Genomic DNA, 57,266 nt, shown 5'->3' with positions numbered 1-57,266 from the left:
CTCCCCCTCACTCCCCGCACCCTTTAATATCCCACCCAGTCTAATCCCACTCTCCCACTCACTCCCTGCACCCTTTAATATCCCTCCCAGTCTAATCCCACTCTCCCCCTCACTCCCCACACCTTTTAATATCCCACCCAGTCTAATCCCACTCTCCCCCTCACACCCCGCACCCTTTAGTATCTCACCCAGTCTGATCCCACTCTATCCCTCACTCCCCGCACCCTTTAATATCCCACCCAGTCTCATCCCGCTCTCCCCCTCACTCCCCACACCTTTTAATATCCCACCCATACTAGGCCCACTCTCCCGCTCACACCCCGCAACGTTTAATATCCCACCCAGTCTAATCCCACTCTCTCCCTCACTCCCTGCACCTTTGATATCCCACCCAGTCTCATCCCGCTCTCCGCCTCATTCCCTGCAGCCTTTAATATCCCACCCAGTCTAATCCCACTCTCCCCCTCACTCTCCGCACTCTTTAATATCCCACCCAGTCTGATCCCGCTCTCCCCCTCACTCCCCGCACCCTTAAATATCCCACCCAGTCTAATCCCACTCTTCCACTCACTCCCCACGCCCTTTAATATCCCACCCAGTCTAATCCCACTCTCTCCCTCACTCCACGCACCCTTTAATATCGCACCCAGTCTAATCCCACTCTCCCCCTCACTCCCCGCACCCTTTAATATCCCACCCAGTCTAATCCCACTCTCCCCCTCACTCCCCGCACCATTTAATATCCCACCCAGTCTAATCCCACTCTCCCCCTCACTCCCCGCACCCTTTAATATCCCACCCAGTCTAATCCCACTCTCCCCCTCATTCTCCGCACCCTTTAGTATACCACCCAGTCTAATCCCGCTCTCTCCAACACTCCTACTACCCTTTAATGTCCCACCCAGTCTCATCCCACTCTCTCCCTCACTCCCCGCCCCGTTGATATCCCACCCTTTCTAATCATTGTCTCCCCGTCACTCCCAAACCCTTTAATATCCGACCCAGTCTAATCCCACTCTCGCCATCACTCCCCGCACACTTTAATATCCCTCCCAGTCTAATCCCACTCTCCCCCTCACTCCCCGCACCCTTTAATATCCCTCCCAGTCTAATCCCACTCTCCCCCTCACTCCCCACACCTTTTAATATCCCACCCAGTCTAATCCCACTCTCCCCCTCACACCCCGCACCCTTTAGTATCTCACCCAGTCTGATCCCACTCTATCCCTCACTCCCCGCACCCTTTAATATCCCACCCAGTCTCATCCCGCTCTCCCCCTCACTCCCCGCAACGTTTAATATCCCACCCAGACTAATCCCACTCTCTCCCTCACTCCCTGCACCTTTGATATCCCACCCAGTCTAATCCCGCTCTCCGCCTCATTCCCTGCAGCCTTTAATATCCCACCCAATCTAATCCCACTCTCTCGCCCACTCCCAGTACACTTTAATATCACACCCAGTCTAATACCACTCTCTCCCACACTCCCCGCACCCTTTAATATCCCACCCAGTCTAATCCCACTCTCCCCCTCATTCCCGGCACCCTTTAATATCCCACCCAGTCTAATCACACTCTCCCCCTCTCTCCCGGCACCCTTTAATATCCGACCCAGTCTAATCACACTCTCCCCCTATCTCCCCGCACAAATTAATATCCCACCCAGTCTAATCACACTCTCTCCCACATTCCCACTAACCATTAATATCCCACCCAGTCTAATCCCACTCTCCCCCTCACTCCCCGCACCCTTAAGTATCTCACCCAGTCTAATCCCACTCTCCCCCTCACTCCCCGCACCCTTTAATATCCCACCCATACTAGTCCCACTCTCCCCCTCACACCCCGCAATCTTTAGTATCCCACCCAGTCTAATCCCACTCTCTCCCTCACTCCCTGCACCCTTTGATATCCCACCCAGTCTAATCCCACTCTCCCCCCTCATTCCCCACACCCTTTAATATCCCACCCAGTCTAATCCCACTCTCCCCCTCACTCTCCGCACCCTTTAATATCCCACCAACTCTAATCCCGCTCTCCCCCTCACTCCCCGCACCCATTACTATCCCACCCAGTCTAATCCCACACTCTCCCATACTCCCCGCACCCTTCAATATCCCACCAAGTCTAATCCCGCTCTCCCCCTCACTCCCTCCACCCTTTAATCTCCCACCCAGTCTAATCCCACTCTTCCACTCACTCCCCACACCCTTTAATATCCCACCTAGTCTAATCCCGCTCTCCCTCTCAGTCCCTGCACTCTATGATATCCCACCCAGTCTAATCCCACTCTCTCCCTCACTCACCACACCCTTTAATATTGCACCCAGTCTAAATCCATTCTCCCCCTCACTCCCCACACCCTTTTTATAGCCCACCCAGTCTCATCCCGCTCTCCCCCTCACTCCCCACACCTTTTAATATCCCACCCATACTAGGCCCACTCTCCCGCTCACACCCCGCAACGTTTAATATCCCACCCAGTCTAATCCCACTCTCTCCCTCACTCCCTGCACCTTTGATATCCCACCCAGTCTAATCCCGCTCTCCGCCTCATTCCCTGCAGCCTTTAATGTCCCACCCAGTCTAATCCCACTCTCCGCCTCACTCTCCGCACTCTTTAATATCCCACCCAGTCTGATCCCGCTCTCCCCCCTCACTCCCCGCACCCTTAAATATCCCACCCAGTCTAATCCCACTCTTCCACTCACTCCCCACGCCCTTTAATATCCCACCCAGTCTAATCCCACTTTCTCCCTCACTCCACGCACCCTTTAATATCGCACCCAGTCTAATCCCACTCTCCCCCTCACTCCCCGCACCCTTTAATATCCCACCCAGTCTAATCCCACTCTCCCCCTCACTCCCCGCACCATTTAATATCCCACCCAATCTAATCCCACTCTCCCCCTCACTCCCCGCACCCTTTAATATCCCACCCAGTCTAATCCCACTCTCCCCTCATTCTCCGCACCCTTTAGTATCCCACCCAGTCTAATCCCGCTCTCTCCAACACTCCTACTACCCTTTAATATCCCACCCAGTCTCATCCCACTCTCTCCCTCACTCCCCTCCCCGTTGATATCCCACCCTTTCTAATCATTGTCTCCCCGTCACTCCCAAACCCTTTAATATCCGACCCAGTCTAATCCCACTCTCGCCCTCACTCCCCGCACCCTTTAATATCCCACCCAGTCTAATCCCACTCTCCCCCTCACTCCCCCGCACCCTTTAATATCCCTCCCAGTCTAATCCCACTCTCCCCCTCACTCCCCGCACCCTTTAATATCCCTCCCAGTCTAATCCCACTCTCCCCCTCACTCCCCACACCTTTTAATATCCCACCCAGTCTAATCCCACTCTCCCCCTCACACCCCGCACCCTTTAGTATCTCACCCAGTCTGATCCCACTCTATCCCTCACTCCCCGCACCCTTTAATATCCCACCCAGTCTCATCCCGCTCTCCCCCTCACTCCCCACACCTTTTAATATCCCACCCATACTAGGCCCACTCTCCCGCTCACACCCCGCAACGTTTAATATCCCACCCAGACTAATCCCACTCTCTCCCTCACTCTCTGCACCTTTGATATCCCACCCAGTCTAATCCCGCTCTCCGCCTCATTCCCTGCAGCCTTTAATATCCCACCCAATCTAATCCCACTCTCTCGCCCACTCCCAGTACACTTATCACACCCAGTCTAATACCACTTTCTCCCACACTCCCCGCACCCTTTAATATCCCACCCAGTCTAATCCCACTCTCGACCTCATTCCCGGCACCCTTTAATATCCCACCCAGTCTAATCACACTCTCCCCCTCTCTCCCGGCACCCTTTAATATCCGACCCAGTCTAATCACACTCTCCCCCTATCTCCCCGCACAAATTAATATCCCACCCAGTCTAATCACACTCTCTCCCACATTCCCACTAACCATTAATATCCCACCCAGTCTTATCCCACTCTCCCCCTCACTCCCCGCACCCTTAAGTATCTCACCCAGTCTAATCCCACTCTCCCCCTCACTCCCCGCACCCTTTAATATCCCACCCATACTAGTCCCACTCTCCCCCTCACACCCCGCAATCTTTAGTATCCCACCCAGTCTAATCCCACTCTCTCCCTCACTCCCTGCACCCTTTGATATCCCACCCAGTCTAATCCCACTCTCCCCCTCATTCCCCACACACTTTAATATCCCACCCAGTCTAACCCCACTCTCCCCCTCACTCTCCGCACCCTTTAATATCCCACCAACTCTAATCCCGCTCTCCCCCTCACTCCCCGCACCCATTACTATCCCACCCAGTCTAATCCCACACTCTCCCATACTCCCCGCACCCTTCAATATCCCACCAAGTCTAATCCCGCTCTCCCCCTCACTCCCTCCACCCTTTAATCTCCCACCCAGTCTAATCCCACTCTTCCACTCACTCCCCACACCCTTTAATATCCCACCTAGTCTAATCCCGCTCTCCCTCTCAGTCCCTGCACTCTATGATATCCCACCCAGTCTAATCCCACTCTCTCCCTCACTCACCACACCCTTTAATATTGCACCCAGTCTAAATCCATTCTCCCCTCACTCCCCACACCCTTTAATAGCCCACCCAGTCTAATCCCGCTCTCTCACTCACTCTCCGCACCCGTTAATATCCCACCCAGTCTAATCCTACTCTCCCCCTCACTCCCCACACCCTTTAATATCCCACCCAGTCTAATCTCAGTCTCCCCCTCACTTTCCACACCATTTACTATCCCACCCAGTCTAATCCCATTCTCCCCCCTCATTCTCCGCACCCTTTAATATCCCACCCAGTCTAATCCCACTCTCTCCCACACCCCTACTAGCCTTTAATGTCCCACCCAGTCTCATCCCACTCTTCTCCCTCACTCCCCGCCCCTTTAATGTCCCACCCAGTCTAATCCTTGTCTCCCCTCATTCCCCGCACCCTTTAATATCCCACCCAGTCTAATCCCGCTCTCCCCCTCACTCCCTACACCTTTTAAAAATCCCACCCAGTCTAATCCCGCTCTCCCCCTCACTCCGTACACCTTTTAATATCCCACCCAGTCTAACCCTGCTCTCCCCCTCACTCCCAGTACCCTTTAATATCCACCCAGTCTAATCGCACTCTCTCCCACATTCCCACTACGTTTTAATATCCCACACTGTCTAATCCCGCTCTCCGCCTCATTCCCCGCAGCCTTTAATATCCCACCCAGTCTAATCACACTCTCCCCCTCACTCCCCTCACCCATTAATATCCCATCCAGTCTAATCCCACTCTCCCCCTGACTCCCCACACCCTTTAATATCCCATCCAGTCTAATCCCAATCTCTCCCACACTCCCACTACCCTTTAATATCCCACACAGTCTGATCCCGCTCTCGGCCTCATTCCCCGCAGCCTTTAATATCCCACCCAGTCCAACCCCTCACTCCCCACACCCTTTAATATCCCACCCACTCCAATCCCACTCTCCCCCTCACTCCCCACCCCCTTTAATGTCCCACCCAGTTTAATCCCACTCTCTCCCTCACTCCCCACACTCTTTAATATCCCACCCAGTCTAATCCCGCTCTCTCCAACACTCCTACTACCCTTTAATGTCCCACCCAGTCTCATCCCACTCTCTCCCTCACTCCCCGCCCCGTTGCTATCCCACCCAGTCTAATCATTGTCTCCCCGTCACTCCCAAACCCTTTAATATCCGACCCAGTCTAATCCCACTCTCCCACCACACTCCCCATACACTTTAATATCCCAGTCAGTCTAATCCTGCACTCCCGCTCACACCCCGCACCCTTTAATATCCCACCCAGTCTAATCCCACTCTCCCCCTCACTCCCCGCACCCATTAATATCCCACCCAGTCCAATCCCGCTCTGCCCCTCACTCCCCGCACCCTTTAATAACCCACCCAGTCTAATCCCACTCTCCCCCTCACTCCCCACACCCTTTAATATCCAACCCAGTCTAATTCCATTCTGCCCCTCACTGCCCGCACCCTTTAATATCCCACCCAGTCTAATCCCGCTCTCTCCAACACTCCTACTACCCTTTAATGTCCCACCCAGTCTCATCCCACTCTCTCCCTCACTCCCCGCCCCGTTGATATCCCACCCAGTCTCATCATTGTCTCCCCGTCACTCCCAAACCCTTTAATATCCCACCCAGTCTAATCCCACTCTCGCCCTCACTGCCCACACTCTTTAATATCCCACCCAGTATACTCCCGCTCTCCCTATCCCTCCCCGCGCCCTTTAATGTCCGACCCAGTCTAACTCCACTGTCCCCCTCACTCCCCGCAACCTTTAATATCCCACCCAGTCTAATCCCACTCTGCCCCTCACTCCCCGCACCCTTTAATATCCCTCCCAGTCTAATCCCACTCTCCCCCTCACTCCCCGCACCCTTTAATATCCCTCCCAGTCAAATCCCACTCTCCCCCTCACTCCCCACACCTTTTAATATCCCACCCAGTCTAATCCCACTCTCCCCCTCACAACCCGCACCCTTTAGTATCTCACCCAGTCTGATCCCACTCTCTCCCTCACTCCCCGCACCCTTTAATATCCCACCCAGTCTAATCCCACTCTCCCCCTCTCTCCCCGCACACTTTAATATCTCACCCAGTCTAATCCCGCTGTCCCCCTCATTCCCCGCACCCTTTAATATCCCACCCAGTCTAATCCCACTCTCCCCCTCACTCCCCGCACCCTTTAATATCCCACCAAGTCTAATCCCGCTCTCACCCTCACTCCCCGCACCCATTAATATCCCACCCAGTCTAATCCCACTCTCCCCCTCATTCTCCGCACCCTTTAATGTCCCACCCAGTCTAATCCCGCTCTCCCCCTCACTCCCCGCGCCCATTAATATCCCACCCAGTCTAATCCCACTCTCCCCCTCACTCCTCGCACCCTTTAATATCCCACCCGGTCTAATCCCATTCTCTCCCACACTCCTACTACCCTTTTGTGTCCCACCCAGTCTATTCCCGCTCTCCATCTCACTCCCCGCACCATTTAATATCCCACCCGGTCTAATCCCACTCTCTCCCACACTCCTACTACCCTTTCATGTCCCACCCAGTCTAATCCCACTCTCCATCTCACTCCCCGCACCCTTTTATATCCCACCCAGTCTAATTCCACTCTCTCCCACACTCCCACTACCCTTTAATATCCCACCCGGTCTAAACCCACTCTCCCCCTCACTCCCCGCACCCTTTAGTATCCCACCCAGTCTAATCCCACTCTCCCCCTCACTCTCCGCACCCTTTAATATCCTACCCAGTCTAATCCCACTCTCCCACTCACTCCCCGCACCCTTTAATATCCTACCCACTCTAATCCCGCTCTCCCCCTCAGTTCCCGCACCATTTAATATATCACACCCAGTCTAATTCCATTCTCCCCCTCGCTCCCCACACCCTTTAATATCCCTCCCAGTCTAATCCCGCTCTCCCCTTCACTCCCCACACCCTTTAATATCCCACCCTGTCTAATCCCGCTCTCCCCTTCACTCCCCACACCTTTTAATATCCCACCCAGTCTATTCCCACTCTCTCCCACACTCCTCTACCCTTTTATGTCCCACCCAGTCTAATCCCACTTTCTCCCACACTCCCACTATCCTTTAACATCCCACTCGGCCTAAACCCTCTCTCACCCTCACTCCCCGCACCCTTTAATATACCACCCAGTCTAATCCCACTCTCCCCCTCACTCCCCACACCTTTTAATATCCCACCCAGTCTATTCCCACTCTCTCCCACTCTCCTACTACCCTTTAATATCCCACCCAGTCTATTCCCACTCTCTCCCACTCTCCTACTACCCTTTAATATCCTACCCAGTCTAATTCCGCTCTCCCCCTCACTTCCCGCACCATTTAATATATCCCACCCAGTCTAATTCCATTCTCCCCCTCAGTTCCCACACCCTTTAATATCCCACCCAGTCTAATCCCACTCTCCCCCTCACTCCCCGCACCCTTAAATATCCCACCCAGTCTAATCCCACTCTCCCCCTCCCTCCCCACACCCTTTAATATCCCACCCAGTCTAATTCCATTCTCCCCCTCCCTCCCCACACCCTTTAATATCCCACCCAGTCTAATCCCACTCTCTCCCACACTCATACTACCCTTTTATGTCCCACCCAGTCTAATCCCACTCTCCATCTCACTCCCCGCACCCTTTAATATCCCACCCAGTCTAATCCCACTCTCCCCCTCACTCCCCGCACCCATTAATATCCCACCCAGTCTAATCCCGCTCTGCCCCTCACTCCCCGCACCCTTTAATATCCCACCCAGTCTAATCCCACTCTCCCCCTCACTCCCCACACCCGTTAATATCCCACTCAGTCTAATTCCATTCTCCCCCTCACTCCCCGCACCCTTTAATATCCCACCCAGTCTAATCCCACTCTCCCCCTCACACCCCACACCCTTTAATATCCCACCCAGTCTAATTCCATTCTCCCCTTCACTCCCCACACCCTAGAATTTCCCACCCAGTCTAATCCCACTCTCCCCCTCACTCCCCGCACCCTTTAATATCCCACCCAGTCTAATCCCTCTCTCCCCCTCACTTCCAGCACCATTTAACATATCCCACCCACTATAATCCCACTCTCCCCCTCACTCCCCACACCCTTTAATATCCAACCCAGTCTAATCCCGCTCTCCCCCTCACATTCCGCACCATTTAATATCCCACCCAGTCTAATCCGACTCTCCCCCTCATTCTCCGCACCCTTTAATATCCCACCCAGTCTAATCCCACTCTCTCCCACACCCCTACTACCCTTTAATGTCCCACCCAGTCTAATGCTTGTCTCCCCGTCACTCCCAAACAGTTTAATATCCCACCCAGTCTAATCCCACTCTCCCCCTCACTGCCCGCACCCTTTAATATCCCACCCAGTCTACTCCCGCTCTCCCCATCTCTCCCCGCACCCTTTAATATCCGACCCAGTCTAATCCCACTCTCCCCCCACACTCCCCATACACTTTAATATCCCAGTCAGTCTAATCCCGCACTGCCGCTCACTCCCCGCACTCTGAAATATCCCACCCAGTCTAATCCCAATCTCCCCCTCACTCTCCGCACTCTTTAATATCCCACCCAGTCTAATCCCACTCTCCCCCTCACTCCCCGCACCGTTTAATATCCCATCCAGTCTAATCCCGTTCTCCCCCTCACTCCCTACACCTTTTAATATCCCACCCACTCTAATCCCGCTCTCCCCCTCACTCCGTACACCCTTTGATATCCCACCCAGTCTAATCCCACTGTCCCCTCTCTCCCCGCACCGTTTAATATCCCACCCAGTCTAACACCGCTCTCCCCCTCACTCCCAGTACCCTTTAATATCCCACCCAGTCTAATCCCACTCTCTCCCACATTCCCACTACCCTTTAATATCCCACACAGTCTAATCCCGCTCTGCGCCTCATTCCCTGCAGCCTTTAATATCCCACCCAGTCCAACCCCACACTCCCGCTCACTCCCCACACCCTTTAATATCCCACCCAGTCCAATCCCACTCTCCCCCTCACTCCCCACCCCCTTTAATATCCGACCCAATCTAATCCCACTCTCTCGCCCACTCCCAGTACCCTTTAATATCCCACCCAGTCTAATGCCACTCTCTCCCTCACTCCCCGCACCCTTTAATATCCCACCCAGTCTAATCCCGCTCTCCCCATCACTCCCCGCACCCTTTAATATCCCACCCAGTCTAATACCGCTCTCTCCCTCATTCTCCGCACCGTTTAATATCCCACCCAGTCTAATCCCACTCTCCCCCTCACTCCCCGCACCATTTAATATCCCACCCAGTCTAATCCCACTCTCCCCCTCACTCCCCGCACCCTTTAATATCCCACCCAGTCTAATCCCACTCTCCCCCTCATTCTCCGCACCCTTGAATATCCCACCCAGTCTAATCCCGCTCTCTCCAACACTCCTACTACACTTTAATGTCCCACCCAGTCTCATCCCACTCTCTCCCTCACTCCCCGCCCCGTTGATATCCCATCCAGTCTAATCATTGTCTCCCCGTCACTCCCAAACCCTTTAATATCCCACCCAGTCTAATCCCACTCTCGCCCTCACTGCCCACACTCTTTAAAATCCCACCCAGTCTACTCCCGCTCTCCCTATCCCTCCCCGCGCCCTTTAATGTCCGACCCAGTCTAATCCCACTGTCCCCCTCACTCCCCGCACCCTTTAACATCCCACCCAGTCTAATCCCACTCTCCCCCTCACTCCCTGCACCCTTTAATATCCCTCCCAGTCTAATCCCACTCTCCCCCTCACTCCCCGCACCCTTTAATATCCCTCCCAGTCAAATCCCACTCTCCCCCTCACTCCCCACACCTTTTAATATCCCACCCAGTCTAATCCCACTCTCCCCCTCACACCCCGCACCCTTTAGTATCTCACCCAGTCTGATCCCACTCTCTCCCTCACTCCCCGCACCATTTAATATCCCACCCAGTCTAATCCCACTCTCCCCCTCACTCCCCACACCTTTTAATATTTCACCCATACTAGTCCCACTCTCCTCCTCACACCCCGCAATCTTTAGTATCCCACCCAGTCTAATCCCACTCTCTTCCTCACTCCCTGCACCTTTGATATCCCACCCAGTCTAATCCCGCTCTCCCCCTCGCTCCCCGCACCCTTTAATATCCAACCCAGTCTAATCCCACTCTCCCCCTCACTCCCCGCACCTTTTAATATCCCACCAAGTCTAATCCCGCTCTCACCCTCACTCCCCGCACCCATTAATTTCCCACCCAGTCTAATCCCACTCTCCCCCTCACTCCTCGCACCCTTTAATATCCCACCCGGTCTAATCCCATTCTCTCCCACACTCCTACTACCCTTTTATGTCCCACCCAGTCTATTCCCGCTCTCCATCTCACTCCCCGCACCATTTAATATCCCACCCAGTCTAATCCCACTCTCTCCCACACTCCTACTACCCTTTCATGTCCCACCCAGTCTAATCCCACTCTCCATCTCACTCCCCGCACCCTTTAATATCCCACCCAGTCTAATTCCACTCTCTCCCACCCTCCCACTACCCTTTAATATCCCACCCGGTCTAAACCCACTCTCCCCCTCACTCCCCGCACCCTTTAGTATCCCACCCAGTCTAATCCCACTCTCCCCCTCACTCTCCGCACCCTTTAATATCCTACCCAGTCTAATCCCATTCTCCCACTCACTCCCCGCACCCTTTAATATCCTACCCAGTCTAATCCCGCTCTCCCCCTCAGTTCCCGCACCATTTAATATATCCCACCCAGTCTAATTCCATTCTCCCCCTCACTTCCCGCACCATTTAATATATCCCACCCAGTCTAATTCCATTATCCCCCTCACTCCCCACACCCTTTAATATCCCTCCCAGTCTAATCCCGCTCTCCCCTTCACTCCCCACACCTTTTAATATCCCACCCTGTCTAATCCCGCTCTCCCCTTCACTCCCCACACCTTTTAATATCCCACCCAGTCTATTCCCACTCTCTCCCACACTCCTCTACCCTTTTATGTCCCACCCAGTCTAATCCCACTTTCTCCCACACTCCCACTATCCTTTAACATCCCACTCGGCCTAAACCCTCTCTCACCCTCACTCCCCGCACCCTTTAATATACCACCCAGTCTAATCCCACTCTCCCCTTCACTCTCCACACCTTTTAATATCACACCCAGTCTATTCCCACTCTCTCCCACTCTCCTACTACCCTTTAATATCCTACCCAATCTAATCCCGCTCTCCCCCTCACTTCCCGCACCATTTAATATATCCCACCCAGTTTCATTCCATTCTCCCCCTCAGTTCCCACACCGTTTAATATCCCTCCCAGTCTAATCCCACTCTCCCCCTCACTCCCCGCAACCTTTAATATCCCACCCAGTCTAATCCCACTCTCCCCCTCCCTCCCCACACCCTTTAATATCCCACCCAGTCTAATTCCATTCTCCCCCTCCCTCCCCACACCCTTTAATATCCCACCCAGTCTAATCCCACTCTCTACCACACTCATACTACCCTTTTATGTCCCACCCAGTCTAATCCCACTCTCCATTTCACTCCCCGCACCCTTTAATATCCCACCCAGTCTAATTCCATTCTCACCTTCACTCCCCATACCCTAGAATTTCCCACCCAGTCTAATCCCACTCTCCCCCTCACTCCCCGCACCCTTTAATATCCCACCCAGTCTAATCCCTCTCTCCCCCTCACTTCCCGCACCATTTAACATATCCCACCCACTATAATCCCACTCTCCCCCTCACTCCCCACACCCTTTAATATCCAACCCAGTCTAATCCCGCTCTCCCCCTCACTTTCCGCACCCTTTAATATGCCACCCAGTCTAATCCCACTCTCCCCCTCATTCTCCGCACCCTTTAATATCCCACCCAGTCTAATCCCACTCTCTCCCACACCCCTACTACCCTTTAATGTCCACCCAGTCTCATCCCACTCTTCTCCCTCACTCCCCGCCACTTTAATCTCCCACCCATTCTAATCCTTGTCTCCCCGTCACTCCCAAACACTTTAATATCCCACCCAGTCTAATCCCACTCTCCCCCTCACCGCCCGCACCCTTTAATATCCCACCCAGTCTACTCCCGCTCTCCCCATCTCTTCCCGCACCCTTTAATATCCGACCCATTCTAATCCCACTCTCCCCCCACACTCCCCATACACTTTAATATCCCAGTCAGTCTAATCCCGCACTGCCGCTCACTCCCCGCACACTGAAATATCCAACCCAGTCTAATCCCACTCTCCCCCTCACTCTCCGCACACTTTAATATCCCACCCAGTCTAATCCCACTCTCCCCCTCACTCCCCGCACCGTTTAATATCCCACCCAGTCTAATCCCGTTCTCCCCTCACTCCCTACACCTTTTAATATCCCACCCACTCTAATCCCGCTCTCCCCCTCATTCCGTACACCCTTTGATATCCCACCCAGTCTAATCCCACTGTCCCCTCTCTCCCCGCACCGTTTAATATCCCACCCAGTCTAACCCCGCTCTCCCCCTCACTCCCAGTACCCTTTAATATCCCACCCAGTCTAATCCCATTCTCTCCCACATTCCCACTACCCTTTAATATCCCACACAGTCTAATCCCGCTCTGCGCCTCATTCCCCGCAGCCTTTAATATCCCACCCAGTCCAACCCCACACTCCCGCTCACTCCCCACACCCTTTAATATCCCACCCAGTCCAATCCCACTCTCCCCCTCACTCCCCACCCCCTTTAATATCCGACCCAATCTAATCCCACTCTCTCGCTCACTCCCAGTACCCTTTAATATCCCACCCAGTCTAATGCCACTCTCTCCCTCACTCCCCGCACCCTTTAATATCCCACCCAGTCTAATCCCGCTCTCTCCCTCATTCTCCGCACCCTTTAATATCCCACCCAGTCTAATCCCGCTCTCTCCAACACTCCTACTACCCTTTAATATCCCACCCAGTCTCATCCCACTCTCTCCCTCACTCCCCGCCCCGTTGATATCCCACCCAGTCTAATGATTGTCTCCCCGTCACTCCCAAACCCTTTAATATCCCACCCAGTCTAATCCCACTCTCGCCCTCACTGCCCACACTCTTTAATATCCCACCCAGTCTACTCCCGCTCTCCCGATCCCTCTCCGCGCCCTTTAATGTCCGACCCAGTCTAATCCCACTGTCCCCCTCACTCCCCGCACCCTTTAATATCCCACCCAGTCTAATCCCACTCTCCCCCTCACTCCCCGCACCCTTTAATATCCCTCCCAGTCTAATCCCACTCTCCCCCTCACTCCCTGCACCCTTTAATATCCCTCCCAGTCTAATCCCACTTTCCCCCTCGCTACCCACACCTTTTAATATCCCACCCAGTCTAATCCCACTCTCCCCCTCACACCCCGCACCCTTTAGTATCTCACCCAGTCTGATCCCACTCTCTCCCTCACTCCCCGCACCCTTTAATATCCCACCCAGTCTAATCCCACTCTCCCCCTCACTCCCCGCACCCTTCAGTATCCCACCCAGTCTAATCCCACTCTCCCCCTCACTCTCCGCACCCTTTAATATCCTACCCGGTCTAATCCCACTCTCCCACTCACTCCCCGCACCCTTTAATATCCTACCCAGTCTAATCCCGCTCTCCCCCTCAATTCCCGCACCATTTAATATATCCCACCCAGTCTAATTCCATTCTCCCCCTCACTTCCCGCACCATTTAATATATCCCACCCAGTCTAATTCCATTCTCCCCCTCACTCCCCACACCCTTTAATATCCCTCCCAGTCTAATCCCGCTCTCCATTTCACTCCCCACACCCTTTAATATCCCACCCTGTCTAATCCCGCTCTCCCCTTCACTCCCCACACCTTTTAATATCCCACCCAGTCTATTCCCACTCTCTCCCACACTCCTCTACCCTTTTATGTCCCACCCAGTCTAATCCCACTTTCTCCCACACTCCCACTATCCTTTAACATCCCACTCGGCCTAAACCCTCTCTCACCCTCACTCCCCGCACCCTTTAATATACCACCCAGTCTAATCCCGCTCTCCCCTTCACTCCCCACACCTTTTAATATCCCACCCAGTCTAATCCCGCTCTCCCCCTCACTCCCCGCGCCCATTAATATCCCACCCAGTCTAATCCCACTCTCCCCCTCACTCCCCGCACCATTTAATATCCCACCCAGTCTAATCCCACTCTCTCCCACACTCCTACTACCCTTTCATGTCCCACCCAGTCTAATCCCACTCTCCATCTCACTCCCCGCACCCTTTAATATCCCACCCAGTCTAATTCCACTCTCTCCCACACTCCCACTACCCTTTAATATCCCACCCGGTCTAAACCCACTCTCCCCCTCACTCCTCGCACCCTTTAGTATCCCACCCAGTCTAATCCCACTCTCCCCCTCACTCTCCGCACCCTTTAATATCCTACCCAGTCTAATCCCGCTCTCCCCCTCAGTTTCCGCACCATTTAATATATCCCACCCAGTCTAATTCCATTCTCCCCCTCACTTCCTGCACCATTTAATATATCCCACCCAGTCTAATTCCATTCTCCCCCTCACTCCCCACACCCTTTAACATCCCTCCCAGTCTAATCCCGCTCTCCCCTTCACTCCCCACACCCTTTAATATCCCTCCCAGTCTAATCCCGCTCTCCATTTCACTCCCCACACCCTTTAATATCCCACCCTGTCTAATCCCGCTCTCCCCTTCACTCCCCACACCTTTTAATATCCCACCCAGTCTATTCCCACTCTCTCCCACACTCCTCTACCCTTTTATGTCCCACCCAGTCTAATCCCACTTTCTCCCACACTCCCACTATCCTTTAACATCCCACTCGGCCTAAACCCTCTCTCACCCTCACTCCCCGCACCCTTTAATATACCACCCAGTCTAATCCCGCTCTCCCCTTCACTCCCCACACCTTTTAATATCCCACCCAGTCTATTCCCACTCTCTCCCACTCTCCTACTACCCTTTAATATCCTACCCAGTCTAATCCCACTCTCCCCCTCACTTCCCGCACCATTTAATATATCCCACCCAGTCTAATTCCATTCTCCCCCTCAGTTCCCACGCCCTTTAATATCCCACCCAGTCTAATCCCACTCTCCCCCTCCCTCCCCACACCCTTTAATATCCCACCTAGTCTAATTCCATTCTCCCCCTCCCTCCCCACACCCTTTAATATCCCACCCAGTCTAATCCCACTCTCTCCCACACTCATACTACCCTTTTATGTCCCACCCAGTCTAATCCCACTCTCCATCTCACTCCCCGCACCCTTTAATATCCCACCCAGTCTAATCCCACTCTCCCCCTCACTCCCCGCACCCATTAATATCCCACCCAGTCTAATCCCGCTCTGCCCCTCACTCCCCGCACCCTTTAATATCCCACCCAGTCTAATTCCACTCTCCCCCTGACTCCCCGCACCCTTTAATATCCCACCCAGTCTAATCCCACTCTCCGCCTCATTCTCCGCACCCTTTAATATCCCACCCAGTCTAATCCCACTCTCTCCAACACTCCTACTACACTTTAATGTCCCACCCAGTCTCATCCCACTCTCTCCCTCACTCCCCGCCCCTTTGATATCCCACCCAGTCTAATCCTTGTCTCCCCGTCACTCCCAAACCCTTTTATATCCCACCCAGTCTAATCCCACTCTCGCCCTCACTGCCCACACACGTTAATATCCCACCCAGTCAAATCCCACTCTCCATCTCACTCCCCGCACCCTTTAATATCCCACCCAGTCTAATCCCACTCTCTCCCACACTCCCACTACCCTTTAATATCCCACCCAGTCTAATCCCGCTCTCCCCCTCAGTTCCCGCACCATTTAATATATCCCACCTAGTCTAATTCCATTCTCCCCCTCACTTTCCGCACCATTTAATATATCCCATCCAGTCTAATTCCATTCTCCCCCTCCCTCCCCACACCCTTTAATACCCCACCCAGTCTAATCCCACTCTCCCCCTCACTCCCCGCACCCTTTAATATCCCACCCAGTCTAATCGCACTCTCTCCCACACTCTTACTACCCTTTTATGTCCCACCCAGTCTAATCCCGCTCTCCATCTCACTCCCCACACCCTTTAATATCCCACCCAGTCTAATCCCATTCTCCCCCTCACTCCCCACACCCTTTAATATCCCACCCAGTCTAATCCCACTCTCCCCCTCACACCCCACACCCTTGAATATCCCACCCAGTCTAATTCCATTCTCCCCCTCACTCCCCACACCCTTTAATATCCCTCCCAGTCTAATTCCATTCTCCCCTTCACTCCCCACACCCTTTAATATCCCACCCACTCTAATCCCACTCTCCCCCTCACTCCTCGCACCCTTTAATATCCCACCCAGTCTAATCCCTCTCTCCTCCTCACTTCCCTCACCATTTAACATATCCCACCCAGTATAATCCCACTCTCCCCCTCACTCCCCACACCCTTTAATATCCCACCCAGTCTAATCCCGCTCTCCCCTTCACTCCCCACACCCTTTAATATCCCACCCAGTCTAATCCCGCTCTCCATCTTACTCCCCGCACCCTTTAATATCCCACCCAGTCTAATCCCATTCTCCCCCTCACTCCCCACACCCTTTAATATCCCACCCAGTCTAATCCCACTCTCCCCCTCACACCCCACACCCTTTAATATCCCACCCATTCTAATCCCACTCTCCCCCTCACTCCCCGCACCCTTTAATATCCCACCCAGTCTAATCCCTCTCTCCCCCTCACTTCCCTCACCATTTAACATATCCCACCCAGTATAATCCCACTCTCCCCCTCACTCCCCACACCCTTTAATATCCCACCCAGTCTAATCCCGCTCTCCCCTTCACTCCCCACACCCTTTAATATCCCACCCAGTCTAATCCCTCTCTCCCCCTCACTTCCCTCACCATTTAACATATCCCACCCAGTATAATCCCACTCTCCCCCTCACTCCCCACACCCTTTAATATCCCACCCAGTCTAATCCCGCTCTCCCCTTCACTCCCCACACCCTTTAATATCCCACCCAGTCTAATCCCACTCTCCCCCTCACTCCTCGCACCCTTTAATATCCCTCCCGGTCTAACCCCACTCTCTCCCACACTCCTACTACCCTTTTATGTCCCTCCCAGTCTAATCCCGCTCTCCATCTCACTCCCCGCACCATTTAATATCCCACCCAGTCTAATCCCACTCTCTCCCCACTCCTACTACCCTTTTATGTCCTACCCAGTCTAATCCCACTCTCCATCTCACTCCCCGCACCCTTTAATATCCCACCCAGTCTAATCCCACTCTCTCCCACACTCCCACTACCCTTTAATATCCCACCCAGTCTAATACCCCTCTCTCCCTCACTCCCCGCACTCTTTAATATCCCACCCAGTCTAATCCCACTCTCCCACTCACTCCCCGCACCCTTTAATATCCTACCCAGTCTAATCCCGCTCTCCCCCTCACTCCCCGCACCCTTTAATATCCCATCCCGTCTAATCCCAATCTCTCCCTCACTCCCCGCACCCTTTAATATCCCCCCCAGTCTAATCCCACTCTCCCCCTCACTCCCCGCACCCTTTAATATCCCACCCAGTCTAATCCCGCTCTCCCCATCGCTCCCCACACCTTTTAATATCCCACCCAGTCTAATCCCGCTCTCCCCCTCACTCCCCACACCTTTTAATATCCGACGCAGTCTAATCCCGCTCTCCCCATCGCTCCCCACACCATTTAACATCCCACCCAGTGTGATCCGACAAGGTTAAATCTTGCCATGACTTGCCAATGGCGTTTGCCCCCTTGTTGTGATGTGCAGAACCGTGTGATCATAGGAAGAAATTATTGGCCTTGGAGGGTGCCCAGAGCAGTTTGACCAATATGATACCGGGGCTAGAAGGGTTTGATGGTGTGGACAAGGTTGCACAAGCTGAGAATGTTTTCCATTGTGTTTAGTAGATGGAGGGGTGATTTAAAGCAGGTGTTTAAAATGATACCGTGTGTCGGTGGAGTAGGATCATTTCCTCTGTGGGTGGTCGGGAGGGAGTCCAGAACAAGGGGAAAATAACCTTGAACTCAGAGCTAGGATCTAGAGGCATTCAACAAGCAGTTTTTCCACACCAAAGGTAGTGGATACCTGGAACTCCATCCCTCGAAAGCCTGAGCATTCTGAGGGGGACAAATGGAATTGAAGACTGGGATTAATGAGTTTGGTGTTTGGAGCGGAGGGGGAGAGGGAGGATTTGAGACACAGATCAGCCGCGGTCTGACGGACTGACGGAGCAGGCTCGAGGGGTTGATGGCCGCCTCCTGTTGCTGCTCCTAAGGCCTAGGAATAGCTTATCCATCACTCAGGGTATCAAGCCTAGAACGCAATGGTTCAGAGATCGGGGGGGGGATGGGCAGGATATGAAACCAACAGTTATACAGAGGAGAAAAGTAATAAGGTTGGTCACACATGAGGATGTGAAACTGCGACGAGGTTACATTCACTCCTTCCCCTTTCAGTTTATAACCGTGTCCTGTAAGTACTAAACAGCCACCGAAAATAGGTTTAACATCGTGATTAGACAGGGGTAAATAGATCCTCCTGTGTTCCACTGCCCCAGGACCCATTCCTACCCATTTGAATGTGGCTATGGCTTCTCTTCCCTTCCCTGGTCCCATCAGAACAGCCACTGCTTCTGGTTATGTCGTGTATCACATGTTGCCAAAGATCCCAAGGTGCTTCTCAGGAGTGTAAGCCAACAACGTTTGGCCCTAACTGCACAAGGAGGCATTAGGGACAGGTCAAAGAGGTCGGTTTTAAGGAGCTTCTTACAGGAGAGAGGTGGAGAGAGATGCGGAGAGGTTTAGGGAGGGAATTCCAGGGCTCAGGGCCCACCCCCGGGGCAGCTGAAGGCACGGCCGCCAATGGTGGAGCGATGGGAATCGGGGGATGCTCGAGAGGCCGGAATTGGAGGAGCGCAGAGATCTTGGAAGGGTTGTAGGGGCTGGAGGAGGTTACAGAGATAGGGAGGGTTGTAGGGGCTGGAGGATGTTACAGAGATAGGGAGGGGTGTAGGGGCTGCTGGTTACAGAGAAAGGGAGGGGTGGTAGGGGCTGGAGGAGGTTACAGAGATAGGGAGGGGTGTAGGGGCTGGAGGAGGTTACAGAGATAGGGAGGGGTGTAGGGGCTGGAGGACATTACAGAGATAGGGAGGGGTGTAGGGCTGGAGGAGGTTACAGAGATAGGGAGGGGTGTAGGGACTGGAGGAGATTACAGAGATAGGGAGGGGTGTAGGGGCTGGAGGAGGTTACAGAGATAGGGAGGGGTGTAGGGGCTGGAGGAGGTTACAGAGATAGGGAGGGGTGTAGGGGCTGGAGGAGGTTACAGAGATAGGGAGGGGTGTAGGGGCTGGAGGAGGTTACAGAGATAGGGAGGGGTGGTAGGGGCTGGAGGAGGTTACAGAGATAGGGAGGGGGTGTAGGGGCTGGAGGAGGTTACAGAGATAGGGAGGGGTGGTAGGGGCTGGAGGAGGTTACAGAGATAGGGAGGGGGTGTAGGGGCTGGAGGAGGTTACAGAGATAGGGAGGGGTGTAGGGGCTGGAGGAGGTTACAGAGATAGGGAGGGGTGTAGGGGCTGGAGGAGGTTACAGAGATAGGGAGGGGTGGTAGGGGCTGGAGGAGGTTACAGAGATAGGGAGGGGGTGTAGGGGCTGGAGGAGGTTACAGAGATAGGGAGGGGTGTAGGGGCTGGAGGAGGTTACAGAGATAGGGAGGGTTGTAGGGGCTGGAGGAGGTTACAGAGATAGGGAGGGTTGTAGGGGCTGGAGGATGTTACAGAGATAGGGAGGGGTGTAGGGGCTGCTGGTTACAGAGAAAGGGAGGGGTGGTAGGGGCTGGAGGAGGTTACAGAGATAGGGAGGGGTGTAGGGGCTGGAGGAGGTTACAGAGATAGGGAGGGGTGTAGGGGGTGGAGGAGGTTACAGAGATAGAGAGGGTTGTCTGGGCTGGAGGAGGTTACAGAGATAGGGAGGGGTGTAGGGGCTGGAGGCGGTTACTGAGATAGGGAGGGGTGTAGGGGCTGGAGGAGGTTACTGAGATAGGGAGGGGTGTAGGGGCTGAAGGAGGTTACAGAGATAGGGAGGGGTGTAGGGTCTGGAGGAGGGTACAGAGATAGGGAGGGGTGTAGGGGCTGAAGGAGGTTACAGAGAAAGGGAGGGGTTTAGGGGCTGGAGGAGGTTACAGAGATAGGGAGGGGTGTAGGGGCTGGAGGAGGTTACAGAGATAGGGAGGGGTGTAGGGGCTGGAGGAGGTTACAGGGATAGGGAGAGGTGTAGGGGCTGGAGGAGGTTACAGGGATAGGGAGGGGTGTAGGGGCTGGAGGAGGTTACAGAGAAAGGGAGGGGTGGTAGGGGCTGGAGGAGGTTACAGAGATAGGGAGGGGTGTAGGGGCTGGAGGAGGTTACAGGGATAGGGAGGGGTGTAGGGGCTGGAGGAGGTTACAGGGATAGGGAGGGGTGTAGGGGCTGGAGGAGGTTACAGAGATAGGGAGGGGTGTAGGGGCTGGAGGAGGTTACAGAGATAGGGAGGGGTGTAGGGGCTGGAGTAGGTTACAGAGATAGGGAGGGGTGTAGGGGCTGGAGGAGGTTAGAGAGATAGGGAGGGGTGTAGGGGCTGGAGGAGGTTAGAGAGATAGGGAGGGGTGTAGGGGCTGGAGGAGGTTACAGAGATAGGGAGGGTTGTAGGGGCTGGAGGAGGTTACAGAGATAGGGAGGGGTGTAGGGGCTGGAGGAGGTTACAGAGATAGGGAGGGGTGTAGGGGCTGGAGGAGGTTACAGAGATAGGGAGGGTTGTAGGGGCTGGAGGAGGTTACAGAGATAGGGAGGGGTGTAGGGGCTGGAGGAGGTTACAGAGATAGGGAGGGGTGTAGGGGCTGGAGGAGGTTACAGAGATAGGGAGGGATCAGAAGTTTTATCCAGTGAACTCTCATCTACCTGATCCCTCCAGCTGGATCACCGCTGACAGAATCATTCCTTTCAATATAAAATTAGAAAAAATAACGAAACAGCCCCTGTACACGGACAGTACACACACGGTAAATGGGGAATGATTGATTCACTCCCGCCTGGGACTGTCCGATCTGTGTCTGTCTCCGTGTCAGCTCCTGTACACGGACAGTACACACAGGGTAAGCGGGGAATGATTCACTCCCGTCGTTGTCCTGGGATCTGCTGAGATGTCTGATAGGCCGCCCCAAACAGTGGGACAGGCTTGTGGCTGCTCACTGAGCTCTGAGAGCTGAGGAGACTCGAATTCCCAAGTCCAGTATCTGCGCAGTTGATAGACGCTGTATCCCGAGCTATGTTACCCCCAAGCCACAACATTTTTCATGATGCAAAGCATTTTCGAGTGGCGACTTTGAGGTAATGATCAATGATGCGGAACAGCAGGGGGAGGCCATTCAGCCCATCGTACCTGTACCAGCTCTTTGGCAGAGCTCCCCGATTAATCACACCCCCACCGCACTGCTCTCCTCCCCCCTCATGGCCCTGTTAATGTTTGCCTTTAAGTATTTATCCGATTCCATCCTTTTTGAAAGTTCCTGTTGGATCTGCTCCCACCGCCTTCCAGATCACAACAACTCACTGTGTTTTTAAAAAGAAATACAATGGTTTCCTTTAGATCACCTTTTCCCAATCGTCTGCGCCCTCTGGTCGCTGACCCTCCTGCCACCTGGAAGCAGGTCATGCCCGGGTAACTAAAGGGGAGAAATCTGTCTGGTGACGGGGACAGAGCAGGGCAGCGGGTTGAATTGGATCAAAGAGGTATAGTGAATGGTGAGGTATAGGCTCAAAGGGCTGAATGGCCTCCTGCTACTAATCCTCTGTTCCTATGTTATCTCTGTAACCTCCTCCAGCCCCTACACCCCTCCCTATCTCTGTAACCTCCCCCAGCCCCTACACCCCTCCCTATCTCTGTACCCTCCTCCAGCCCTTACACCCCTCCCTATCTCTGTAACCTCCTCCAGCCCCTACACCCCTCCCTATCTCTGTAACCTCCTCCAGCCCCTACACCCCTCCCTATCTCTGTAACTTCCTCCAGCCCCTACACCCCTCCCTATCTCTGTAACCTCCTCCAGCCCCTACACCCCTCCCTATCTCTGTAACTTCCTCCAGCCCCTACACCCCTCCCTATCTCTGTAACCTCCTCCAGCCCCTACACCCCTCCCTATCTCTGTAATCTCCTCCAGCCCCTACACCCCTCCCTATCTCTGTAACCTCCTCCAGCCCCTACACCCCTCCCTATCTCCATAACCTCCTCCAGCCCCTACACCCCTCCCTATCTCTGTAACCTCCTCCAGCCCCTACACCCCTCCCTATCTCCATAACCTCCTCCAGCCCCTACACCCCTCCCTATCTCTGTAACCTCCTCCAGCCCCGACACCCCTCCCTATCTCTGTAACCTCCTCCAGCCCCTACACCCCTCCCTATCTCTGTAACCTCCTCCAGCCCCTACACCCCTCCCTACCTCTGTAACCTCCTCCAGCACCCTACACCCCTCCCTATCTCTGTAACCTCCTCCAGCCCCTACACCCCTCCCTATCCCTGTAACCTCCTCCAGCCCCTACACCCCTCCCTATCTCTGTAACCTCCTCCAGCCCCGACACCCCTCCCTATCTCTGTAACCTCCTCCAGCCCCTACACCCCTCTCTACCTCTGTAACCTCCTCCAGCCCCTACACCCCTCCCTATCTCCATAACCTCCTCCAGCCCCTACACCCCTCCCTATCTCTGTAACCTCCTCCAGCCCCGACACCCCTCCCTATCTCTGTAACCTCCTCCAGCCCCTACACCCCTCCCTATCTCTGTAACCTCCTCCAGCCCCTACACCCCTCCCTACCTCTGTAACCTCCTCCAGCACCCTACACCCCTCCCTATCTCTGTAACCTCCTCCAGCCCCTACACCCCTCCCTATCTCTGTAACCTCCTCCAGCCCCTACACCCCTCCCTATCTCTGTAACCTCCTCCAGCCCCTACACCCCCTCCCTATCTCTGTAACCTCCTCCAGCCCCTACACCCCTCCCTATCTCTGTAACCTCCTCCAGCCCCTACACCCCTCCCTATCTCTGTAACCTCCTCCAGCCCCTACACCCCCTCCCTATCTCTGTAACCTCCTCCAGCACTGGCTGGATGGGCTGAATGGTGCTGTGATTCTATGAGCCTGGGATGTACGTGGCGCCGAGCACCAAGTAGATGCTGCGGTGATTGTTAGATAATGAAGAGGTTGGGGTGGCCGCGGGTGAGGGAGGGAGAGAGAGACAGGAAAGCAGAGAGAATGTCACCATTGTTCAGCCTGACAGTGCTGTAATTCAGCGTGAGATTAACATTGAGCCTGGGTGAGAGTGGCAGCCAAAGAAAAAACCCTGCTTTGGAATTTTAATTCCCAGCGACCCTCCTCAAGGGCAACAGAGAGATGGGTTGTGTTTAATTAAATTCACTTTACCGTAATGTCAGAGCCATAGGCTGCACCCAGATATAACACACACCCCCAACCTACTTTTCCTAAAATGCACCCCCCATCCGCTGCTGCGTGCCCCCTGGTGCCTATCCCTTTGTGCATGTGGCTTGTCGGACACAGTACCAACCTCCCTGCTTGGGATTGATTAGCAACTGAGAAACCCCGAACAGGATCATCGACCGTGGTGGGGGGTGGGGGGGATGTGGTAAATTGGCTGGTGAAGTGACAGGCGGTTTGGGCTGGAAGATTTCACCACCCCCCCCACCCCCTCTCCTCACCCCGCCGCTGCCCCCGCCCCCACCCCCAACCTTTCCACACCTTGTAGCGTCCGACAGCACACACAGCCTGTGCCCGCACAATCACCCATCCAAAATCCCTGGGCTTGAAAAGGCCCCGAACAGAAACCTAAATTGTATCACTGAAAATGAGTGTGGAGGTGCAGCAAGTGACTATAGGGCGGCAAATGGTTTTTATTGCGAGGGCAATGGAATATAAAAGTGGGGAAGTTTTACTCCAGCTGTACAGGGCCTTGGTGAGACCACATCTGGAGTACTGCGCCCAGTTTTGGACTCCTTATTTGAGAGAGGATATCATTGCGTTAGAAGCAGTTCACAGAAAGTTCACTCATTCCTGGGACGAGGGGCTTACCTGATGAGGAAGAGGTTGGACAGGTCCATACCCATCGGAGTTTGGAAGAACGAGAGGAGATCTTATTGGAGCATGTCAGATCCTGAGGGGTGGTGATAGGGCGGACACCGGGAGGGTGTTTCCTCTTCTGGGGGAGTCTTGAACGAGGGGAGAGACGGTTTAAGAATAAGAGGTCTGAGGCAAGAATACTTTTCCCCAGAGAGCAGTGGAGGCTGGGTCATTGAATCTGTCCGAGATAGAGTCAGATTTTGGATCGACAAGGGAGTCAAGGGCGAGAAGGGGCAGACAGGAAAGTGGAGTGGAGACCACAACCAGATCAGCCTTACTGAATGGTGAGGTATAGACTCAAAGGGATGAATGGCCTCCTGCTCCTAATCCTCTGTTCCTATGTTATGCGAGAGCAACCTCAGGCTGTGGAGAAAAACGAGGAAAGTTTTGCTATTTCCATTTCTATCGCACCCTCCACTACAGGGCGTCCGAGAGGGCCTTACAGCCAATCAAACTCTCTGCTTTTTCGTGTAGCCGCTGTTGTAATGCAGGGAGCATAGCAGCCAATTTACACACAGCAAGCTCCCAGAAACAGTCATGGGTTTTGCTATAGTGGTCTTGGTTGAGCGGTAAATATTGGCCCCAGGATACCAGAGAGAACTTACCTGCTCTTATTAATGAGTGCCCCTGGGATTTTATACATCCACCAGAGGAGGGCCAAGTGTAACATCATTGAAATATGGCCCCTGTGACAGTGCAGCGCTCCCTCAGCACTGACCCTCCGACAGTGCGGCGCTCCCTCAGTACTGACCCTCCAACAGTGCGGCGCTCCCTCAGTACTGACCCTCCGACAGTGCGGCACTCCCTCAGTACTAACCATCAGACAGTGCGGCGCTCCCTCAGTACTGACCCTCCGACAGTGCGGCGCTCCCTCATTACTGACCCTCCGACAGTGCGGCGCTCCCTCAGTACTGTCCCTCCGACAGTGCGGCACTCCCTCAGTACTGTCCCTCCGACAGTGCGGCGCTCCCTCAGTACTGACCCTCCCACAGTGCGGCGCTCCCTCAGTACTGACCCTCCGACAGTGCGGCGCTCCCTCAGTACTGACCCTCCGACAGTGCGGCACTCCCTCAGTACTGACCATCAGACAGTGCGGCACTCCCTCAGTACTGACCATCAGACAGTGCGGCGCTCCCTCAGTACTGTCCCTCCAACAGTGCGGCGCTCCCTCAGTACTGACCCTCCGACAGTGCGGCGCTCCCTCAGTACTGACCCTCCGACAGTGCGGTGCTCCCCCAGTACTGACCCTCTGACAGTGCGGCGCTCCCTCAGTACTGACCCTCCCACAGTGCGGCACTCCCTCAGCACTGACCCTCCGACAGTGCGGCGCTCCCTCAGCACTGACCCTCCGACAGTGCGGCGCTCCCTCAGTATTGACCCTCCGACAGTGCAGCGCTCCCTCAGTACTGACCCTCCGACAGTGCGGTGCTCCCTCAGTACTGACCCTCCGACAGTGCGGTGCTCCCTCAGTACTGACCCTCTGACAGTGCGGCGCTCCCTCAGCACTGACCCTCTGACAGTGCGGCACTCCCTCAGCACTCAGCCTCCGACAGTGTGGCGCTCCCTCAGTACTGACCCTCCGACAGTGCAGCGCTCCCTCAGTACTGACCCTCCGACAGTGCGGTGCTCCCTCAGTACTGACCCTCCGACAGTGCGGTGCTCCCTCAGTACTGACCCTCTGACAGTGCGGCGCTCCCTCAGCACTGACCCTCTGACAGTGCGGCACTCCCTCAGCACTCAGCCTCCGACAGTGTGGCGCTCCCTCAGTACTGACCGTCCGACAGTGCGGCGCTCCCTCAGCACTGACCCTCCCACAGTGCGGCACTCCCTCAGCACTGACCCTCCGACAGTGCGGCGCTCCCTCAGTACTGCCCCTCCGACAGTGCGGCGCTCCCTCAGTACTGACCCTTCGACAGTGCGGCGCTCCCTCAGTACTGACCCTCCGACAGTGCGGTGCTCCCTCAGTACTGACCCTCCGACAGTGCGGTGCTCCCTCAGTACTGACCCTCTGACAGTGCGGCGCTCCCTCAGTACTGACCCTCTGACAGTGCAGCACTCCCTCAGCACTCACCCTCCGACAGTGTGGCGCTCCCTCAGTACTGACCCTACGACAGTGCAGCACTCCCTCAGTACTGACCCTCCCACAGTGTGGCGCTCCCTCAGTACTGACCCTCCGAAAGTGCGGCACTCCCTCAGTACTGACCCTCCGACAGTGCGGCACTCCCTCAGTACTGACCCTCCGACAGTGCGGCACTCCCTCAGCACTGACCCTCCGACAGTGTGGCGCTCCCTCAATACTGACCCTCCGACAGTGCGACACTCCCTCAGTACTGACCCTCCCACAGTGTGGTGCTCCCTCAGTACTGACCCTCCGAAAGTGTGGCACTCCCTCAGTACTGACCCTCCGACAGTGCGGCACTCCCTCAGTACTGACCCCCCGACAGTGCGGCACTCCCTCAGCACTGACCCTCCGACAGTGTGGCGCTCCCTCAATACTGACCCTCCGACAGTGCAACACTCCCTCAGTACTGACCCTCCCACAGTGTGGCGCTCCCTCAGTACTGACCCTCCGAAAGTGCGGCACTCCCTCAGTACTGACCCTCCGACAGTGCGGCACTCCCTCAGTACTGACCCTCCGACAGTGTGGCGCTCCCTCAGTACTGACCCTCCCACAGTGTGGCGCTCCCTCAGTACTGACCCTCCGAAAGTGCGGCACTCCCTCAGTACTGACCCTCCGAAAGTGCGGCACTCCCTCAGTATTGACCCTGCGACAGTGCGGCACTCCCTCAGTACTGACTCACAGGTGAGAGTGCTACCCACGGGGCTCCAGTCGACAGCAGTGTCACAGCCCCCTGGCCGGTCAGTTTCCCTCCTTCAGCTATTTTTCATCTTCCGAATGTTTCACTCTGTTAGGCTGGAGGTGCTGACTCTAATCCCGGGCGCTGGGTGCTCTCACTCGTTCAAGTTGATTGTGGATGGAGAGTCGGGCTGAAACTAAACGCGGAACAGTGACCATGAGAAGCTGTCACAGCTCCCACCTGACTCCGTCCCCTACAATCTCCAGCACTGGTCAGCCAGTCAAATTCCTGTCAGCGTCAGCGTCCGCAGAAGTCAAAGGTCAGGGGGGGTTGAGGGGGAGGAGAGCCTGGGACCTCGTGGTCCTTAATAAGCTCAAAAAGATAGAAAACACTTAATTTGACCCCACCAAACGCATATGACTGCACGCCTCGTTTGCTGTGGTTAGTGTATCAACTTTTATTTGTATGTTCAAGATGTGTTAACAAATTCGACATGAGAGGGAAAGTATTAGTGTAACATTTTAGCACAGAGTTGTGGTGTTATGTATTGTGAACACACCCAATTCACGTGTTTCTCTTTTTGACATCAATTTCAAACACCTCAGCTCATTTTAATTATCTTTTTTACAAGATACGACAAGGGACTAGAGAGAAAACCACAGACCACATCGGGTCCCAGAAGCGGCCCTTGTAAATTCACCAGGGTCCAACCACGTTGTGGAAATCGTATCCCCTTGCCAACATTTTTATTGAGGGCCACATTTCCCCCCTCGCTTTCCCCTGGATGGCGCTGACCCTCACCGGGCGACGGGTTCCCACGGGCAATGCCACGTCACCAACGCGCTCCACCCGTGTGTCCGCTTCCGTCGCCCGGCGTGAGGGGGTATCGACCGGACCTTCCGGCGGTTGTGAAGCCCCTGCCCCGAATTTCCCCCAAAACTCCAGAGGGGATGGGAGGTGCCCCTCCAGGAGCCCGCGGGATGCCCGCGCTCGGGGGGAAAGGGAGAAGCGAGGCCTGGGTGTTTCCCCCCCACACCACCCTCCCCTGTGCCAAGGAGGTCATGGGAATAGGAGATCCCCTCGGAAAATTCCCTCAACACCGCCCTGGGACCTTCTGGCTCCCCTGCAATACCTGCCTTCAGCTCCTGAACCAAACGAGAGAGGCAAATCCCAACGTTCAAGGCAGCAGAACCCATCTGTGCCGTTCCTGAACCCAATTATTTTTAGTATCACAGTCCAACTAACTGTCAAATTGCTCCTTTTCTAATCAGAGTTAAGTGTTTGTGGTGGAATATATGTGGAACAAAGTGGATCTTGATCGAAAGGAACCCTATTTTTTTTTTAAAAAAGATATAGAGTCAGATAGCTCTTGAATTTTCCAATAAAAAGGTTTCTTAAATCAGCTTGTGCTCTTTCATGAGGAGCTATTGTCCATATTCTTCAAACCCAATCTTCAGTTTCTTGTCCCTACTCTTCCCATCTCTCCAGGCTCAGCTAGGTCTAACTTATTACCCCAGTTGGTGTGTACCTCCCTCTCCCTCTTCCTCTCCCTCTCTAGGCTCCTGCCCTGACACTGACCTGCTCAGTGACTTATTAGAACAAAGCTGGTCGACGTGACTCCTCCAGCCCTGCTCTTGTCCATCATCTTAAAGAGCCGGTAAACCATACCTAGCCGGTAAATGACAGTGTCAACTCCTTCGGCAGCAATGGTTAAGCAGTGTCGTAAAGTGAGGTCCCAAAATGTGGGTTAAATTACCTCCAGAATGCACAAACGCTCAGTGTCAAAAGCAAAGCACTTCCTACCCCACATCATTCTGTCACAGGATTCATCTCCCTCTGTCTTCCCTGCCCCTCTCTTCTATTGCCATGAAAATCTCGAGACTAGACACAGGAACAAAAGGAATAGGAGCAGGAGGAGGCCACTCGGCCCATCGAGCCTGCTCCGCCATTCAATGCGATCGTGGCTGATCTTGGGCTTCAACTCCATTTTCCCCGCCCGCTCCCCCCCATATCCCTTCATTCCCCGAGAGAGCAAAAATCTGCCTATCCCCAGCCTTAGATGTCTTCAACGAAGGGGCATCCACCAACCCTCTGGGGTAGAGAATTCCAAAGATTCACAACCCTTTGAGTGAAGTAATTTCTCCTCATCTCAGTCCTAAGCGATCGGCCCCCTTATCCTGAGACTGTGCACCGCCCCCCCTGCTCCCCGGGTTCTAGATTCCCCAGCGATTGGAAACGGTCTCTCAGTGAGCTGTGAGGAACATCTTGGAAAAGCTGACGCTTGGTTTTGATGACAGAGAAGTTATTGGGGGGGGTGGGGGGTGGGGTCACTTAACAGGATATCGAAAGTGAAGCTGGAGTTATACTGTGCGATGCACAAAAGGACATTTAGGGACAGGAAGACCATGAACACAGAGGGTAAGGACCAGATGGGACAGATTGTTGAGGGGTTAAGGCCAGGAACATTAGACTTGTTTTGAGGAACAGTGGATGCTATGCTTAGAAAAATTTGGCCTTTTTCCTCTGATATTACTTTGTGCTCCAACCAACCACTAATTTTTCCCCCTCCCCCCCCGATTATTCCATTGCTATGAAGAGTGGGCCTCATCGCCCTATCCAAAGCTTCTCCGTTAAAAATAAACGAGAGAGAGAGAGAGAGAGATGTTTGGGGGATATGTCTCTCGTGTCTTCGAACACTGGCCCAGAGGCTGGTAGAGTCAAAACATTCGTGTGTTGACCCCGGCAGTCATTTCCCTGCCCATTCCCAGCCCAAACCTCGGAAAATGAATCTTTCCTTGTGTAGGACCAGCTTGAGAAGAGGGAGTGAGGCTGGCACTGAGCGCTCTGCTCGTCTCAGTCAATAAGAACAGGAGGGAGCTTTTTTTACTGGTCCTCCAACCTGTCCTGCCATTCCATGAGGTCACAGCTGACCTGTGACCTAACTCCAGATCTACCCACCTTGGCCCCTTATCCCTGAACACCTTTATTTAACAAAAATCTGTCAATCTCAGATTTAAAATCGATCGAGCATCAATTGCCATTCGGAACATGAGAAGCAGGAAGCCATTCAGCCCTTCAAGCCTGCTCCGCCATTCAATGAGACTGTGACTGATGATCTGCTTCAACACCATCTTCATGCACTATCCCTGTATCCCTTGATGTTTTCAACAGGTAGAAATCTATCGCTCTCGGTCTTGAACACGCTCAATCACTGACCCCCTCCCCCTCCCCCCACAAGCCCCCTGGGGTAGAGAATTCCAAAGATTCACCGCCCTCCGAGTGAGGGAATCCCTCCTCACCTCGGTTCTAAATGGCCTGTCTCCTCACTCCAAGACTGCGCCCCCTGGTTCTAGACCCCGCCCCACCCCCAGCCAGGGGAATATCCTTCCGGCATCAGAAGATGTTTAGGGAAGAGAGTACCCAAATTCCACTACCCTTTTATTCCCGAATGGTCTGGCTCTCTCATGTATAGACCCTGCCCCCTCGAGTCCTGGACTACCCAGCCAGCAGCAGTTGTTTCCCTCTATCCATCTCTTAGTATCTTGAAAACTTTGATCAGATCAAGAAACTCGACACCATCCAGGACAAAGCAGCCCCGCTTGATCGGCACCCCATCCACAAACATTCACTCCCTCCACCAACGACGCACAGTAGCAGCATGTGTACCATCTACAAGATGCACTGCAGCAACTCACCAAGGCTCCTTAGACAGCACCTTCCAAACCCAGGACCACTACCATCTAGAAGGACAAGGGCAGCAGACACATGGGGAACACCCACCACCTGGAAGTTCCCCTCCGAGCCACCCACCGTCCTGACTTGGAAATATATCGGCCGTTCCTTCACTGTCGCTGGGTCCAAATCCTGGAACTCCCTCCCTAACAGCATGGTGAGTGTACCTACACCACAGGGGACTGCAGCGGCTCAAGAAGGCGGCTCACCCACCCACCACCTTCTCGAGGGGCAATTAGGGATGGGCAGTAAATGCTGGGCCCGGCCAACGACACCCACCTCCCGTGAATGAATTTTTTTTTTTTAAAAATCACCCCTTAACTTTCTAAATTCCAGGGAATACAATCTTGAGCTCGTGTATTATCTCCTCATAATGTAACCCTTGGGGCGCAGGAGGTGACAGTGTTGATTCATCATTGTCTAAACACCCTATCTGTCCATCGACTGCATTGTAAAGCTCCCGGTTTTAAACTCCAATTTAAGGCAATAATTTCCCCCAATTTACGTGGCCGTGTATTTATGGGCGGAGTGGTCTCTGTGATCAATCATCTGGCTGCTGTAACCTTGGCTGATGTTGGTTGAAAGAACAGTATATGATGTTTGAAGCTGGTTATATCCAAGTCATCACACGGGCTTACTACTCATAACTTCAGGGACCTAAAAAACCCTCCTGCGAGCAATTTATTTTGTGTGAATTTTGCACTAATCTTCCGGGAGATGAAACATTTTCCATCCCTGCCTATTTTGAGGCACTCGGGTATGACACGTTAGTTCCAGGTTCCAAATTCAGAGGGAGAAATCCCTGTTGCTCCCGGTGTAACATTTTCCAGCTTTCCTGTTTCCTCTCCCAGCTGGTTTTCCCTATTTTTTTCCCACCCCCACTGTTGTCGTCGAGGCTACATTTGAACCCGAGGATCAGAGTTAAACATTCGGTGTCTGAGTCGCCGAGCGTTACACTATTTATAGTACAGACGCAGGCCATTAAGCCCGTCTAGCCCGTGCTGATGTTTATGCTCCACCTGAACTTCCTCCAAGCCCTACCTCATCTCACCCCGACAACACGTCCTTCTATTCCTTTCTCCCTCGAGTGTTTATCCAGCTCCCGCCCCCCCATAACTTGAATGCATCTCTGCCATTCACCTCGACCACTCCCCGTGGGAGCGAGTCCCACATTCTCCCCGCTCTCTGGGTAAAGAAGTTTCTCCTGAATTCCCCATCGGATTGATTAGTGATTATATTTCATTTCTGGCCCCTACTTCTGAAACATCCTCTCTCTGTGTCTAAGCTATTGAACCCCCCACCCCCGCCATCATCTTGAAGACCTCTATCAAATCCCTTTCTCAAGAAAAGAGCTCAAACCTCTTTGATATTTCCCAACAGGTACAACCTCTCAGTTTTGGTGTCTCAAATCTTCTCCAGTGTCTCTCTCTGTCCTTTTTGTTTTATGAAACGGAGAACAAAACTAAGCACAATACTCCACGTGGTCTCACTGAGGGTCAGCACAGGTTTAGCCTCCCCCACATCATTCTGTTGTCTCCCTCCCCTCCCCTCCAACTTCATCCTGTTGTAATATGCCTTAAAGTGATGACGTGCTGCTCTCGCTTAAGGGCATATTGCAATCTCAACGCTGCCGCCATGTTGCATGTTATAATGATATAAAAAAGCACCAATCGCTCATAAGGGATTGTGCAAACACACTATGGGTTTGTTTATTAGGAACAGGCACATGTGAACATATATACATGGATAGAAAGCTCAAGAACCTCAGAACTGCAGAGCTGTGTATCTGTGTTCTGCTCCAGGCTGAAATGAAACGGAGGCTGCATCACATGACACACTTCCCTTAAAGTGATGACATGCTGCTGTCCCTTAAAGGCATATTACAACACTTGCCCACCACCACCACCACCACCAAACTAAATCTTGGCTTGATCCGCTGAAGCCAGTTGATCTGGAACGCGACAGCTTTTAGCTTCTTGGTCAGAGGGGAACGCAAACCAATCCTGTGGGAGTTAGGAAGCTCCGATATGTACCGGGGACAAGTCATAACTCCGGGGGACCCCAGGTTAGAAAATCTTCAACACGCCCCAAGGCACCATCCATTTACAAGATAAGCGTTTTTCCAAATTGGAGTTTTGCCGTGGACTCTCGAGATATTACAACCACTCGAGTTTTCCTGTGTAACCCGTGTTGACAAATAGAGGGGGGCGGTGGGGGGAGGGAGGGTTTTATCACATGACAACGGCAGACGGGGTTACAGTGGGGCTGGATGGTGGGAGGAATTCCCTCAAAACAAATCGCCCCGCCGGTTTTTTTCCGACCCTCCTGTGTGCACATGTATAGCTCGGAGACACGTCCCTCACGTTCCATCTCACACACACAAATCACCTTGTATCACACTTTTCTTTAAAAAAATACAAAAAAGAAGAGGGTCATTTTCGATATACAAGCTTTCCCCGAGGGAAAATTGCCTTGGAACACCTCAGCAGTCTGTTTAACCTCTAACTAAACTCACATGCCTACTGAAGCAATGAGATCCGGCGGCCTTAAAGGGGCAGATCAGGTTAGAGACAGTAGCAACAAGACCTGGTGACCTTAAAGGGGCAGGCCAGGTTATAGACAGTAGCAACAAGACCTGGTGACCTTAAAGGGGCAGGCCAGGTTATAGACAGTAGCAACAAGACCTGGTGACCTTAAAGGGGCAGGCCAGGTTATAGATGACAGCAACTGGACGAAGTGGCTTAAAGGGGCAGGCGAGGTTATGTACAGCAGCAGCAACTAGAATGGCTGCCCTTAAAGGGACAGGCTGAATTATACACAGTAGCAACTAGACCTGGTGACCTTAAAGTGACAGACTAGGTGAAAGACAGTAGCAACTGGACTAGATGGCCTTAAAGGGATAGGCCAGGTTATACACGATAGCAGCTAGATCTGCTGGCCTTAAAGGGATAGGCCAGGTTATACACGGTAACAACTGGACGAGGAGACCTTAAAGGGACAGGCCAGGTTATACACACTTGCATCCTTAGCAACAGTATAATAACACATCACACGTTACATGGTACATTGGTCCCATCTTCACCAGCTTCCCGTGAGGAGTGCCACCAGACTTCAATGATATATTTAATAAGATTTTTGATCTGTTGGTGTTGTGGAGGTGGGGAGGTGGTGGAGAACAGGACTTGAAACCGTTTTTGCAGTGCACGGAATAGCCCAGTGTTGCTCGACTGTGAATATTCAGTGGCTCTGTGCAGACAGGCTGCAAGTGTGAGAAAGTCAGGCAGCCACTTAACTGAATGTTGACTGAGGCAGGAATACCTCGGTGAACGCGGAGGTCATTGTGAGGTTTTCCTGCCCTCTATCTAATGGTGATCTTCTCGGGGTCATGCTGTGAGCTCGCGTGGGGGTTGTTGGGAGCCGGGTTGAGGGGGTGGGGGCTGGGGGGGTGGGGAAAGCCCTTGAACAGACTGCAGATGATGGACCGAGGAGCCCTAGTTAGGCTGGAGCAGTGACAGGAGGGAGGGAGGGAGGGAGGGAGGGAGGGAGTGCCTCGGACTGGACATGACCAAGTCTGAGAGGGGTGGCGGGGGATACAAAAGAAAAGGAAGACTTCTGTTTCTCCAGCGTCTTTCGCAACCTCATCAGGTCCCAAAGGGCTTCCCGGCCATCGAAGCACTTTGTGAGGCGCAGTCAGTTTGTAATACAGGAAACGAGGCAGCCGATTTGTGCACAGCAAGATCGCAGAAACAATAAGAAGGTAATGACCAGGTCATTTTATTTTTTTGGTGTGGTTGTGGTTGAGGATTATACATTGGCCTCAGCAGGTCAGAGAGAATTTTCCTGCTCCTGTTTGCAATAGTAGCCTTGGGATCATTTATGTCCACTTGAGAGGACAGAGAGGCAAATCACTTGCGTCACACACAAATTACCTTTCAACACCTCGGGAGCCTTTCTCCAGGTATAATCAACCTCTAACTAAACTCGAGTGTCAACATGAGCGCCAAGACCTGATGGTCACGGCACCTCTGACAGTGCGGCGCTCCCTCAGTACTGACTCTCCGACAGTGCGGCACTCCCTCAGTACTGACCCTCCGACAGTGCGGCGCTCCCTCAGTACTGACCCTCCGACAGTGCGGCGCTCCCTCAGTACTGACCCTCCGACAGTGCGGCGCTCCCTCAGTACTGACCCTCCGACAGTGCGGCGCTCCCTCAGTACTGACCCTCCGACAGTGCGGCGCTCCCTCAGTACTGACCCTCCGACAGTGCGGCGCTCCCTCAGTACTGACCCTCCGACAGTGCGGCGCTCCCTCAGTACTGACCCTCCGACAGTGCGGCGCTCCCTCAGTACTGACCCTCCGACAGTGCGGCGCTCCCTCAGTACTGACCCTCCGACAGTGCGGCGCTCCCTCAGCACTGACCCTCCGACAGTGCGGCGCTCCCTCAGCACTGACCCTCCGACAGTGCGGCGCTCCCTCAGCACTGACCCTCCGACAGTGCGGCGCTCCCTCAGCACTGACCCTCCGACAGTGCGGCGCTCCCTCAGCACTGACCCTCCGACAGTGCGGCGCTCCCTCAGCACTGACCCTCCGACAGTGCGGCGCTCCCTCAGCACTGACCCTCCGACAGTGCGGCGCTCCCTCAGCACTGACCCTCCGACAGTGCGGCGCTCCCTCAGCACTGACCCTCCGACAGTGCGGCGCTCCCTCAGCACTGACCCTCCGACAGTGCGGCGCTCCCTCAGCACTGACCCTCCGACAGTGCGGCGCTCCCTCAGCACTGACCCTCCGACAGTGCGGCGCTCCCTCAGCACTGACCCTCCGACAGTGCGGCGCTCCCTCAGCACTGACCCTCCGACAGTGCGGCGCTCCCTCAGCACTGACCCTCCGACAGTGCGGCGCTCCCTCAGCACTGACCCTCCGACAGTGCGGCGCTCCCTCAGCACTGACCCTCCGACAGTGCGGCGCTCCCTCAGCACTGACCCTCCGACAGTGCGGCGCTCCCTCAGCACTGACCCTCCGACAGTGCGGCGCTCCCTCAGTACTGACCCTCCGACAGTGCGGCGCTCCCTCAGTACTGACCCTCCGACAGTGCGGCGCTCCCTCAGTACTGACCCTCCGACAGTGCGGCGCTCCCTCAGCACTGACCCTCCGACAGTGCGGCGCTCCCTCAGCACTGACCCTCCGACAGTGCGGCGCTCCCTCAGCACTGACCCTCCGACAGTGCGGCGCTCCCTCAGCACTGACCCTCCGACAGTGCGGCGCTCCCTCAGCACTGACCCTCCGACAGTGCGGCGCTCCCTCAGCACTGACCCTCCGACAGTGCGGCGCTCCCTCAGCACTGACCCTCCGACAGTGCGGCGCTCCCTCAGCACTGACCCTCCGACAGTGCGGCGCTCCCTCAGCACTGACCCTCCGACAGTGCGGCGCTCTCTCAGCACTGACCCTCCGACAGTGCGGCGCTCCCTCAGTACTGACCCTCCGACGGTGCGGCGCTCCCTCAGTACTGACCCTCCGACAGTGCGGCGCTCCCTCAGCACTGACCCTCCGACGGTGCGGCGCTCCCTCAGCACTGACCCTCCGACAGTGCGGCGCTCTCTCAGCACTGACCCTCCGACAGTGCGGCGCTCTCTCAGCACTGACCCTCCGACAGTGCGGCGCTCCCTCAGCACTGACCCTCCGACAGTGCTGCGCTCCCTCAGTACTGACCCTCCGACAGTGCGGCGCTCCCTCAGTACTGACCCTCCGACAGTGCGGCACTCCCTCAGTACTGACCCTCCGACAGTGCGGCGCTCCCTCAGTACTGACCCTCCGACAGTGCGGCGCTCCCTCAGTACTGACCCTCCGACAGTGCGGCGCTCCCTCAGTACTGACCCTCCGACAGTGCGGCACTCCCTCAGCACTGACCCTCCGACAGTGCGGCGCTCCCTCAGTACTGACCCTCCGAGTGCGGCACTCCCTCAGCACTGACCCTCCGACAGTGCGGCGCTCCCTCAGTACTGACCCTCCGAGTGCGGCGCTCCCTCAGTACTGACCCTCCGAGTGCGGCGCTCCCTCAATACTGACCCTTGGACTGGGTTACGGGCTCGAACCGTCTGGAGTGGGGATCGAACCGACAGCGTTCTGATTGGGAGTGGGGATGAGGTGGTTACCCACAGGCCACAGCTGATGCTGAGGAAAGTGTGTGCGTATCATTATTAAAAACGCAAGTAGCTCCAGAACAAAACAGTGGGGTTTAATTCCTCCATAAAGTCATCATATTCCCATGCTTTTTTTTCATATTTACTTTGTGCTTCCACCTGTACAATATATATTTCTTGACATTAAAGGGGTTTGAGAGATACGGGAAGGCATTGGGTAGAAAGGTTGAGGGGAAATGAGGTAAAGATCGATTTGGGTAGTTGAATTGATTTACCTTTCCCCATTCCTAGACGTCTTAGGAGGGACTTCTCAATAATCACTTTTTGATAAAAATATGACCCATTTTAAAGAGCTAAAAGCTTCAGTATGTTATTTACCACTTCTTGGCTCATCAGTGTGAGTAATGATATTGTTCAGATATATAACCCTTCATACTACACGCACCTAATATCCCCATCAAACACTCCCAGGGCAGGTACAGCACGGGGTTAGATACAGAGTAAAGCTCCCTCTACACTGTCCCCATCAAACACTCCCAGGACAGGTACAGCACAGGGTTAGATACAGAGTAAAGCTCCCTCTACACCGTCCCCATCAAACACTCCCAGGACAGGTACAGCATGGGGTTAGATACAGAGTAAAGCTCCCTCTACACCGTCCCCATCAAACACTCCCAGGACAGGTACAGCACGGGGTTAGATACAGAGTAAAGCTCCCTCTACACTGTCCCCATCAAACACTCCCAGGGCAGGTACAGCACAGGGTTAGATACAGAGTAAAGCTCCCTCTACACCATCCCCATCAAACACTCCCAGGGCAGGTACAGCACAGGGTTAGATACAGAGTAAAGCTCCCTCTACACCATCCCCATCAAACACTCCCAGGGCAGGTACAGCACGGGGTTAGATACAGAGTAAAGCTCCCTCTACACTGTCCCCATCAAACACTCCCAGGACAGGTACAGCACGGGATTAGATACAGAGTAATGCTGTCTCTACACTGTCCCCATCAAACACTCCCAGGACAGGTACAGCACGGGGTTAGATACAGAGTAAAGCTCCCTTTACACCGTCCCCATCAAACACTCCCAGGGCAGGTACAGCACAGGGTTAGATACAGAGTAAAGCTCCCTCTACACCGTCCCCATCAAACACTCCCAGGGCAGGTACAGCACAGGGTTAGATACAGACCCTTGGTCAGTAATAGAATTCTACCCTGACTATGATTGATTTCTTTACAGAGATATTTTGATTAAAGATGTCCTGTCCCAGAAGTTCCTCCCCTTTGAAGTTCTAATGTTTTCCCCTTTATCCCCAGGTGTTGATGTGGCGTTTGAGATACTCAACACCATTACTGCGCTTATCGAAACTGATGGGCAAAGCTGACCCATCAATGCTGACCCTGCTGCCTAGGTTACTGTGAACTGTGGTTTGAAGGCGGGTTGCGTTCTGTATGGATTTTTTGTTTTCATTGAATCGGTAGCCTGATCACATGAGGCACCATGTCTTACAGAGCTAGTCTCCTTGACGCTCCCCGTGTAATGAAACGGCAGCTCTCAATGTGCGAGCGCTGAGTGTCACGTCCCGGTGTCTGTAACCCCCCAGGAATGGGAACAGGGGAGCGTAGAGCTGCCACGTCACTATGTTTACAGGCCAGCAAACCCCTGCACCCCCCCACCCTCTATATCTGAACCCTCAGGTGAAGGGGGTCAAACAGGAACATGGGACTTAGGAGCAGGAGTAGGCCATTCAGCCCCCTCGAGCCTGCTGTGCCATTCAATAAAATAGTTGCTGATCTGGTCACGGTCTCAACTCCACTCTCCTGTCCGCCCCCCCCACACCCTCCATAACTCTTGCCTCCCTTGTCTGTCAAAGATCTGTCTAACTCAACCGTGAATAAATTCAACAACCCAGCCTCCCCTGCTCTCCGGGGAAGAGAGTTCCACAGATTAACGACCCTTTGAGAGAGGAAATCCCTCCTCATCTCTCTTACACAGTTGACCCCTTATTCTTATTATTACCTCTTACTCCCCAGACTCAACTGTCCATTGCTCCCCGTCTTCCAGCCTCTGCAAACTTCAGCTCCGCCAAGCCTCTGTCCCTGGCCCTGTCTCCTGCCTCACGCCAAGTCCCGTTCGCACCCCCGTGCCCACTGGCTCCCAGTGCAGCCAAGTCCGCATGCCAAAAATTGCTACCCTTGTTCTCAAACACCTCCATCGCCTCTTCGTCCCCTCCCTACCTCTGCGACCCGCTCGGAGATCCCCGAGCTCCTCCAATCCCCTGATTCCCATCGCTCCGCCATTGGCGGCCGTGCCTTCAGCTGCCTGGGGGGGACCCCTGAGCTCTGGAATTCCCCTCCCTCAACTCACGCTCTCTCCTGCTTTAAGATGCCCCTTAAGAAAACCAACCTCTTTGACCGAGACTTCGCTTGATAATTGCTGTGAAGAATCTTGGGAAGTTTTCTTTCCCCTCCAGTTAAAGATGCCAAATAAATACAAGTTATTGGTCATGAGAAGAGGTAGGGATTTAGATTCCTGATCTGGTGGGGTGGGAGCTATTTAATTGGTAGAAAACTGGAAGGAGTATCACAATATTGCTCTATCCATTCTAGGCCAAAACCCTCAATGGCTGACTTAACAAGGCTGTTTATGTTAAAACTGCTTTTCTTTGGCGGTGAAGGCCGATTTATTCCTGAAGCAAAAGAATTCTCCGGGAGCTCGGGGCTCGGTCCTTCGGCGGGAGGTGGGGAGGCCAGTGAGTCCATCCTCGAGTACGAGGTCAGAGTTCATACTCGGGCAAGCACCCGAGACAGGGCCTCGAACCCAACCAAACCAGGTGGACTGGGAGGTGCCGCACGGGCTGGACAGGCAGGGGAGGATAAGCGAGAGGCCGGCCAGTCAGGGCAGGGCAAGAGGGAGGCCGCTCGGCCCATCGAGGGGCAGCGTCCTGCTGTCCACACCACGTGCTGGGCTGCCATTTCTTGCACCGGGTTTGGTTGGACATGGGTGGAGACGCAGAGTGAAGCTGCACGCCAGACCTCCAACCCCCCACACCCTGCACCCACCCCGCCTCCCCTCCGAATAATGCACCTCAAGCCCAAAAGAGGCTGCCCCCCCCAATGTGACCCTTCTCTCCCCACCTCCTCACCCCACCCCATCGCCTCTCCCCCAACACCAGCTCCCCCAACTCTGACCACTTTACGTTTGCCGGCGGGGGCACAAGGGAGATGTCCGACCGCCCCCCCCAGCTCCCCCTCGTCCGGGAGACCGAGAACGGGAGGGGGCCTTTCACCCAGCGAGGTGGGTTCCATTGGAAGCCAGACCCGAGTCTCGAAAGGAAAGGCTGGTGTCTAACCACTGCCCCAACCCCTAGTGCCCACCGTACCCCAACCACCCCCAACCAAACCTTCGAGGGCAAAATAAATAGACTCACGGAAGTGAATAAAATAAAGATGAGGCTCTGAATGAAGGCTGGAGGATGTTTCCCAGTGGGTTAAAAGTATATGCAAATAAGATATATATAACCAGGCATGCAAATAAGTCAGGTGGTTTGTCGAATAGATCAGAGTCAAATATTCTGCACTCAGGTGATTGGACCAACCAACTCTCACAACCAACCAATGAGAATATTTTTGTCGCAGTTTTCTGATGTGTCTGCTATCTCTAAATCCGAGTTCCTGTTAAGATTTAAGTCCCTAGGCATTTTTTTTTAATCAATTCCTCTCTCTCTCTCTCTCTTCCTTTCTCTCTCGCTCTCTCTCTCTCTCTCTCTCTCTCTCTCTCCTCCGGTGGCACCTAATACTCGCCCAGCGTGTGCCACTTGGCGACCTGTCGCCTGGGGTTCTCACAGATCTCCTGCCAGTGCTGGACTCCGCTGCTGCTGCTGCTGCCGTTGCCCAGCACCGTGCCGCCCACCACCTCGTTCTTGGTGGTCCTGTCGAAGTCGATGACCAGGAGCTCAAGGCTGACGTCCCTCAGGGTCTCGGCGCCGATGTCAAAGGCGAAGGACTCGTTGAAGACCGGGTTTAGCGTGCATTTCTTCACGTGCGTCTTCTTCTTAGCCACCCGCCTCCTTCCGTAGAACACGTTGACCTTGACGTACGGGTCTGGGGGGGGGGAAAGAGAAACAGAGGGACACAAGTTACACCGAGTCTTTCTGGGGATATCGCCACCCTGACCTGACACTGGAAGGGCTCTTACTTCCAACTACCTCCCCTTCTGCCTCATCTGTTTCCCTCCAGCTCCCCACCTGCACCCCTTGACCTCCTCTCCTCGAACCTGGGCACCTTTTTGAACGTTAGTCCCACAGCATCTTCTGGGGTGATGGACGTTCATGGGCGAGGCCAGAGAGTGAGTATCATCGAGTGGGAGGCATCGACTGACACGCATTCCCAGTGAGTGTCACCAGGCAGCAGTCAGGAGCGGGAGCTTTGGCTGGTATCTCCCTCCTCCCCCCGCCCCCCCAATAAGACCCATCGAATCCAACACTATTGTCCCAATCACCACCCCCAACTAACACCACTTGAAACAGAACCTCCACCAAAAGAACATAAAATAGGAACAGAAGGAGGCCATTCAGCCCCTTGAACCTGCCCCCCTCCCCCCACATTCAGTACCATCGGGGTGATTGTCGAATTCAAAGTCACGTCCTGCCCACCCCTCCCTCCATTCCCTCAGTGCCGAAAAATCTCTCGACCTCAGTCCTGAATGGACTCGCTGCCTGAGCATCCCACGGCTCTCTGGGGTACAGAATTCCAAAGATTCGCAACCCTCCGAGTGACGACGTTTCTCCTCGTCTCTGTCCAAAATGGCCGGCCCCTTATCCTGAGACTGTGACCCCCCCCAACCCCTCTCGTTCTAGACTCTACGGTTACAGGGAAATAGCCTCTCAGCATCTACCCTGTTCATCCCTCTAAAAATATTACATACGAATGTACAAACATAAGAAATAGGAACAGGAGTAGGCCATTCGGCCCCTCGAGCCTGCTCCACCATTCGATAAGATGATGGCTGATCTGTTTGTGTTTTGAATTCCACATTCCCGTCTACCCCCCAATAACCTCTGATTCTCTTGCCTAACAAGAATCTATCTCCCTCCGCCTTAAAAATACTCAATAACCCCGCCTCCACCGCCTTCTGAGACAGAGAGTTCCAAAGTCGCACAACCCTCTGAGAGAGAAAAATTTCTCCTCATCTCTGTCCTAAAAGGGTGACCCCTAATTTTAAAACTGTGGCCCCCGAGTTCTGGACTCACCCACAAGAGGAAACATCCTTTCCACATCCACCTTGTCAAGACCGTTCAGGATCTTATATACTTCAATCAAGTCACCCCCTCACTCTTCTAAACTCCAGTGGAAACAAGCCCAGTCTGTCCAACCTTTCCTCATCAGACAACCCACTCATTCCAGGTATCAATCTAGTAAACTAGTTTCAATGAGATTGTGTCTCCTAAACTCCAGGGAATTTCTCTCCTCACAGGACAATGCTTTCATCCCAGGACTAAATCTCCTGAACTTTTATTGCAAACCCCACTAAGGCGATCCAATTCTTCCTTGGATAAGACGACCAAGAGTATACTCAGTGCTCCTGTGGGTCTGCAACGCTCATCACCACGCTGGTTCACCCTTCAAGCTCTCGGGTGAGCGTGACTTAGTTTTGTATTTTCAGTTTTACACCGTCCGCCTGTCTCAGTCACTAAGAGGGTCTCAATCGCTCAACCTGCATTCCAGAGGTACTGTCTCTGCCTAACACCCACCCCAATTCACTCCACAAGCTGGTGAAGGAAACGGATATTCACGGGGTAGGACGTTAGAAACATCGCCTCCGTCTCTAAACCCTGTCCACCCTGAAACACCAGCTCTTCCCATTGCCCGGATGGTAGCCTAGGGGTTAGGGCTCTGGATGAACAAGTCAGAGGTTCAAATCCCACCGATGCACTAGAAAATGACCATAAAGAAACTGCTAGATCGTTTTTTTAAAACTTTTAAATTAGAACCAACTGGTTCATTAATGTCCGTCGAGGATTGGAATCTGCCACCCTTAACTTAGTCCGGCCTACAGGTGACTCCAGTCCCACTCGAACTGGTTGGCTCCTATGTGCCCTCAGGTAACCCAGGATAGGGAATAAACATTGTTTTGCCAACACTGTTCGTGCCTCAGGGATATATATATATGTTTTTAAATCCCTCACTACTTGCCTCAAACTCTAATACCAGAAGCTCATGTTTGTGAATGTGTGGACCTGTCCCACTGGACTAGACAAACCCTCACTCCATTCAATTGGTCATTGAAAAGAGTGGGGCATTAATCCCACCTACATAGAGAATGGGGCATTAATCCCACCTACATAGAGAATGGGGCATTAATCCCACCTACATAGCGAGTGGGGCATTAATCCCACCTACATAGAGAGTGGGGCATTAATCCCACCTACATAGAGAGTGGGGCATTAATCCCACCTACACAGAGAGTGGGGCATTAATCCCACCTACACGGAAAGTGTGGCATTAATCCCACCTACACGGAGAGTGGGGCATTAATCCCACCTACACGGAGAGTGTTGCATTAATCCCACCTACACGGAGAGTGGGGCATTAATCCCACCTACATAGAGGGTGGGGCATTAATCCCACCTACATAGAGGGTGGGGCATTAATCCCATCGATATAGAGGGTGGGGCATTAATCCCATCGATATAGAGGGTGGGGAATTAATCCCATCGATACAGAGGGTGGGGCATTAATCCCATCGATATAGAGGGTGGGGCATTAATCCCATCGATACAGAGGGTGGGGAATTAATCCCATCGATACAGAGGGTGGGGCATTAATCCCATCGATATAGAGGGTGGGGAATTAATCCCATCGATACAGAGGGTGGGGAATTAATCCCATCGATACAGAGGGTGGGGAATTAATCCCATCGATACAGAGGGTGGGGAATTAATCCCATCGATACAGAGGGTGGGGCATTAATCCCATCGATACAGAGGGTGGGGAATTAATCCCATCGATACAGAGGGTGGGGAATTAATCCCATCGATATAGAGGGTGGGGAATTAATCCCATCGATACAGAGGGTGGGGCATTAATCCCATCGATACAGAGGGTGGGGAATTAATCCCATCGATATAGAGGGTTGGGTATTAATCCCATCGATACAGAGGTTGGGGAATTAATCCCATCGATACAGAGGGTGGGGCATTAATCCCATCGATATAGAGGGTGGGGAATTAATCCCATCGATACAGAGGGTGGGGAATTAATCCCATCGATACAGAGGGTGGGGAATTAATCCCATCGATATAGAGGGTGGGGAATTAATCCCATCGATACAGAGGGTGGGGAATTAATCCCATCGATATAGAGGGTGGGGAATTAATCCCATCGATAGAGAGGGTGGGGAATTAATCCCATCGATAGAGAGGGTGGGGAATTAATCCCATCGATACAGAGGGTGGGGAATTAATCCCATCGATACAGAGGGTGGGGAATTAATCCCATCGATATAGAGGGTGGGGAATTAATCCCATCGATATAGAGGGTGGGGAATTAATCCCATCGATAGAGAGGGTGGGGAATTAATCCCATCGATATAGAGGGTGGGGAATTACTCCCTTTATTTCAGTTGGTGAACATTGAAGTGTTTGAAAACAACCACTCACTGAGCAACCCAGTAAAATTAGAAGCAAAGGGCGCGCGTTCTGATGCTATTATCCTGTCTCGGTGGGAGCTGCCGACTACAGGGAGCTTCCGCTTGTATGAGCAGTGTCTCGGAGTTAATAACTGCTACCTGAGAGACCGGCAATATCCATCTTGGGTAGGTGTCTGGCCTTCAGCACCACCACGGTCAGCCGGTGAGTGACGGGCTGGTAAGAGAGTGAAACCAGCAGCTCTCCTCTACTGACGCATTTCTGAAAGATAGAACAAAGAGCGGTGAGGTTAGTCAGCCATTGCAGGGGGGGTGGGGGGAGAGCTCGCGTCTGGAGCTGGAGCAGCCCGTAATCCCGCTGAGAGGGTGTGTGGGAGGGGACCGGGATAATCCTGGCGCCTGGATCTGACAATGAGCTTTCCCAGTCTGCACACCCCCCGCCCCAAAGGGATCAGCGCATGATCAGCCTAATTAAAACCAGACACAGGGCTTGGTGCCAACTCAGTCCCCTCACAGTTCAATCCCCTGTCAACGCACAGCGCCCAATTCATTGGGACAGTTTAGGTTGTCGTGGCAACTCACTCACTCCAAAACATTATGAGTGGCTGGTTTTTAACTGTTCACATGCAGCAGAAACCAGTGACCTCATCCTGCTTTGTTCACACTCCAGGCAAATTCTCTCCCCCTCAATTATTTATCCAATTCCCTTTGGAAACTTACGACTGGATCTGTACCCACCAGCCTATCAGCGTGGCCTGTTCCACATCCCAACCACTCGCGTGCAAGTGTTTATCCCGGCCTCACCTCTGACCCTTTGGCCAATCACCTTAAATCTTTATCTTCATCAACTCTTCTCTCCCCCTTTCCAAATCCAAAATCTGCTGATTGTGTAGCATTCCCAACTGGGTTTAACATCACGTCCTAAAGGTGTCACCTCCGACAGTGCGGCACTCCCTCAGTACTGACTCTCCGACAGTGCGGCACTCCCTCAGTACTGACCCTCCGACAGTGCGGCGCTCCCTGTCAAGGAGGTGATGGGCGGGCGACTCCTGGTAGCAGACGTAATGTACAAGAACGCTCCACTCCGGTTAATTAACGTGTACGGCCCGGCACAAGGGGCTGAGCGGCTGGAGGTTTTTCAGCAGCTCCCACTGCTGCTGGCGACCTCCAGGCCGGTCATTCTGGGCGGGGACTTCAACTGCATCATCGATGCGGCTGGACGATCCAGCAGGGCCGGAAGCAGATTGGACGCTACGTCCAGATCCCTGATGGAAACAGTTAAGGATGCCAAGCTGCACGACGTCTTCAGCAACCCTGCAGACGGAGCGCAGCGTAGATACACCTGGTCGCGGCCAGACGGGTCCATTCGTTCCAGGATAGACTTCCTGTTTGTGTCCCGTGCATTCACAGTCAGATCCACCGACGTCAAGCCGGTGTTCTTCTCTGACCACTGCCTCCTACTGGCGGACTGCCACTTGGAGGAAGACCTGAGGGTGGGCAGGGGGGCATGGAAGCTAAATGTGCAACTGCTGACCCCAGAGAACATTGAGGAGCTCAAGAGGGATTACAAAGGTTGGAGAACCGTGAAACCCCTCTTTGAGTCCCTGACACACTGGTGGGAAGTGATCAAGGGAAGCATCAAGAGGTTTTTCATCCTCAAAGGCACCCAGAAAGCTAGAAAGGAACAGAGGGAAATGTCCCGACTCCAGGAAAAGATGCAGAATCTGCTCCGGCTGCGGTCGATGGGGGTCGATGTCAAGGAGGAGCTCCAAGAGGTGAAGGGCCAGCAAGCCTCGCACTTTGCCTCGGAGGCCTCCAAGATCATCTTCCGTTCCAGAGTCCGCTCCGTGGAGCAGGATGAGACGTGCTCACGTTTCTTCTTCCAAAAGGTACACAGAGAGCGCTCTGTGATCAGCAGCCTGAAGGAAGAAGACGGCTCAGTAAAGTCATCACGGTCCGACATTCTGAGGATCAGCAAATCCTTTTATGCCGGACTGTATGACGTGAAGCCCACGGACAGCACGGCCTCCCAGTCCTTCCTGTCCTCTATCACGGAGGTCCTAGACCACAGTACGCGGGAGAGCCTAGACAAACCGCTAACTCCTGACGAACTGACTAAGGCCCTCGAGTCCTTCGAGAAGAGTAAAACCCCCGGAAGCGACGGCCTGCCGGCGGAGTTGTATTCGGCTCTGTGGGACTTGATCGGCCCAGACCTGCTAGAAGTGTACGAGAGTATGCTCCTGGCCGGCAGCATGTCAGAATCCATGAGGAAAGGCATCATCACCCTCATCTACAAGCACAAGGGGGAAAGGGAGGAAATTAGAAATTGGCGACCCATTTCACTGTTGAATATGGACTATAAGATTCTGTCCAAGGTCATCGCCAACCGGGTCAAATCCGCTCTGGAATTGGTGATTCACCCTGACCAGACCTGCTCTGTGCCAGGCAGGAAGATCTCTGACAGCCTGGCGCTGCTCAGGGATACGATTGCCTATGTACAGGACAGGGGTGTGGATACCTGCCTCATCAGCTTGGATCAGGAGAAGGCCTTTGACAGAATATCGCACACCTACATGGGGGATGTGCTCTCCAAAATGGGGTTTGGGGAGGGAATTCGAAATTGGATCCAACTGCTCTACACTAACATCAGTAGCGCAGTCTCAATCAATGGGTGGGAAACAGATAGCTTTCCGATTAAATCTGGAGTCAGGCAGGGCTGCCCTCTCTCGCCTGTCCTTTTTGTGTGCTGCATAGAACCCTTTGCCGAGTCCATCAGGAAGGATCCGGGCATAAGAGGAGTGACGATCCCAGGCAGTGGAGGCACTCAGGTAAAAGCCTCCCTGTACATGGACGACGTCGCCGTCTTCTGCTCGGATCCGCTGTCGGTGCGCAGACTGATGCACGTCTGCGACCAGTTCGAACTGGCCTCGGGAGCCAAGGTAAATCGTGGGAAGAGCGAGGCCATGTTCTTTGGGAAGTGGGCTGACCGATCCTTTGTCCCCTTCACTGTCAGGGCTGACGGCCTGAAGGTGCTGGGGATATGGTTCGGAGGGACCGGGGCATGCGTTAGAAACTGGAAGGAGCGAGTGGCTATGGTGAAAAGGAAACTGGGCATGTGGGAGCGACGCTCCCTCTCCATTGCGGGTAAGAACCTGGTCATCAGGTGTGAGGTACTCTCGCTGTTGCTGTACGTGGCGCAGGTCTGGCCCATTCCACACTCCTGCGCGATGGCGATCACTCGAGCCATCTTCCGCTTTATCTGGAGGTCGAAAATGGATCGTGTCTGCAGGGACGCGATGTACAAGCCTCTAGATAAAGGGGGAAAAAACGTGCCCAACATCGCCCTCATACTGATGGCCACCTTTGTGTGCGGCTGCATCAAGCGGTGCGTAGACCCTCAGTACGCAAACACCAAGTGTCACTACGTGCTGAGGTTCTACCTGTCCCCGGTGTTGCGAAGGATGGGTCTGGCCACGCTGCCGCGGAACGCTCCAAGTAGTTGGACCGTGCCGTACCACCTGTCCCTGGTGGAAAAATTTATGCAGAAAAACACCTTTGACCACAAGTCCATCAGGCAGTGGTCAGCACGTAACGTCCTAGAGGCCCTGAGGGATAAGGAGAGGGTGGACCCTGTGGGATGGTTCCCCGAGCAGACTGTCAAAGTCATTTGGCAGAATGCCTCATCGCCAGAACTTTCCAACAAGCACCAAGACGTAGCTTGGCTGGTGGTGAGAAAGGCCCTCCCCGTCAGATCCTTCCTACACGCCAGGAGTCTCACCCCCTCTGCACGATGCCCTCGAGGTGGCTGTGGTGGGGAAGAGACCGTTGTCCACCTCCTTGTGGATTGTGCCTTTGCAAAGAAAGTCTGGAGAGAGATGCAGTGGTTGCTGTCGAGGTTCATCCCGAGCAGTTCTGTGACACAGGACTCTGTGCTCTACGGGCTGTTCCCAGGGACACACACCGAGACAAACATCAACTGCAGCTGGAGGATCATCAACTCGGTGAAAGAGGCGCTTTGGTCTGCCCGAAACTTGTTGGTCTTCCAGCACAAAGAGTTGTCCCCGACCGATTGTTGCGGACTGGCACAATCCAAAGTCCAGGACTACGTGCTGAGGGACGCACTAAAGCTTGGGGCAGCTGCCGCAAAGGCGCAATGGGGAAGGGTCGCTGTCTAAGACCTTTCTACCACAGCGCACCGAGAGACTGGGAACTGTTTAGAGCCCCTCGGGCTGTACAGATCAAAATGAAAGGCTGTAAATGACTGTAATATTGTTTGTACTGATGCACCTGGTGATACATTTTGTAAAAGTTTAACCTGGATTGTACCCTTGTAATGTTGTTTTTGAAAATGGTTTTGAATGTGATTGAAGATTTTTATGAATAAAGTATATTTTTACAAAAAAAAAAAAAAAAGTGCGGCGCTCCCTCAGTACTGACCCTCCGACAGTGCGGCGCTCCCTCAGTACTGACCCTCCGACAGTGCGGCGCTCCCTCAGTACTGACCCTCCGACAGTGCGGCGCTCCCTCAGTACTGACCCTCCGACAGTGCGGCGCTCCCTCAGTACTGACCCTCCGACAGTGCGGCGCTCCCTCAGTACTGACCCTCCGACAGTGCGGCGCTCCCTCAGTACTGACCCTCCGACAGTGCGGCGCTCCCTCAGTACTGACCCTCCGACAGTGCGGCGCTCCCTCAGTACTGACCCTCCGACAGTGCGGCGCTCCCTCAGTACTGACCCTCCGACAGTGCGGCGCTCCCTCAGTACTGACCCTCCGACAGCGCAGCACTCCCTCAGTACTGACCCTCCGACAGCGCAGCACTCCCTCAGTACTGACCCTCCGACAGCGCGGCGCTCCCTCAGTACTGACCCTCTGACAGCGCAGCACTCCCTCAGTACTGACCCTCCGACAGCGCAGCACTCCCTCAGTACTGACCCTCCGACAGCGCGGCACTCCCTCAGTATTGGCACCTGGGGCGTGTGAACCTGAATTTTGAGTTCAAGTCCCTGGAGAGGGTTTGAAACCCATAACCTCCTGACTGAGAGATGAGAAAATGTTACCCAGTGAACGCGTGCTCGATCTGAGAGAGGCTTCCAATTAGCAATGGTTGTCGGCCACTCACACACAGCTCCTGCCAAGGCTGGTCTCAGTGCCAGCTACCCATAGGGCACCCGCACACTGACCCTGCTTCACCCTACAGGAGGCTCACACTTTGTAGGATGGGGGTGGCTGGGGCCGGGTTGAGCTGTGTGAGAGCTGGGAATATGAAGGATGCCTTCCCCTAGTATCTGCTGCAGACACAGACACTGCCTGTCCTGTTCTCCCTGTCCTCTCTCTGTCTGCCAGTGTCGGCTGTCTCATTTGTCTGCGTTTCAGTGTTGAATGGGGCTGATCGCTGGAAGGAATTAAATGCTTAACACTACGTGGGAGGTGATTGTTAATTCAGAACATCTCACCCACACAAAAATGCTTTGTCAGCTTTTCTCCATCTTTACCAACTGCAGCATTTGAAAGGATGCTTGTGTTTGTGCGTGTGTGTGCGTGCACGCGTGTGTGTATGTGTGTGCTTGTCTGTGCATGCATGTGTGTGCCCATGTGCGTGTGCGCGCGTGCATGTATGTGTACGTGTGTGTGCATGTGCATGTCTGTGTGCGTACATGTGTGTATGTGCGCGGGTGTGTGTGTGTGCATGTGTGTATGTGTACGTGTGTGTGTGCATGTGTGTATGTGCGCGTGTCTGTGTGCGAGTGTGTGTGTGTATGTGCGCGTGTCTGTGTGCGAGTGTGTGTGTGTATGTGCGCGTGTCTGTGTGCGAGTGTGTGTGTGTATGTGCGCGTGTCTGTGTGCGAGTGTGTGTGTGTATGTGCGCGTGTCTGTGTGCGAGTGTGTGTGTGTATGTGCGCGTGTCTGTGTGCGAGTGTGTGTGTGTATGTGCGCGTGTCTGTGTGCGAGTGTGTGTGTGTATGTGCGCGTGTCTGTGTGCGAGTGTGTGTGTGTATGTGCGCGTGTCTGTGTGCGAGTGTGTGTGTGTATGTGCACGTGTCTGTGTACGAGTGTGTGTGTGTATGTGCGCGTGTCTGTGTGCGAGTGTGTGTGTGTATGTGCGCGTGTCTGTATGCGAGTGTGTGTGTGTATGTGCGCGTGTCTGTGTGCGAGTGTGTGTGTGTATGTGCGCGTGTCTGTGTGCGAGTGTGTGTGTGTATGTGCACGTGTCTGTGTGCGAGTGTGTGTGTATGTGCGCGTGTCTGTGTGCGAGTGTGTGTGTGCATGTGCGCATGTCTGTGTGCGAGTGTGTGTGTGCGTGTGAGCGTGTCTGTATGCGGGTGTGTGTGCGTGTATGTGCATATCTGTGTGCGGGTGTGTGTGTGTGTATGTGCATGTCTGTGTGCGGGTGTGTGTGTGTGTATGTGCATATCTGTGTGCGGGTGTGTGTGTGCATGTGCGCGTGTCTGTGTGTGTGTGTGTGTGTGTGTGCATGTGCGCGTGTCTGTGTGCGGGTGTGTGTGTGTGTATGTGCATGTCTGTGTGCGGGTGTGTGTGTGTGTATGTGCATGTCTGTGTGCGGGTGTGTGTGTGTGTGTATGTGCATGTCTGTGTGCGGGTGTGTGTGTGTGTATGTGCATGTCTGTGTGCGGGTGTGTGTGTGTATGTGCATATCTGTGTGCGGGTGTGTGTGTGCATGTGCGCGTGTCTGTGTGTGTGTGTGTGTGTGTGCATGTGCGCGTGTCTGTGTGCGGGTGTGTGTGTGTGTATGTGCATGTCTGTGTGTGTGTGTGTATGTGTGTGTCTGTGTGCATGCACGTGCATGTGTGTATGTGCGTGTATCTGTGTGCGGGTGTGTGTGTGTGTATGTGTGTCTGTGTGTGGGTGTGTGTGTGCGCACGTGTATCTGTCACTTTCTCTCCCTTTCCCTCTCCACCCTCTCTCCTGGTCGGATTTTTTCATTATCTCCCTCGCTCCGCCTCCACCACCTTCTCCCTGCACCCCAACACCACCCACAGCCCCCACTCCGCCCCCGTACTCCATCTTTTATACCCTGCCCCCTGCCTCCATCGTCATCATCCTGCCCTTCTCTATTCTCAGGAGGACCATAGTGATTTACTGCACAGAGGGAGGCCATTTGGCCCATTGTGCCTGTGCCAATTTGTCCCACTGCCCACACCTCAGCTGCTTTCCCCCCATCGCCCCTGCAAACGTTTCCCCTTCAGGTATTTATCCGATTCCCCCCTTTTCGAAAGTTCCTATTGAATCTGCTTCCACCGCCCTTTCAGGCAGCGCCTTCCAGATCACAACAACTCGCTGTGTGAAAAAAAAAAATCCCCTCATCTCCCCCTCTGGCTCTTTCCCCGATTCTCTTCAATCTGTGTCCCCTCTGGTTACCGACCCTCCTTTACTCTCTGTAAAGCCTTCATGACTTTGAACACCTCGAATAAATCGCTCCTCCCAGGACAACATCCCTAACTTCTCCAGTCTCTCCACGTTACTGAATTCCCTCATCCCTGGTCACTTCAGTCAAACCATTACTGGACTTTGACTCCATTCTCAGAGAAGATGCAGACCATGTCTCAACTTCTCAGCAAACTCAACACATGGGGTCATCAGGAGGGCAAAGAAATTCAAATGTCACCATGAGTCAGCAGCGATCCCTGTCTGTGTCGAAATTGCCACATCACTAAGCAGTGTAGTGACAACTCAACACTTCATCTAACCCCATGATGTACCTGCCCTGGGAGTGTTTGATGGGGACAGTGTAGAGGGAGCTTTACTCTGTATCTAACCCCGTGCTGTACCTGTCCTGGGAGTGTTTGACAGGGTCTGTGTAGAGGGAGCTTTACTCTGTATCTAACCCCGTGCTGTACCTGTCCTGGGAGTGTTTGATGGGGACAGTGTAGAGGGAGCTTTACTCTGTATCTATCCCCGTGCTGTACCTGTCCTGGGAGTGTTTGATGGGGACGGTGTAGAGGGAGCTTTACTCTGTATCTAACTCCGTGCTGTACCTGTCCTGGGAGTGTTTGATGGGGACAGTGTAGAGGGAGCTTTACTCTGTATCTACCCCCGTGCTGTACCTGTCCTGGGAGTGTTTGATGGGGACAGTGTAGAGGGAGCTTTACTCTGTATCTAACCCCGTGCTGTACCTGCCCTGGGAGTGTTTGATGGGGACAGTGTAGAGGGAGCTTTACTCTGTATCTAACCCTGTGCTGTACCTGTCCTGGGAGTGTTTGATGGGGACAGTGTAGAGGGAGCTTTACTCTGTATCTAACCTCGTGCTGTACCTGTCCTGGGAGTGTTTGATGGGGACAGTGTAGAGGGAGCTTTACTCTGTATCTAACCCCATGCTGTACTTGTCCTGGGAGTGTTTGATGGGGACAGTGTAGAGGGAGCTTTACTCTGTATCTAACCCCGTGCTGTACCTGTCCTGGGAGTGTTTGATGGGGACGGTGTAGAGGGAGCTTTACTCTGTATCTAACCCCGTGCTGTACCTGTCCTGGAGTATTTGATGGGGACGGTGTAGAGGGAGCTTTACTCTGTATCTAACCCCGTGCTGTACCTGTCCTGGGAGTGTTTGATGGGGACAGTGTAGAGGGAGCTTTACTCTGTATCTAACCCCGTGCTGTACCTGTCCTGGGAGTGTTTGACAGGGTCTGTGTAGAGGGAGCTTTACTCTGTATCTAACCCCATGCTGTACCTGTCCTGGGAGTGTTTGATGGGGACAGTGTAGAGGGAGCTTTACTCTGTATCTAACCCCGTGCTGTACCTGTCCTGGGAGTGTTTGATGGGGACGGTGTAGAGGGAGCTTTACTCTGTATCTAACCCTGTGCTGTACCTGTCCTGGGAGTGTTTGATGGGGACAGTGTAGAGGGAGCTTTACTCTGTATATAACCCCATGCTGTACCTGTCCTGGGAGTGTTTGATGGGGACAGTGTAGAGGGAGCTTTACTCTGTATCTAACCCCGTGCTGTACCTGTCCTGGGAGTGTTTGACAGGGTCTGTGTAGAGGGAGCTTTACTCTGTATCTAACCCCGTGCTGTACCTGTCCTGGGAGTGTTTGATGGGGACAGTGTAGAGGGAGCTTTACTCTGTATCTAACCCCGTGCTGTACCTGTCCTGGGAGTGTTTGATGGGGACGGTGTAGAGGGAGCTTTACTCTGTATCTAACCTTTCCTATAGCTACCTGCCCTGACAGTGCCTGGGGGAACTCCAGGTAAGGACTGCGAAGTGGAGTAGTTGTCTATCCTTCACTTATGTATGAAGAAAACAATTTCAGAAAAGGAATGTTTGGATAAAGAGCACAGTGACTGAGGTGGGCGGTTACAGTAATAGTCTCTGAGTTTAAACTCCTGGTTGTCTGATGTGTATTCTCCAAGAAATGTCTTGTTTAATCCAGCTGAAGTTGTTGATTCTCACTGGGCTATGATTCCCCAGTCAATGGTGTATTCAGAGCGTGGGAACCCAGACTGCAGGGCCTTGGCAGGGATTCTACTGCTGACCAGAGTGTTTTCTGAGCCTGATCCTACTCTTGGCGATGAACCATGGGGCGAAATTGGGTCATCACTCCCCGCAGCCGAGTGCCAGTGACACCTTGTGACACGTCGCTGGGGCAGTACAGGGAGGCTGAGTGCAACCCACGCCAGACTGGGGTGGCCGGGGGGTGGGGAGTGGGGGGAGGAAATTCATCCTGGAACCGACCTGATCTTCAAATATTGGCGCTTCTCAACTGAGCCAACTTGCAGGGCACTGAACCTCGAAGAGGTACTTTGCAGCCTGACTGGTCACTTGGTAAGCTATAGGAGCAAGAGTAGGCCATTCGGCCCCTCCAGCCTGCTTTCCCCCATCCAATAAAACCGTGCCTGGTCAGCTCCACTTTCTCTTCCCTCATCGCACAGTCTTTGATGATGGGGTGGTGGTGGGGTGGTGGTACAGTCACTGGGCTGGTATTCCCGTAGACCCCCCCCAGTGTAACAGCAGCAGATGGTGTAATTTGAATTCAATAGAAATCTGGAATTAAATTAACAAAATGATTGTTGTAAAAAGCCCCATCCGGGTCAGTAATGCCCCCTTGAGGGAGGGAAATCTGCCCTACACGTGACTCCAGACCCACAGCCATGTGGTCGACTCTTAAAACGCCCCCTGAACGAGGGGCAGTTAGGGGTGGGCAATAAGTGCTGACCCAGCCCCGGGACACCCCACATCCCATGAGTTCATTTAAAAAACAAGATTCACTTGGAGTCTGGGAGCCTGCAGTCAGTTAAACACAGAAGGAGCCCATTTGGCCCATCGGGTCCGTGCCAGCCCTCTGTAGAGCAATCCAGTCCTCCGCTGCATCCCTCCGAGTTTATTTTCCCTCAATTCCCCGTCCAAGTTTCCTTTTAGAATCATTCATCGTCCCCTCCTCCTCATGAGGGAGTGGGTTCCAGCTCAGTACCACTCGCTGTGTTAAAAAAACAGTTCTTCCTCACACTCGCCCCCACCTGCCCACATCTCTTACCCGATACCTGGAACTTGTGCCCTCCAATCCTTGTACCATCAGCTCACAGCTACAACTTTCCTCTCTCTACCTTCCCTAAACCTGTCATAATCTTGTACCCACACCCCCCACACCGTCCATCAGATCCCCACGGCCCCCACCCCCCCCTCAGTCTCCTTCACTCCAAGGAGAACGACCTCAGCCTCTCCGACACGAATCCCTCCTCCCTCATCTCAAACTTCAGCCCCCAACCCGTCCGAACGCAGACACTTCTCCTCATCTCAGTCCTGAATGGCTGATCTGTCACTGCACCCCCCCCTCGTTCTAGACTCTCCACCCAGTGGTGGTGGTGGTGGGGCTGGGGGGGGGTGGGGGGCGGGAATAGGTGGATTGGGGAGGGTGGGATTGGGAGTGGATGGGGGGAGATGGGGTGTGGGAAATGGGGGGGGGATGGGATGGGGGGAGATGATGGGGGTGGAGATGGGGGGGAGATGGGTGGGGATGGGGGAATGGGATGGGGGAATGGGGGGATGGGATGGGGATGGGAGGGAATGGGATGGGGGGATGGGATGGGGGGGATGGGATGGGGGGATGGGATGGGGGGATGGGATGGGGGGATGGGATGGGGGGATGGGATGGGGGGATGGGATGGGGGGATGGGATGGGGGGATGGGATGGGGGGATGGGATGGGGGGGATGGGGGAATGGGATGGGGGGATGGGATGGAATGGGATGGGGGGATGGGATGGGGGGATGGGATGGGGGGATGGGATGGGGGGGATGGGATGGGGGGATGGGATGGGGGGATGGGATGGGGGGATGGGATGGGGGGATGGGATGGGGGGATGGGATGGGGGGATGGGATGGGGGGATGGGATGGGGGGATGGGATGGGGGGATGGGATGGGGGGATGGGATGGGGGGATGGGATGGGGGGGATGGGATGGGGGGGATGGGATGGGGGGGGATGGGATGGGGGGGGATGGGATGGGGGGGATGGGATGGGGGGATGGGATGGGGGGATGGGATGGGGGGATGGGATGGGGGGATGGGATGGGGGGATGGGATGGGGGGATGGGATGGGGGGATGGGATGGGGGGATGGGATGGGGGGATGGGATGGGGGATGGGATGGGGGGATGGGATGGGGGGATGGGATGGGGGGATGGATGGGGGGATGGGATGGGGGGATGGGATGGGGGGATGGGATGGGGGGAGGTGGGATGGGGGGATGGGATGGGGGGAGATGGATGGGGGAGATGGATGGGGATGGGAGGGAATGGGATGGGGGGATGGGATGGGGGGAGGGGGATGGATGGGGATGGGGGGGTGGGGATGGAATGGGGGGATGGGATGGGGGGAGATGGATGGGATGGGAGGGATGTGGATGGGAGGGAATGAGGGGTGGATGGGGGATGGGATGGGATGGTGGGGGGAATGGGATGGGGGGAATGGGATGGGGGGAATGGGATGGGGGGAATGGGATGGGGGGAATGGGATGGGGGGAATGGGATGGGGGGAATGGGATGGGGGGAATGGGATGGGGGGAATGGGATGGGGGGAATGGGATGGGGGGAATGGGATGGGGGGAATGTGTGGGGGGAATGGAGGGAGATGGGATGGGGGGGGATGGGCAGGGGGATGGGTTGGGGGTCTGGGATGGGGGGGCATGTGGATGGGGAGGGATTTGGATGGGGGG

General features: G+C 54.1%; 2 protein-coding genes across 2 annotated transcripts; one reads left to right on the top strand and one right to left on the bottom strand.

Annotated features, from left to right (window-relative positions):
* Positions 1-35,087: 35,087 nt before the first annotated feature.
* On the top strand, positions 35,088-38,128 carry LOC144676908 (uncharacterized). Its single transcript, XM_078537225.1, has 2 exons — positions 35,088-35,534; positions 36,625-38,128. Exons 1-2 carry the CDS (start codon positions 35,333-35,335, stop codon positions 37,350-37,352), a joined length of 930 nt encoding a protein of 309 aa, XP_078393351.1. The 5' UTR covers positions 35,088-35,332; the 3' UTR covers positions 37,353-38,128.
* Positions 38,129-41,130: 3,002 nt separating this feature from the next.
* Positions 41,131-45,390, bottom strand: LOC144676909 (synaptotagmin-11-like). The gene is made up of 2 exons (XM_078537226.1): positions 45,249-45,390; positions 41,131-41,563 (listed from the first exon to the last, which is right to left on the bottom strand). Exons 1-2 carry the CDS (start codon positions 45,268-45,270, stop codon positions 41,253-41,255), a joined length of 333 nt encoding a protein of 110 aa, XP_078393352.1. The 5' UTR covers positions 45,271-45,390; the 3' UTR covers positions 41,131-41,252.
* Between the last annotated feature and the right edge of the window lie 11,876 nt (positions 45,391-57,266).

This window comes from Cetorhinus maximus, unplaced genomic scaffold, assembly GCF_964194155.1.
Source record: "Cetorhinus maximus unplaced genomic scaffold, sCetMax3.hap1.1 HAP1_SCAFFOLD_2067, whole genome shotgun sequence".
Lineage (NCBI taxonomy): Eukaryota > Metazoa > Chordata > Chondrichthyes > Lamniformes > Cetorhinidae > Cetorhinus > Cetorhinus maximus.
This window is presented reverse-complemented; position numbering and strand designations above follow the sequence as displayed.

Coding starts and splice junctions, on each gene's coding strand:
- LOC144676909 (XM_078537226.1), bottom strand. CDS start 45,270: ATGGATATTGCCGGTCTCTCAG. Junction 41,564..45,248: donor GGATATTGCCGGTCTCTCAG/GTAGCAGTTATT, acceptor CCCCCCCCCCAG/ACCCGTACGTCAAGGTCAAC.
- LOC144676908 (XM_078537225.1), top strand. CDS start 35,333: ATGGTCACGGCACCTCTGACAGTGCGGCGCTCCCTCAGTACTGACTCT. Junction 35,535..36,624: donor GACAGTGCGGCGCTCCCTCA/GTACTGACCCTC, acceptor GCGCTCCCTCAG/CACTGACCCTCCGACAGTGC.